The 56,720-nt window shown below is 41.9% G+C and overlaps 4 protein-coding genes across 11 annotated transcripts; 3 read left to right on the forward strand and 1 right to left on the reverse strand.

Annotated features, from left to right (window-relative positions):
• Window positions 1–1,525: 1,525 nt before the first annotated feature.
• On the forward strand, window positions 1,526–4,170 carry pex13 (peroxisomal biogenesis factor 13). 2 transcript variants are annotated; one of them, XR_910082.3, is made up of 5 exons: window positions 1,526–1,696; window positions 2,196–2,920; window positions 3,135–3,257; window positions 3,349–3,830; window positions 3,861–4,170. XR_910082.3 is itself a non-coding variant. In XM_004076932.4 (4 exons), the coding sequence occupies exons 1-4, from the start codon at window positions 1,623–1,625 to the stop codon at window positions 3,693–3,695; spliced, it is 1,269 nt and encodes a 422-aa protein (XP_004076980.1). In that variant the 5' UTR covers window positions 1,526–1,622; the 3' UTR covers window positions 3,696–4,170. The 2 variants fall into 2 exon arrangements, 1 of the variants encoding a protein (XP_004076980.1); XM_004076932.4 differs by having other exon boundaries at window positions 3,349–4,170.
• A 125-nt stretch (window positions 4,171–4,295) lies between these two features.
• kiaa1841 (KIAA1841 ortholog) lies at window positions 4,296–16,986 on the forward strand. Of its 2 annotated transcripts, none has more exons than XM_011484094.3 (21): window positions 4,296–4,885; window positions 5,260–5,411; window positions 5,482–5,650; window positions 7,527–7,620; window positions 7,692–7,930; window positions 8,127–8,185; window positions 8,405–8,565; window positions 10,468–10,554; window positions 10,630–10,740; window positions 10,816–10,939; window positions 11,007–11,159; window positions 11,855–11,997; window positions 12,140–12,236; window positions 12,324–12,356; window positions 12,475–12,574; window positions 14,270–14,355; window positions 14,519–14,547; window positions 14,636–14,709; window positions 14,784–14,872; window positions 15,003–15,085; window positions 15,168–16,986. In XM_011484094.3, exons 2-21 carry the CDS (start codon window positions 5,262–5,264, stop codon window positions 15,202–15,204), a joined length of 2,118 nt encoding a protein of 705 aa, XP_011482396.1. In that variant the 5' UTR covers window positions 4,296–4,885; window positions 5,260–5,261; the 3' UTR covers window positions 15,205–16,986. The 2 variants fall into 2 exon arrangements, with proteins under 2 accessions (XP_011482396.1, XP_011482397.1); XM_011484095.3 differs by having other exon boundaries at window positions 12,143–12,236.
• A 167-nt stretch (window positions 16,987–17,153) lies between these two features.
• LOC101170539 (exportin-1) lies at window positions 17,154–38,659 on the reverse strand. Of its 2 annotated transcripts, none has more exons than XM_004076933.4 (25): window positions 38,311–38,659; window positions 36,030–36,161; window positions 35,781–35,882; window positions 33,628–33,700; window positions 32,191–32,252; window positions 30,403–30,447; window positions 28,269–28,450; window positions 27,208–27,256; window positions 26,978–27,097; window positions 26,758–26,886; window positions 26,528–26,686; window positions 26,172–26,369; window positions 25,660–25,798; window positions 24,392–24,573; window positions 22,933–23,089; window positions 21,947–22,110; window positions 21,720–21,854; window positions 21,453–21,636; window positions 20,726–20,832; window positions 20,443–20,637; window positions 20,187–20,355; window positions 19,613–19,747; window positions 19,350–19,509; window positions 19,177–19,273; window positions 17,154–18,412 (listed from the first exon to the last, which is right to left on the reverse strand). In XM_004076933.4, exons 2-25 carry the CDS (start codon window positions 36,153–36,155, stop codon window positions 18,266–18,268), a joined length of 3,216 nt encoding a protein of 1,071 aa, XP_004076981.1. In that variant the 5' UTR covers window positions 36,156–36,161; window positions 38,311–38,659; the 3' UTR covers window positions 17,154–18,265. The 2 variants fall into 2 exon arrangements, with proteins under 2 accessions (XP_004076981.1, XP_011482395.1); XM_011484093.2 differs by lacking the exon at window positions 38,311–38,659 and adding an exon at window positions 32,742–32,790 and having other exon boundaries at window positions 36,030–36,147.
• A 6,843-nt stretch (window positions 38,660–45,502) lies between these two features.
• On the forward strand, window positions 45,503–53,403 carry pcgf6 (polycomb group ring finger 6). 5 transcript variants are annotated; one of them, XM_023963501.1, is made up of 11 exons: window positions 45,503–45,599; window positions 45,933–46,035; window positions 46,910–47,009; window positions 48,054–48,150; window positions 48,360–48,415; window positions 48,542–48,601; window positions 48,709–48,826; window positions 50,147–50,174; window positions 50,310–50,408; window positions 51,678–51,764; window positions 52,834–53,403. In XM_023963501.1, exons 2-11 carry the CDS (start codon window positions 45,961–45,963, stop codon window positions 52,918–52,920), a joined length of 807 nt encoding a protein of 268 aa, XP_023819269.1. In that variant the 5' UTR covers window positions 45,503–45,599; window positions 45,933–45,960; the 3' UTR covers window positions 52,921–53,403. The 5 variants fall into 5 exon arrangements, with proteins under 5 accessions (XP_023819269.1, XP_023819268.1, XP_023819267.1 ...); XM_023963500.1 differs by having other exon boundaries at window positions 45,544–45,850; XM_023963499.1 differs by having other exon boundaries at window positions 45,544–45,779.
• Window positions 53,404–56,720: the final 3,317 nt, after the last annotated feature.

The raw sequence follows: 56,720 nt of genomic DNA on the forward strand, positions 1-56,720 counted from the left end.
GACATTGTTTCTTCGCTGTTATATGGATAGAAATAGAGCTTCATTCAGCTTTATGTGCACATTTTTTCATGCATATCAGACAAGATAAAACATGTGAGTCTCACATTTGCTGCTGGCCGGTTGCTTCAAGGCTTACTCCTGATGTTTCTTCAGGTTATTGAGTCATGCAGCACAAACGATATTTTTATATATGATGTTTTACAGTCAGGAAGGGACTCTTGGTTTGCTTTGCTACCACTTTTCGATTGAGTGGTAACTCAAGTCCAAAACCAGGTCACAACAGAAAAAAGCTTTTACAAAGCTCTTGCAAAGCATCGCAGGCAATCCCACCAAACCACTTTGTATCAGGTATCTTCAGAACTCTGGCATCTTCTCACCAGATGACACTTAGGATTCCCACCTTAATCTAGCAAACCAAATACCATGATGCCACAGATGACGGAGTCGGCCTCACACGCCCACACTGTGGGGATGACACAGAGCTCGTCTCTGATAGAATGCGAATCGACAGCTCTGCACGCGCTCCCCCACATCTCCTGCCTTCACACTTGACATCACAGAGACTCCCTCTTGAAACCACAGCTCACTTTGCACACACTGAGGCTCTTCAGAGCAGCCTTTTTCACCACTCCCCATCTCAGCTAGGGTTGACTGACGTTGGTTAGTGGGGGGGCAAAGAACTGACATCAGATTTTCACTGTTCGTCCAATGAAATACATGCATGTAATAAAGATCTGGATGCAGTTTTAAGCTTTTGTGATCAATTTAAAGACATTAAACACTTGATATGTAAGCATCCCTTCATGGCAGTTAAAAAAAACATGAACAATATTGAAGTTACTTTTGTGGACTAAACATAAGTTTCATACTGAAACTCCTCTTTCAATTTGTTGTTTTTATTACTAAATAGATCAAATAAATATAATGAACATTTTGAATATTGTTTTAAATATATAAAAATGTATTAAAGTCATTACATCGTTCATAAATTATTTATTAATATACATTATTTTGAGGTTCAAAATTTATGAGAGAAGAGTAATTGATTTTGTCATTACCCATCACTTTTCTGTTGATTCTTTGCGCCCTCTGGTGGACAAAGGTAAAATGAGATTTTCGGTGGATTAAAATGATCAGACAGTACTAATCGAGTTGATTTCATCGATACGCCCATATTTTGAATAATTTAAATAATAAAAAGCAAAAATTGTTTTAAAAAAATCTCTATACAAATTGAATAACATAGTAAGATTCAGAAGTCCCGAAGTGTTTAGACCGGTTTGGATTGATTTGTGGTACGAATATCAACTAGTCTTGCCTGACTTGCTGTTTTCGATTGCTAAAGTGGTACCTTCAATATAAATTGGAAATTCCAAAACGATAAAAGTAAACTACCTAGTAAGCTAGTGTTTCATTTGTTGAAATAACCATTATTGATCAGCCAAAGTAAAACATGTTACATGAAAAGCCACAAAAAAGAGAATAGAAACATACAAAAATATTACAAATCAAATCCCTTAGAATAAAGAAAAAAACAAGGAGTTCAGGAAGGCAACACGGCAAGTCACAGGAGGACATCTGTCATCACAGATATTTTTTAGCTAACCATCACAAACTTCGCGATGGATTCACAGCCCCCACTCAAACCGTGGGAAAGGCGAATTCCTGGGGGTATGAGCGCACCTATAAACTACAGGTAAATGAGATTCAGGAAGTTATTTGTAGGGTTATTAGTTGTTGTTTCGAAGTTTTCCTAGGTAGCCTAATGCTAACGTTGCTAAAGGAGCTACTGCTAAACAATTACAGAACAGAACGAAACACCATATGAAACGCTGGTTAAAGCTATTACTGATTTATAATCAGGATAGTTGTATCTAAGGTACACTAGTTAATTTCAAATATGTTTAAAATTCGTCTAATTGTTTTTAGACTGTGTTTTTAGACTTGTTTTAGTACTTGTTGCTACTAGTTTGCATAGTAGCCAGGCCCCCGTAGTTGCCAGATATTTGTTGCATTGCCTTAATAAACGCAAAAGTTTTGCTATGAATTTTTTGAAAGATATTATCTTTCTGTTTGATTTTTTAATAGTAGCAGTTTTAAATCCATTAAGAACGAAAAAGCAGAAAGTCTTGTTATTTTGCTCAGATTTCTTGGTTGTCCTGCTGGTTTAGCTCCATCACTTTCTTTACACACAGATCGACAGACTTTGGACCAATTGCAGGCTCCTCCATTCCTGCTGGCCCTCCAGTTCTGACCAGAATGGCTCCTCCAGTGCCTGCTCGCCCGCTCCAGCAGTCATACCGCCCATCCTATTCCTCTTTCACCTCCTCTTACAGCCCCTATGGAAGCTCCATCTATGGGGGTTACAGCCCTTACAGCTATGGCGGCGGTTATGGCGGTGGCTTCGGTGGCAGCTATGGTCCGGGAGGGTACAGTCGTTTACCCCACACAGAAGAAATCGCCCCCAGCCGGTTTGTGCAGCAGGCAGAGGAGAGCAGCCGTGGAGCCTTCCAGTCCATTGAAAGCATCGTCCAGGCTTTTGCTTCGGTTAGCATGATGCTGGACGCCACCTTCTCCGCCGTGTACAACAGTTTTCGTGCCGTGCTGGACGTAGCCAATCACCTAACAAGGCTGCGTGCTCACCTCACTAGAGTTTTGTCAGCCTTCGCTCTGGTGCGCACGCTGCGGTATCTCTACCAGCGTTTGCTGCGGCTGCTGGGGAGGAGGTCAGATGTGGAGGACTTGTGGGCTGACAGCACAAGTGATGCTGTGGTGGCGGGTTCCTCCAGGGGATATGAGGCAGGAATGGATGAACAGAGCGTGAAGTCCTGGCCTATTTTCCTCTTTTTTGCTGTGGTTCTGGGTGGACCTTACCTCATCTGGAAGTTGTTGAGCTCCAGCCCCAGCTCTGATGAAAATAGTAAGGCTGGCATTGAATCCTTAATTTTATTGGTTTATTTTTCCGTTTGTTTGAAGAATTTACAACAGAAGATCATAAAAACACCAAACCAATGACCACAGTGTGGAGTTGTCGATTAAAGTATTATTCATTTAATAATACTATTCAATTATCTTGATGTAATCGTGTTTCTTCTACTTGATGTGCTCAATAGAAATGTTGTTGTTTTTTTCAGGTACAAACTGGGCCAGCGGGGAAGACGATCATGTCGTGGCTCGGGCTGAGTATGATTTCTCAGCAGCTTCTGAAGAAGAAATTCCTTTGCGGGCTGGAGACATGCTAAACCTGGCCCCTAAAGGTGAGACCTTCCTCAAATGTGTCGTGATTAATTAAAGTATTCCATAAAACTGCCTTTATTAACAATTGGTATATTTAAATTCTGGTTGCAGAGCAGCAACCGCGGGTGCGAGGCTGGTTGCTGGCCAGTGTGGATGGCCAGACAATTGGACTGGTCCCAGCTAACTATGTGAAAGTCCTTGGCAAGAGGAGAGGCCGCAAGCACGCGGAGATGGAACGGCTCGCTGAGGTCCAGGAGGAGAACCAGCGGGCCTCTCAAACACCAGCAGCTGCGCATGGTTCCACTTCAGATCTCTCCACAGCCTCCATGGCTCCCTCGACAGACCACCTACTAGAATCAGTATACAGAGAAATCCCAGCTGCCTTCGCTCTGGGAACATCCAACTCCAGCATGAGCTCTGACACAGTGTTGAATATCCCTGAAAAGACGGACCTGTGACGACTGTGTGTGCATGTGTTGCATTTACATCGTCTGTCAGTCAGTTCAAGTTTATCATTTCACTAATCAATTCTTCTGTAGGTCTTTGATTTCATTCATCAGCACAGTTTTCCTCTTAAAGTAAAATGGCTCAGAATCGTTTTTGTGTGAGATGATGTGTACTACATCGTCTTTGTGTTCTGTGAAGTCCAATTATGGGATGCATTGATGTATGTTAATGGGAAATGTAAAAGGGTTGTTGATGTCATGATATACATGTGAGGTTTCACCCTCAGGTGAAGCCGGGTGGACATCTGTAGGTTGTTGTTTTTTTTTGGATCAAGTGAAATTTGATTCACTCAGAAATAAGAAAGACTAGCTTTGCACATTTTAAAGTTTGTTAGTCCAATGTAATTTTGTAAATACTTAAAATAATTATTTTGAAAATAAATCTAATGGATTATTTTTTGCAGTATTAATCTGCAACCAAAAAAAAGCACGTCTTATTTTATTATTTGTGTCGAAAAATGTTGCGTGCGTGCGTGTGGAAATGACAGCTCTGTTTGATGTACGACAGAAATTTTGGATTTACGGTTTTCGTTTCCAGGCAACAGGACGCCCTTGGCTGCTGCAGTGCGACATCGGGGGCGACTCCGCAGAAGAAGCGGCCAGCTTTATGTTTCATTTATTTGCATTTATATCTATTCTATTTTTTTAAAACCACAATTTGCTCTTATATCGATATATTTTCCTTTTAAGTGTTTGTTTTTTCGTGTGTCTAAAAACCCCAATACGGCCCGTAAAAGCTGAATATTTATGCCAGCTTTTTTAGACTAATGCTGCATTCGCAGAACATCGGAAATACTACATTTTCAAAAGCCCACTCAAAGCTCAATATGGTCCTATCAATATGAAAATTAAATCCATATCGTATTGTTCTGTTAATACGGGCTTATAGCGCAACATATAATATTTCAGATAAACCATCTTATTTTAACACTTTTTAGGTATGATGACATGAACGCGTCACTATTAGTTGTCGCATCTTTGCTTTGTTGGTATAAAAATTACGAGCTTTCCCTGAAGGCAGCAGATACTGTCCCGTCCGGCAAAGTTAGCTAGCCTTAGCAACCCATGGAATTACAGCGCAGCATCTTTCCCACGCAATGACGCAAAATATTCCCACACTTCCTTGATTCCACGAGACCAGAGTAAGAAATATCCCCGGATAAGTATGCCTTAGTTTAGCTGTTCGAGTGAGTGTTGTGTAGAAACAGTTGATTTGACCCAAATGCATCTCAGGATGATGAGGAGCCGAGGAGGCTGGCCTGTGAACGCATCACCGCCAGTTTTTCCACAGTAAAAATAATTGCGCACCAGATTGAAATAGACCAATACATATATACTTATATTTAGTTATTTAAAAAGAAAATAGGTTTCGAATATAACATGCATCATGACAGTTTTGTTAGACATCTAGTAATCTCAAGAATAGGACAAAATAGTCTGTAAAACTTTTGGATCTGAGGATGTTTTGTTTTCTTGTAGATTAATTCTGCGTTTTCTCTTGTTTTGGGTTCTGTAGAGATGAGGCGGTTCTGTGCGGACAACAATAACTTCCCCAATGACAACAACAACCTGGTGCTGGACATGGTCCTGGGCTCTCTGTGGGATGTGGTCCAGCCCATAAACTGGGACAATGTTGCCAAGCTGGTGCCAGGCTTCACTCCCAAAGAGGTAAGCGGACGTCTCCACCTGCACCCGCTTGTCTGGGTCAGCATCGACCTCATCCTTCATGTGATCCTAGTGTTCCCGTCGCTTTGAGGAGCTGAAGAGCTCGGGGGCGTTTCCACACGTGGACTATCAGTGCAACACCTTAAGTGAAGAAGGCACGCCAGCTCCAGAAGGCACGTCCACGCTGCTGGACACGGAGGCCGTGGTCGAAAAGGAGGGAAGCAGCCAGAGCAAAACACCAGGTCAGTCAGGGAAATCAAATACGGAGTAAGGATTGCACCCTTTGCTGATTCTATAGGTTTTCCCGCTTTCAAAGAAATGAACAGTCTGTCATCCTAAATGCTTGACAGTGAGGACGCTGTTCTTGGGGTCAAAGGCAGCATTGCTCCCCTTCCAAACAGGTTGAGTAGATGCCAAAGAGCTCCATGTCGGTGCCATCTGACCACAGCACTGTCCTCCAATCTGAATCATGAAGGTGCTCCTCAGCAAGCTTCAGGCGGGCCTGCACACGTGTCTCCGTAACCCTTGTGCTATCCTAGGCACTTTAACGTTGGGAGTTGGGTCATCTAGACCCACTAGACAGTGCTCTGAACCTTTTTCTTCAATGATTTGTGATCTTCACTGGTGTCCATGGATTACATGAAATCTTTCCACCTTTATCCACCTTTGTCATGGTAGGGAGAACTCGTCAATGTAAGGGTGGGGTCATCTAAGATGGCACAAGGGTTAAGCATGGGGGCTTTGTCAGCACTGGGATGTGCTAAACCAGTGCGGGGTAAAGTAGCACCAATGGTTCTCTTGGTGACTGTGGTTCCAGCTGCCGTGTTGTTTTAAAACCATTTCTCTTTGTTGTCATGGAAACCCCTCCAGGTCAGACCTTGTTTGGAGCCCCAGACCTGAAGGTGGGGTGATGGTCATGGTCTTGTGTTTTGGCACCAACAGTTTGTGGCCTTCACCCCCGGCTTGTTGCTAATAGTTTTGCAGTCGGTTCTGAAAGTCTTCCCATGTTGGAGAGTTTGGAGTCTGACTGATGGACGGATCCTGTGGACAGGCGTCTTTTCCACAGGTGATCAGTTCACACAGGTGTCTTTAATTTAGTGGCAGGTTAATTAGGAGAGTCTAACTGATCGGTGTGAACCATGACTAAAGCTATTCTCACACCGGGCATGTGACGCACATTCAAGAACGTGCTGAAACGTGGGTTCTGGAACGCGAGTTTGGCCCATGGTGTTAACACTGGACATACAGGGAGGGGCTTTTTGTTCTTCTTCTGTTTACTAGCGCGTGTCCGCCGACTACAGTGGGATGAGGCTTGGCGTGAAATGTCAAAGTGATGCAAATCACCGCAATGATTCATTCATTCAATGAATGAATGAATAAATGAAATTTCTCCTTCACATTCAATTTTGAAACAGTTGGCACTGCAGTGAAAATAAAGGGACACCATCCATCCATCTTTACCAAACCCGAGTCCCGATTGGTCAAAGTTCAACCTGGTTTAACTTGCAATGCACGTTTAATGGCCGCGCGTTTTTGTACGTAGGGCCCAAAGACTTGAGTAGCTAAGAGTGAATCTGATTTTTGACAGCGGAAGCCCGAAGAACGCCGTACACTGACTCGTCACTAAACGTAGTCGCTTGTCGAGGGTGGAGTGAACATAGCTTAACCCTTGTGCTATCTTAGATGACCCCACCTTTCCTTGATGTTCTCCCTACCATGACAAAGGTGGATAAAGGTGGAAAGATTTCATGTAATCCATGGACACCAGTGAAGATCACAAATCATTGAAGAAAAAAGGTTCAGAGCACTGTCTAGTGGGTCTAGATGACCCAACTCCCAATGTTAAAGTGCCTAGGATAGCACAAGGGTTACATGGTTACTTGGGGATCAAATACTTATTCCCTTCCATGAAATGCAAATAAATGTATATAAACTCTGTAAAGTGGATTTCTTGATTTTCTTTCACTCACTGTTCAAATGAACCTAGCAAGAAGACGACAAACTGTCCCTTTCGTTTTAGGCGGGCAACCCGACAAAATCAGCCAGAGATCAAATCCTTACGTCCTCCACTGGATTTGGTCCTTTCGTTTAGACTGTGTGATCCGCTCATGTCTGCAGGCGGGAGGTCGATCCCCTCAGGAAGGGGCGATCCTGTGGAGAAGGAGAAACGAGCCACTGCGGTGGAGGAGGACACGCCCCAAAAGTCTGGAGAGTGAGTTTTCTCCTGGCAGAAAGGAGCGGCGCCTCCGTTAGACGTGAACTCTTCTGAACCCTCCCTTTCAGTCCCAACATGGTGATCCACGTCTGTGACGAGACCAAGAACCTGAAGCAGGACTTCACGTGTCCCAGAGATCTGCTGGTCAAAGAGATGCGTTACTTTGCTGAGTATCTGTCCGTGGACGCGCAGAGGTGGGAGGAAGTGGACATCTCGGTTCACTGCGACGTGCAGATCTTCGACTGGCTCATGAACTACGTGAGGAGGAACTCTGCCGGAGAGGGGAACAGGGACAAGCCTCGGCTGGGTAAATCTCCGGCACAGGTCGTAAACGATCACTCTCGGTAATGCTTGAGGTGCTCATCTTCTCCATCGGTGCTTCCTTGATCTCTTTTTTTTTTTCTTCCCACTGATCGTGGTGTGTGTGTGTCTGTTGCGTTTCGGTGTTGTTGGTGGATTTGTGGGGTTGGCTTGGTTGGTCACGTGGTGTTTGTCGGTTACAGAGCCCAGCAATGTCATCTCAATCCTGATCTCCTCCGAGTTCTTGAAGATGGACACGTTGGTAAGTGATGCGGTGCAGAGTGAGGCTCTCCGTTCAGGTTGTTTTTGAAAAAGTTCTGTTGCACGTTGTCTGTTTTTGACGAACAACCTTTAAAACGAGCTCGTTTGCTGCATGGATGTCCGTGGAAATGTGTTTTCGTAAAATCCTTCTCGCCGCTTTTGCAGCCGCAGCTCAAAGGCTTTGCAAGGTTACGGGTGTCCTTTGGTCCCCCGATTACAGGTGGATGAGTGCATCCAGTACTGCCACAAGCACATGAGCGCCATTGTGGCCACGCCCTGCAACATGAACTGCATCAACAGCAACCTGACCACGCTGATCGCCGAGCTTTTCAACCACAACGAAGCCGACGACATCCGGGACAAAAAGGACAAGTTCAAGAGGTGAGAAGGGCTTCAGGTGGAGTCAGGAAACCTGCACGAAACAAGGAAGAAGCTGGGATTTGTAGCTCACCATCGCCCTCTTTTGTCAGTGTGAGGAATGACACGCTTTTGCAAACACAGGCCGTTATTTAGTCAATGTCCGAATTCCCTTCCTAACTACTTAACAATGATACAGTGCAGGACTATCTAGTGCCCTGGCGTTAAACTAAGCTAACTCGGACACATACTCCCTACTTTTTTTTTTTAACGACAAATATGATGTCACCCATTTGCTGAAGTGAAAATCTAATAAACATGAACATTTTAATACTATTTATGAATCCACTGGGTTCTGAAAATCTTTAAAAAATAAATTTAAAAACAGTTTTTCAAATGAAAAATTGTTCAAACGCAATGCATTGTGGTCTATATGTGCTTTTCTAGTGAGTATTGATGCATACTGGATACCTTTCCAGAAGGAGGAATTTCCAGGACACTAGATTTACACATTTTAGATCCGGAGCACTAAATAGTGAGGAGTGGGGGATTGGGACAGAACCATAGGTTAACAAAAAAAAATCATTAGTGTGTCTCACCAAATCTTAAATGATGTTATCAGCATTTGTGAAGGATGTTGACACATTAACTACTGTTTTCACTTTGTTTTTGATCACTTTTTAATCTCTGTTTATTACTCCTAAACACCAAAACGGACACACTTGCAAGTCTTTTTACATTAACCCTTTGTACTCTGGGGCCGTTTTGAGCATTTTCTCCATTTTACAATTTGCTCTATTATTTTTATCATTGAAACTGTCTTTGTGGCGATTCTTGATGTCAATCATTGTAGTACAAATGTTTTCATTCTATCGCCCAAATAATTCCACCGTGAACCTGAAACTGTCCAAAAAACTCAAACCCAATTGGCAAAGTTTTTACATTTTTTTTTACTGTAAACATCACAAAAAACTGACATAAACTGTTTTTTATTTTTTTAATACTTATAGTAGAGACAAAATAAAAATGTTTAAATCCACAGACAAAGCAAAATGAAGGTAAAAACTGTAAAAATATTAATAAATAAATAAAAAGGTCCACAATTATCTATAATAACTTGTGTTTATGTTTGTTGTCAATCAAGAATTTCAAAGTTTTATACCTTTCACGTTACATTGTAAATGAATACAGTACTAATGTGGGTGTCATTCTTGCATGGTTGTAAACAGATTGGCAACATCCCATGCTGGGGTTAAATGAGGTTAATTGAGGGTTAAATGGCGTTTTATACACACCAATTTGTTGCTAATTCCATTTTTCTTAATGAATTGATAGTTTTTATTCTTGAGTGTCAGCTCTTTTTTTATTTTATTTCATTTTTTGTAGGACAATTTATTGGGCTTGCTGTCAGGACCTTTCAAAATAAAGGCGTAACGTCTTCCAGTGTTTGATGGGCTTTGCTCCAGCGCTTACATTGACAGAATTTTTTCAACAGTTCAGTTTCCCCCCCTCATATCTCAGACTCTTTCGGGTTTTTTATGAGTCAGAAAATGTGACATGGGGTTTAAAAATTAAAAATGTGAACAAGACTTTTTAATAGGAGTTTTTCCTCTCTCTCTTATTTTGACAGATGTTATTGGCGAAAAAACATCTGCTAATGTTTGTTTCCTGCAGCTTCATGTCTTTAACCGTCAGGAGACGTCGCTACCCACCGAGATACAACTCTTACTTCATAAAAAGAAAAGTTTTTATTGGATAACACAACATTTCTGTGATGTCAAAGTTCCTAACTTCTTGTAAAAATGTGACATTTTTTCAATATTTGTGCAAAAAAGAATCAAGGTTTTTTCACTACAATGCAACAAACAATTGACGGGAGGTTTTGTTTTTGCTGAGTCACTTTAGAGTTCTCCTCCACCTCAACAGCAAACTGTTTCAGAAGAAAATCGAGCGTCTCTTTGATCCGAACTGCCGGAGCAGGGATTCTCCGGGAAACGCCTCCTCCCTGTACAGGTCAGGCGTCCTCCTGTTCTTCCGCGCTTGCGGCCACGGCGTTCCTAACGAACCTTCTGGTCGTCAACCACGCAGGTGTGGACAGTGCCTCAAGCTGCTGACCAAAGACACGGAGAGGAGCATTTCCTGTCTTCCAGGAAAAATCAACGTGGATGCTCGAGGAGAAATCGTCTACACACACTCCAGGTATGGGTGTTGGTTGGGACTCGGTGCAGCCGAGGATTCGTCCGTTGACCCGTCCAGAACTGCTGTCCCATGCAGGCAGAAGAGCTGGGATGTCCACGAGTACATCAGGGGTCTCTACGAGGAGCTCAAGTCCTGGGTCTCAGTTTATTGGAGAATCTGGGGAACCATCAACCACCTGACCTGCTCCCGGTGTCAGCAGGTCAGATCCGCCAGCGCCCCCCTCCTGCCCCTTTAAACCTGGTTGTGAGTGCCGCTCTTGTGCGCAGGTGTTTGTGTGTGCAGAGCTGACGTGCTGCAGGTACCACCCTGACAGCGTGCTGTACCCGGGGGCGGGGGCAGACAAAGGCTGGCACGGAGCGGGAGTTTACCCCTGCTGCAGGAAGAGGGTCCTCCGCTTCGACCCAACGGGAACGCCAAAGGTTCAGAAACACACTCTCTCTGATTTCATCTCCCTTTTTAGTCTTTGAAATAAAATAAAAAGTGCTTCTTAAAGTCCGTATTTGTTTATCAGTTCTAAAAATAACTAAATGTGTCTCTTTAGCTTATATTCGCTAATTTAAAAAAATAGCCTCCAGATCCTTTAACCCTTGTGCTATCTTAGATGACCCCACCCTTACATTGAGGTGTTCTCCCTACCATGACAAAGGTGGATAAAGGTGGAAAGACTTCATGTAATCCATGGACACCAGTGAAGATCACAAATCATTGAAGAAAAAAGGTTCAGAGCACTGTCTAGTGGGTCTAGGTGACCCAACTCCCAACGTTAAAGTGCCTAGGATAGCACAAGGGTTACATGGAGCATTTTTGGAAAAACTGGAATCCACGCTCTGGATCATCATGGAGTCAGTCAGAGCTTTCACATGAGCCTCCAGGAGCTGCAGATGCAGCGTCCGTAGAATTGCTACCTGCAGCCTGTCAATCAAAACTCCGCCTGTTCAATGGGAGAGGCTGCAAAAACCTTTGGTGTTGAAAACAAGCCTGAACTACTTCCTGTGATTTTTACTGGAGTCTCTGACATGCTGGTCAGCTCTTTAGCTGTAAACATTTGTCATCACCGCGTGCTACGAGGCGTAAATAAATATTCGCCTGTGTGTGCGTGCGTGCACGTGTGCAGGGCTGTAAGATGCGGGACCACATAGTGAGCGTCCCCAGCGAGGAAGGCTGTGACGAGGCCACGTCAGCGCAGGTCAGAGTCCTCAACGACCTGCTGCTGCACAGAGACGCCGTGTGTTTGTCCAACTCTTCACCTGTGGACAGGTGAGCCTCAGTTCCCGCAGACTTCCTGTCCGTTTCCTGCTCCGCTGCTTTTTCCCTTTGTTTCAAGATAAAGTTGAGATGTTCCAGGACAGCTTTTAGCATTCATGGCGACTCCGGGAAATGACCTGTGTGTCTCTGAAAGCAGCGAGGAGAGCCCGTCCGGACCCGAGAAGGTCCAGGACTGCGACTCTCTGCTGGAGCCGACGCTCCTGGGACCTCTGAAGGGGGGCGGCAGCTCTGTGAGCGTCTCTGATTTTCCCTGTTCAGGCTTTCCTGCACTACTTTTTTTCTAGATTTGAACTCATCCATCTCTCCTCTGTTACCAGTTTTCCTTTCTGAAAAACTGGAGTCTCCAGCTGGTAGGACCTCTCCTGCTTTTTTGAAAATTCTGCCCGTTTTGCCCACAGCTGTTGATGTGCCGAAAAGAGCAGCATGTCTGTTTCTAGTCTAACACCGGGGGGGCCCGTGTCGGTTTAGAAGCAGCAGTCTCTGTTGTCGGAGGATGAGGACTACACCACAGGGTCAGAGGTCACCGAGGACGAGGTCGGGGACGAAGAGGAGCAGTCCAAGAAACAAGGTGGGACCTCAGTTTTTTTAGGGTGGAAGTTTCTTCAAGCTGAGATGCAGAATCAGAAGCTGCAGTCGATTCTTTTATATCATCAATAAAAGATCTAAAAAAAAAAATCACTTATCTGAAGAAATTAAAGGACAGAAGAGAAAAAGAAAGTCTCTGACATCAAAGGGTTAAAAAGTTAATTTTGCTGCCAGACAAAAATAGATCCACGGCTGAGCAACACATTTTTAATCAAAACATCTAGATTTTTCCCCCAAAATGAGTGAAGAAATATTCCGTGGACTTCTGTGTTTCCTCGCCACGTCGCGGTTCACCTTTCACCGTGTCCCAGACGTTTTTACAGAGCACTGCGTTCTGCATCCCTATTGGCTGTAGACCTCATCAGGCGATATTCATGCCGTGTCTCCCGTACCGAAACGCTGTCAGCTTCCCAAACCGATAGGATTCCTCCATCCTGGTCAGATCTTTGTTTTCATTCTGTAATATTGGACTCATTTCTCTATGAAGGTTTGAACTTTGAGTTTAAACAGGAGAGAAATGTTCATGTCTGTCTAAGTAAACGTGTGTAAAGTGTGCAGTGAGGAGTTTTACAGCCTTTAAACATCTGTAAACCCACTTCATGGATTACACCTATTACTGGGAACACGACGTCCAACTAACTACACAAAAAAGAAAAGAAAAATCCCAGTAGCACTCAAACACAGTAGTGGCAGTGTGATGGTGTGGGGCTGCTTTGCTTCTTTATGCTCTGGAAGTTGTGATTTAAAAGATAAAATGATCCAAACATGGCGAGAAGGCTCCACTTTGAACAGGCAGAAAGCTAAATGAACTCAGGTGGTTAACCCTTGTGCTATTTTAGATGACCCCCCCCTTACATTGATGTGTTCTCCCTACCATGACAAAGGTGGATAAAGGTGGAAAGATTTCATGTAATCTATGGACACCAGTGAAGATCACAAATCATTGAAGAAAAAAGGTTCAGAGCACTGTCTAGTGGGTCTAGATGACCCAACTCCCAATGTTAAAGTGCCTAGGATAGCACAAGGGTTAAGTCACCCACTCTGACCGTCCTTTGATGTGCTATCGCGGTGTTCCCAGTGGTCTCATGTTGTTTTCAGGCAAAATCATAAAAAGCTGTAGTTTCCTAGGACACAGTTTCAGGTGTTCATCAGAAATTCCCCTCAGAGTTGTGGGCATTTTTTGTTTTCATTTACTCTTGATTCACAACAATTTGAATCACGAAATAATCAGAAAAGCAATTTTGACCTTCATCTTCAGAAAAATGCCTTTTTTTTAATCAGTGGGTTTTAAATGAGCCAAAGACAGAAAAAAATCTTCTTTTGTTATGTTTTTGGTGCTTTGCTTTTTAATTAAACTAAGAAAGATGTATGTTTGTTTGGTCAATGTAAGTTTTTCCTGCCTTGCTGAAACGTTTCTCGTCAGAAGGTTTCGGTATCTGAGAGAGCTCGGTTCTCTGGCCTGAAAAGAATAAAGGAAACACACGATCGGCCTCAAATGGTTGATTTGCTTTGATCGCTGCAGATCCTAAAGACAGGAAGTCCAAACGCGACACCACTTTCTCTTTTTAGCACACGTCTATTTTTAACACCACAAATTTGTGCTAAAGTGTTGTACAAGAAGTTTCTCTTAGCAGCCTGCAGATGGCGCCTCTGAACCTTTTTTCCTTTTTGTTTCCAGCTGCTAAAAAGGCCAAGAGGGGTCAGCGACCTCTGAAGAAGCAGCTGTCCTCTCCCAACTTCCAGCGCAAAGAGAAACCAGAGAAGGTGAGTTTGGCTGCGACGCACATCAGGGTCAGCAAATTAACCTGAACACTCCTGAAAATATCAAATAATACGCTCCTAAATGTAAAATAAATGAACAACAGTTTCTGTTTGTAAGAAGGTGGTTCTACAGCTGAATATTTGACTGATGTCTGTTTCTCCCCAGTCGCAGGGCAGAGACAGCACGCCTTTCACGTACGTTCAGACCCCGCCCCCTCATTCACGCTCCAACGTTTTCCTCACGAACCGAACCCTTTCTCAGGCTGCCGCCTTCTTGTTGCAGAGTGAGCATCCAGAAGAGCAAGTGGGACGTCTCCCGCTCCCTGCGCTACAACCAGGACGCCCAGAGGGAAGAAGGTGATGCCCAGCTCGGTTGTTCCGCCTCCCGGAAGAGGCCCGGTTTACATCAGCCTCTGCCTTTGTGTTACCAGACCAGCGCCGCATGGTGGAGATCATCAGTCACCTGACCAGGATGAGGTTTGGAGATGAGGAGCAGAGTAAATCCAAGGACACAAAGGAGGTCTGTGGTCCTCACGGAAACAAGACAATGAGTTCAGGCCTGACCTGGATTTTCTTCTCCACAGTTGAGCCGCAGGAGTTGTTTGTGCAGCCGTTGTTGTTCTTGAACGTGTTTTTGTGTTGCTGCGCAGCCTCCAGGGGGAATCTACGCCCGGCTCGAAGCGCAGTTCAAGAACTCGTCCCAAGCCAGGCAGAGCGCTGAGAAGACGCCCAGGTCCTTTCACTGCTGCACTCAAACACACCTGCCCCCTGCAAGTCAGCAGCTCAAGCCCTCTTCTCCCTGTGTGCCTCTGCAGGCCCAAAATGCGCTTCGCTCAAGTCCGGACGACATAAGAAGAACTCCTGATCATCTTCAGTCACCCATTGATGGGTCACCGCCGCCCTCCACAGCCCGGTTCTGTTTGTGCAGCTGCCGCCGGAAACAGCCCCTGCAGTTGTCCGGCGATGGCTTGAACCCGGAGTCCAGGCCGTCAGGCCTCCCCCTCCCCTACGGTCCCACATTCGTCCTCCTTCAGTGTTCTCCTGTAGCTCTGAATTGTGACCGATTAAAAGAGAAATGCAACCCAGCTGCTGCTGCCGGTTCCTCCACTAGATGGCAGACGATAACCTTGAGGGGCGGTCACCGGGTTCTGAACAATCGCCTTTGCTCTAGTTTGAACATGACCCCCCCCAGCACTAATACTTTAACCAGTGGTAGCCAGGACTCAGACTCGGGTTCCAACATCAGGGTTCCTGAGCGGAGCTGGGGGGGTGGAGGGGTGTTACCCAGCTGTTCCCACTTTCTCCTCAACGGCAGATACCAGGAATGACTGGGGCTGGGAAGGGGTCCAGTTACAGTCGGACTCAGAAGGAAGGCCGAACACACCAAACATCCAGTGACTGACAGGGGTGCTGAGTCGCCATGGAAACCCACTCAAATTCATCTACAGGAAGTGCTGAGTCTGAAAATTTTTATCCCAAAACATCCGACTAAATATATAAAATAAGGTTGACGGGCTGGAGCCAGAGTGCCTCCTTCCTCTGCCTGACTTGGGTCGTATCCTTGAATGTGAGAGCGGCGCGTTAGTCGGGATCACTGGCAGGGTCGCGTTTCACGCCACAGAGCCAGGACAGACGTGTGAGCGGAAGTGAGCGGACGCCGTCTCAGGATTATGACGGGGCTTTTCATCCTCGGAAGGTTGCCACTGATTCACAGTTTAATGCAGAGAAAAGCACAGGAGCCAGTGGGATGGGAGCCGGTGGGGCGGAAGCCGATGGGGCGGGAGCCGATGGGGCGGGAGCCGGTGGGGTAGCATCTGCGTGAAGATTTCATGTAATCCATGGACACCAGTGAAGATGACAAATCATTGAAGAAAAAAGGTTCAGAGCACTGTCTAGTGGGTCTAGATGACCCAACTCCCAATGTTAAAGTACCAAGGATAGCACAAGGGTTACACAAACACTGATTTGTCAAACAGACACAAATACGATTCTATTTAGTTATAAATAAAAACTGTTTTCATTTATGAAATTATACTGGAATTATGATGATAAAAATGTGGATTTTCCATCATAAATAGAAAATTATCATTTTGACTCAAAACTACTCAAATAAATCGGCTCCATGCTCTTTCACTTTCTAGGGATTGATTTGGTTTGATCAGACTTTAGTAAGTTGTCCCTTTTGGTTCTTCACACTTTTACTTGAAAGGTGGAACAAACTGCAGTCCTGGGGTCAACACAAATAAAAACAGACATTTCCTGACAAGCACAATCAATGGTTTCAGGGGGCGGAGCTTCCCAGGAAAACAATCATTGACTATCAAAGAACTGGACTGAGTCGATGTGATATCACCTAGAGAAAATGACTTCTGGCTCCACCCACAGGAAGGCAATTCAGTGAACGCTTCCATGTTGGATCCAGACAACGTCAAAAAGCTCCGATTAGTCGGAATCCTTCAGTCATTTCTATGGCAACCACTCACCAATCCAAAACAAGCTTGTTGGAAGGCCACACCCCAAAATCTGTCAGACATTTTGAACATTTAACGTGAGACCCCATACTTTAATTGAGGATTCTGATTGGTCAGTTTATAACTTGAATAATTTGTGCCGATAAAGAGAAAAATATCAAGAGGATTGTTAGTGACTGAGCTGTTTGTTTCTCTATAGAGGTCTATGGGATGTTGGCTTCTTGGAGCCAGCGGCTACTTCCTAGAACACCGGGGGGGAGGAGTCAGTCAGTCCAGTTCTCTTCTACAGTCAATGGTTAAAAGCTGGAAAATGATGGAATCTAAACAAAATCAGGGTTATAAAATTCTCAACTTTAATTAGTTCAAAAAGTTCACAACAAAGTAACACCTTAAAGAGAAATCTGCTGTCAGAAAATGGGTGCTCATTTGGATTTATACATTCTGTCTTAATTCAACTCGTTGGCAACTAATTTGCTCTCTGGACAAAAAAAGAAAACTTCATCTGGACAGAACTTAATACAAATGGAAAAACAAATGCAAAAGTACAAAATTAAATGTAAACCCAGTTTAATCGTTTAAATTTGCTCTAGGACGTAGTGTCTTGAAGCACTACAGCACAGTAAACAATCTAAAGTGAGGAGAATGCCGAAAGCCATCCGAGTTCAACAGGAGCTGTTAAAAAGATGCCGCCAACCCAGAAGCCATAAATACCTGCGTCATGTCTGAAAACATCCCATTAATGAAGGCTCCAAACGGAGCGAGGATCCTCTTAGAGGAAAACGAAACGCTGATGTCGACTAAGCGACAGCACACACACACGCGCGCGCACACCCACAACAAAAAAAAAAGAAAAAAAGAAAAACAGCAGAACACAAAGAAAATGTTCCCGTGGTATTAAAGATGCTATACAACTGGGATGATATGCACGCGTTTGCTTTCCCTTCCTGCAGACGCAGCAGCACCTCGCAGCCTTCATTCATCTTCTGTCAAATTCACATTGTCCCACCTGACCAGGAGGGGGGGCGGGGTCTGAAAAGACGCCACTCTAGAAGCTTCTATGCCATCTTTACACGCGGTCCGTAGAAAACATCTACACTTGAACCAATGAGCGGACAGAGGGGAGCAGGAAACCAAACCGTGGGTCTGAATCTGTAGGTCATCATGCAGATGCGCCATGGAGCAGAGAACGACCAAACATAGATGTGGATTAAACGGGAACACACAAAATCTCCATAGAAAACGGGGGTTATGTAAAAAGGGGCCACAGGGTGACGCGGTACTCATTTACATAGTATTGACAGGGATTTGGTCAACAGACGTCCACCAGGCTGGCGCGCTGGGTGGAGGGCGGGCCGCCTCCCGCCGCACAAGTGCCTCTCTGGGTTCGCCACGGTTTGCGTGTTTGTTAGATACTGTACAGGTGGGGGGGAGAGAGCTGCGGCTCAGTCGCACATCTCCTCCGGCATCTCGTGGGGGTTGAGGATCCCCGGCACCGACATCTGGATCTTGTGTTTCTCCTCCTGGGCCTGCCGCAGCGAGGCTTCCCTCTCCTCCAGGAACAGATCCGAGGTGTCCTCGCCCGCAAACTCCTGCCACACAGAGGAAGAGGGCGCAAGTTGACGGCGTGAATGTGTTAAAGGCCCACTGCCCACCCATGCATCCCATCACCACGTGTTTACAATTTCTCCCGCTAGCTTACAGCCCCCTCATAACCTCAACCCATCATTAGTGGTGCAACGAAAATGGTGAGCGGTGTCAACTAAGACGTCCATGGATCTGTTTGTCTATAAGTGGATGATCAGAATGGAGCGGATGTTTTGCAATTTTTAAAAACACTTAACCCTTGTGCTCTCTTGTGGAGTCCAGATGACCCCACAAGAGAGCACAAGAGTGATTGATGATTTCCTAATCTTTGGCAGTAATTAGACAAATAATGGCTCAAAAATTGGGGGGCAGGTGGTGGGGGCTTTTTGCTATGGGGCAACTGTCCCCCTGTAGCCCCGCTAACCATTGTATTTTCTACTCCATCATCCGAAAAATACTACAAGAACACGTTAAAAACGCGATTTTCATCAGAGTGGGTGTGTAAGTCCAACAAAAGCATCCGGCCACTTTGTAGGACGACCTTTTCCACGTGAGAGTTATTTGTGGCAACAGCAGCTAAGCAGCAAGGCATGCTGGGTCTGATAACCTCTGTGAGAAGAGCCAAAGCTCCCGCTTCCCAAACAACAGAGCTGCAGGTACGCCGAGGCATCCGATCAAAGAAAACAGCCTCCAGACATCCGCTTCTGATCACATCAAAGCTGAGGAGGAAAAGCTGAAGGTCGGCAGACTACAACGACAGGAAGCTCACCTTTATCTGGACCAGGAAGTCCCTCAGGTGCTCCTTGAAGGCAGGAATGTCCTGGTTCAGGCTGAACAGCCCCGTCACAAACACCTTCACCTGAGCACTAACAGACAGGAGCACACAGATCTGTTACAGACCACCACCCTAAGGACAGACGCTCTACGCCGTGTTACACGTACTCCTGCAGGTGGGGGAAGGCAGTCTTCAGCAGGTTGGCTACGTATTCCTGTATGAACACCTGGTTACTGGAGGGGTTGGCGGGGCTCAGCGGGGCTGTGATCTTCCCTTCTTCTACCAGGTTGAACATGTACGCCAGGATGGATGCGTGCATCGTCAGGCCTGCAGATGCAAACGCACACAGACACGCAAAGATGCGGATAAAGAGCTCATTCCACATCTGATCCTCTTCGGAAGATGTTTCCACTTTGGTCTGAAGCCTCACCAGCAGTGTGTGACGTGTCTGTGACCACGGAGAAGATGTGCTGCAGGATGTCGCAGAAATAGGTCTGGTAGAAGCTCTGAGCGGCCGCTTCCTCCTGGGCCACGTTTTGAAGCAATGTGTAGAGAATCTGCAGACCTGGGTGAGCAGAACCACTGAGATGACGATCACCAACAACATGATCCCACACATTTCAGCCACAAGCCCAGGAAACAGTCCTGCTGCTTCCGCAGAGTTACAAGAAGAAAGACAGACGATGTCTTTCTAAACATGTAAACAATGAATTTTAGAGAGATGTGGAAAAATGTTATAGTTTAACCCTTTTTCAGCGAAGCTTAAACACTATTGTCCTTCAACCATAAAAATAAAGTTCTATTATGTGAAAAAAGTCATCAATTTACAAAATAATGTAAATTTATGAGCGAGAAAGTCGTCATTTTATAAGAGTAAAGTCACAATATTAGGACATAAAAGTCATAATTGTACGAAAATGATGTAAATTTGAGAACATTTTCATCATTTTAATGAGGATAAAGTTGCCGTGCATTCTAACTGCTGTGCGTTTCAGCCTCCGTACCTGTGTCGGCCACGTTCCTCATGGTGTGTTTGAAGGCCCAAATAATGGAGTCCAACACCAGCTTAAACTGGGCTGGAGGGATGGCCAGGAAAGCAGCGAAGCAGTGCGAGTTCACGGCTTGGAGCAGGTAGAAGAAGTGAGTCCTGTGCTCCGGAAACTCCTCGAAGTTCTGCTCCAAGAAAGAGAAAAAAGGGCTTCGCTGTCTGCTGGAGTCTCACTTGAACAGAAACATCCACCCGAGGCCCAACAATCTCACCTTGTTGATCATGTTTAGTGTGCATTCAAAGACTGCGTCAAAGATTTGGGGGATTTCGCTGGTGATGTGACCCCCCAGTTTGTTAACGATGGTTGCCATGGTGCTGAGGACCTCTGGCTCCCGGGCTGCAGGGACGTTGCGTTGGTAATCGATGAGGACGGCGTCCAGCAGTGGAGGAACAAAGTTTTCCCCAACCTACAGAAAGAAACGGAAAGACACAAACATGCCGTCAGCAGGAGAATCGAGCTGTGCTCAGACGTTCCACACGCGGTCCGGCTCTCACCATCTGTGGGTCGTTTGATCGGCTGACCCAGCCTGAGATCAGCTTCAGTGTCTCTCGTTTCACCGTTCTCATACTCCGGATCAGCGGCTGTTTGGTCACCATCTCGCCTACAACTCAAAAGAGATTTTAGTTTGAGAAACAGTGCAGGAGCAACAGCTTCAGCTCTGCCTGCTGGAGCTGATCAACAACCTTTTCTCCATCGTTCATTCAGCTCCTTGCTTTATTCCTCCACTTGGCTTTGAATAAAACATTTGGTTTGTAGTTTTGGTCATATTGGTTTAGTTAACCAGTATCTTTTTTAACACATTTTATTTTGAAAGGGACTTCTGTCAAAAGTAAAAAAAGTTAAAATTGTTATACAAGTAAAAATCCAGCTTTAAACTTTAAAAAAATGTTTTAAAGATAGGTGTAATAAATGAATGGATTTATGGTCATAAAAACTCATATAAAGTGTATTTTTTTTAGACAGGAAGTGGAACTTTCTAGCTCTCGTTCTGGTCAGTAAGCAACAAACCCAAACGGCTCCTTTAGTGTTAAAGGTTGTAGACCCCTAATTTATCTGATAGACAAACGTACTCTGATTTAAGAAGAATAATAGTATAAGATATAAAATATAACGGCACAGAAATACCAGTATTTTAAACTAAGCAGAAAAACAGTCCAAACATGTGAAAGGAAACAGTTTGGGAGCTTCAGCATGGGATTCAGACACACTGCCGCCTCTCACCGTTCGTCTGGATGGCAGCAGAGATGTTCTCGCTGAGGCACTTGTAGACGTTCAGCATGTCCAGGTAAATCCGTCCCAGCTGGATGACGAAGGGGTGTCCCACGGCTTTGCAGGCTCTGACGTTGGTCTTCAGGATGCTGCCCAGCTGCTTGACCGTCTCTGGATCCTTCAGGATGTCAACGTTCTGAGCGGGAGAGGCACAGAGGAGGGATGAACGACCGGGCCGCCTCCGTCACCTAAGCCAGCGACCTCAGCGGCGGCTCTGACCTTGGTGGCTTGCTGGATGATGCTGTCCCACACTTGATTGGGCAGCAGCATGTACTTCTCGATCAGGTGCTCCTGAACGGCCTGGTCCGTCTGAGCCCCGATCATGTAGCCCACCGCCTCATAAAACGTGTGAACCTGCGCGCAGAAGGGGGGCAGAGTGGGGCTCCACGTGAGACGGCGTTCCGCTAAGGTGGGAAACACGCCTGCTGTGATGAAGATCTGCTCACCTGCTGAGGCTGCAGGTCACAGATGATGGTGTTGATGTTGTTTAGGATCTCGTCGATGAACGGCATCACCTCTCCCACCTGCACCTGGATGAAATGGCGCCTGCATTTTTGAGCGATCTTGATGAAGGTGTCGCATGCCATGTCCTGAACGCCATCGTGGGTTTCTGCTCAGAAAGCAAGGCTCAGTTTCAGCTTTTTGCACTTTGGGCTGGTGTGTTCAGTTCAAGGTAGGCCTGCACAATATACTGCAAATTTATCGTTATCGCAATATCCAGCTCTGCAATATGCATATCGCAAAAGACGGCGAATATCGCAATAAATCGCAAACCCAAAATGTGTTAAAACAATCTTCTAGCAGCTTGAAGCATTTAACGAATCAAATAAATCCCTTTATGCTTTGACCAATCAGATGGACGCCTTCCCATTGTTGACCAATCAGATGGAGGCCTATTATGTTAACCCTGGTCCTGAAAAGCCTCAACCCTGCCTGTTTTCCAGCTCTCCTTAACCAGCTTGCTGTTGATTGGCTGACTCAAGTGATTTCACATCCTGATTGACTGAACACACCTGATTTTGGTTATCATTATCGAGCAGTTTAGGGAGAATTGGAAAACAGACAGGGTTGATGCTCTTGAGGACCAGGGTTAGCCACCCTGACGTTTGTCCCCCGTGTCGATGAGGGTCATTTGGAGTATAATTTTTAAACTGTTGCAATGAAATGGGAATGATGTTTTTGTTTATTTTTCTATTTGTTTATTTACCGCAAATTTATCGTTATCGCAATATTGATCACTAATATCGCATATCGCAAGTTTTCCTCATATCGTGCAGCCCTAGTTCAAGGACATCTCCCAGGTGGCAGAGATCAAACACAATCACACAGCAGCACCAAGGACGGTTGAAAAGATCTACGACTAGCTCTGTGTTTCCATGTGGAAGCATCACAGTCAAACTCTGGGAGCCTTTGTTCATCTTGAAGCTCTCACCGTGCATGAATTCAAAGAGTTTGTTGACCACCGTCTTGAGGAACTTCCAGTGAGCTCTGAGGAAGCGTGGGTACTGGCCCACGATGTACATGATGTTTGAAGCAATGATGGCTTTGTTGTCTTTTCCTCGCTTCTGCTCGCAAAGACCCAGCAGATCCTGGAAATGAAACCAACAAGATCATCCAGCAGCCGGGACCGCATGGACAAAACCTTTTTTGACGTCTGATCACACTTCAGCACCATAGGCACAAAAAACACAAACAAACAGGCTGTGGTTTACAGTCAAATGAGGGTTTTCCCGCAATTTCTTGAAGCTGTGTTCATTGGGAAATCAACAAACACTGAATAAAGAGTTTTATCCGCTCAAAATGCATTTTCTTCTGTTCAGCCATGTTCCAAAAAAGAGATAAAGTCAATATTGATGAACGCCCAAATACAGGAGATTAGCTCCATGGTTTACATTCTTTTGTAACCGTTTATGCAGTTTGTGTCATTCCAGTGGATTCCAGTGAAGAAAAGCGGCCTTTACAGGAGGGAGAAAAGCGAGGTGAAGTGCCGCTGGCGTAAGGCTGTAAAAAGTAGCTAAAAACTCAGATATTCACCATCTGTTCCCAAAAATTACATTATTATGAACATTTGTGATTTCCGAGTTCACAGATTCCTAATTTTTATAAATATAGTAAAGTGTAGTAAAAATACCCCTCAGACACTGTAATGATTGGTCTACATTACAGAAAGATGTTGGATTTTAAGTGTATAAACTAAAAAGTGGAATCCACTACTGTCACACAGGATTACTGTAATTTCCAGACTATAGAGCGCACCTGATTATAAGCAGCAGCCATTACTTTTTTTTAAAGGATAAACCATTCTGTACATACATTAGCATTACATACATACATTACTAATATTAGGTGAATCTCTTGATGCTAGCATGGTGGAGAAGCCGCACTGGAAGGTGCTTCTGATGTTTTGGGAGCGTTTTTTAAATTTTTTTGGTATTTCAACAAACAATGAAAAGTTAGTTTATAAAACAAATCTGTCAGTTCCGATGAAAGGACAGTGAGTGTTTTCTGGTTGTTCCATTTTTATTTAGGTGCTGTGCCTTTATTTACTATCTCCTTGCCTGCTGGAACTGTAGTCAGTGAAACTTTGAGGAAGGAAAAACTGTGGGAAACATTTTAGGTGATAAATACCATTTGTTTTTGTTTTTTTAATCTTTCTGTTACGTTATGTCTTGTTGATTCTGATCTACTGTTCTAAATAAACAGGTATTCATGACAACATTTCAATGCATATTTTCATTGTTATAGATCCAGGAAAAAGACAGACATGTAGCAACCATTCATCCATATTAAACAAGGAGAATCATGGTTTGATCTGTGAATTAAATCATGATCTCCACTCATGTAATGATCCACAGCCATCTTAGTGCTGTTGCATCACCTGCTTTCCTCACCTTGATGACTGTAACCAGGAACCTCTTCTCATCCTCTTCATGCATGGCTCCACTGATGGACCCGATGGCCCAGCACAGGGTGTTGAGGTTCTTCCAGGACCACTCGGTTCCGTTCACCTGGTTGTGGAGCTTCTCGGTCATAATGCGCTCCGTGTCCGCATAATCCAGGTGAGTCAGATAGACTGCAGAGCAGCAGAACTCGTGTCAGTCCCGATGGCTTTTACATTCCATGAAGTTACAAAAGCAGAAAATACTCAGTATCAGCTGACAGTTCTCATGTTACATAACAATCCTCCCATCTAACATGGTTTAGCTCAACGCTCCAGTTTTCCTCACATCCACCTTGGAGTGAAAACGGCTTTTTCTGTTTCCTCGTTTCTGATCCATCTTACCGGCATCTCTTTAGGCTGTGGAAGCAGAGAATTCCCATGTGGACCCAGCACAGAACTCAAAGCCCAATTCCCCTAAAATATTTAAATAGGACTGTATTTTCCACACTGTAGGGCACACTTAAAGCCTTGATTATTTAGGGAAAAAAAAGGATAAAAAAAGTGTCATATAATCTGGAGCTCCAGGATCAATTCTGGTTGTGCTTCCTGATGTAGAAGTGATTTTGAGATGTCTGTCAACATGTTTGGTTTGGGTGTTATTATGAATATACGATAACGTTGTTAACATGTAGGGCAGTTCTGTTTTTCCGTGTTACTAACCAGGTTGGCAGTTATAGGTATTGTGAATACTCCATCTCTGACTCTTTTGCCTAACTTAATGAACCTTATAGTTTGGTGTGCATCACATGACATAAGTTCAAAAATAGACCATGTATTGACGGTGCATCAGTGCAGAAGATATGGTACTGTGAATCTGGCATACATTTGAAGAGGATGGAGAGTACCCACACAAGTTAGTCAATCTTTCATTTGGAAGACAGAAAAATTTGTGTTTATGACAACGAAACAAAAAGATGAAGTTAAGGAGTCCTGAAAACGAGAGACTAACCTGACTGACTCATTGCTCTGATTGGAACCAACGTTTCTGAACGTACATGAAGTACAACTGTGTTCACAGAAGAACTCCCTGTACTCCTAATCATCAACTCCACCCAGTTCCATTCAGCTGGAACTTGGCGGCGGCGCGTGTAAAGCTGCACTCGCCATTCCTAGAGGGGCTGTGGGGTCCACGGTTAAAAGTCCCCTGCTGTGCTGCAGCTCCACATAAACCATCACACAAACCCTCAGGACTTAGAGACGGTCTTCTGCGTTTCATACCCAGAGTTTCTCTCATGTTCTTGTAAAGGTTGATGGAGTCTGTGTCCTTCATAAATTCTCTGACCACCTCCCCCTGGTCGTTCTCCACCACCAGCACCTCCTCCGGCTTGGCCATCCGACTCACCATCAGCAGACGGACCTGCCGTTGAACACACGAGACATTAAACTCAGAAGAGCTCTGAGCTGATTCTAAGACGCACTTCTCATTTGAAATCCGTCTTTGGTGAACTTATGTCACACAGGGGTTTGTTGCGGTTTATGAATGAGCACAGAGTAGCAGAAAAGCTCCATGTTTGTACCCCGAGATTGATTATTTTTAACAATTGTGCAACTAAAAACCACATCTCTGTCGCTGCAGAAAACTGATTCTTCTGCCAATGAGTTGTGAGAAGTGAAACGGCTCCACGACATGTGCAGTGCCTCTGGAGTCTACAAACTCTTAACACATTATGGATTCATTTAGGATTATATTGCACCAATAAAGCTGATAGGTCTGATAGCGTTGGCAGCACCTTGGAGAGCACTGGCAGATAGAGCTGCCTGCGCGGTGGAACGTCGAAGTGCTGGTTCCCGGACAGCAGAGGAGATGTGGACGTGGAGAACGGACTTTCTCTGTAGAGTTCTGCTGCCAGGTGGTTCCAATACTCCAGACAAATTTTGAAGATCTCGGTCTCCTCCACCTCTGACACGAGGAGCATGTAGTGGAGAGCCTGAGGAAGCAAGAGATGACAGACAGAAATGAGCGCATAGGAACAGCATTTTTCAGTGTTGTACTGCCACGTACATCCGGGCTGCCCCGGTTTCCTGAGCGTCTCCAGTCCCACGTGTTAAATATTAGGTTTCTGCCACTAAAAATATTCTGTCCTACCTCCATGAGTGTCTCTCGGAGGTTCAGCCTCTTCTCGATGAGCTGCCCGTGTTCTTTCAGGAAGGTGCACAGGAACAGGCTGAGGTTCTGGATGAAGTTCTGCTCGTCGTCCTTCCCGTTGGCGTAGGCCAACCGGATGTTGGTGTTCAGGGGCAGCATCTGAACGCAGACGCTTCCAAGTTAGAAGAAAACTCTACACCCGAGCCGGACGCGTCTGTTCTGCTGCTCACCTGCTTGAGCTGACACATGGTGAGGGTGAAGAGCGTGACAAACTGCTCCTCGTACTGGCTGACACTCACACCAGCGATCTCCGTCAGGCACTTCAGCGTCACGTTGCGGAACATGGGAACATTCAGGAACTGAGAAGAGGTCGGGCAGTTTTTCAGCGTCTTTGCACTCACACGGGTTATCCACAACCACGAGCAGCAGCATTAGTGTCTGCATCCACACCTTGTACACCAGTGTGCTGATCAGCTTGGTTTCAAAGATGTACCCCAGCGGAATCCAATTCAGAAAACGCAACAGGGTCTCCAGGGTGGCGTGCACAAGCGGGGCATTCTGGGAATTCTCCTGCAGGTAAACCGCAGACACAAACAGCTGAAGAAAGTGCTAGGATGGTAAATTAAAAACTAAAACACTACAGCACATCACTGCTGCCGATATGATGGCGATTCACGTACCATAACAAACTGGCACAGCTGGAAGATCTGGGAGAATTCGTTGCACATGCTAAAGGACACAATCAGAAACACAGATATCCTGTAATAACTGGTCATGGGAACAAACCCTACAGTTCATGAACATTTATATTACCTGACTTTTTTCACATTGTTACCGTCTCTTTCAGTGGATTAGTGTGTTATAAATACAGATGTCCCTGATTGGAAATTAGGTTCGATTGCATCGTTCCAGACTCGTTCTGAACTTGATGTTGCACTCCGATCAGGGATTGAATATTTATTTACTATTTATTAATGCAGCAGAATAGGGCACTAGTGTGAGCAGGAGGCAGACGAATGCAGCTCAGTGGCGTTAGTGAGATATTCACAGAATCAGAGATCCGGGATAATTAACTCTTAATAAACATTTAAAGTGTCTCTTTTGGCTGGTCTGAACTCAAACAGCAATCTACAAAGGCATTTGAAAAGAAAAAAGATCAGATTTTTGTTTCCTCTCCATACTGCAAATAGAGAAACGGCAGTGAGGCGGCTGCCAAGGGACCGTCTACAAAGTGCCAAAAATCCATAATCTCTCCAAAAAAAAGAAAAAACGAACCGGAAAAAAAATAGAAAAGGTCATGATGATAGGAACTTGTCAAGAAATACTCATCAAATTTGTGCTACAACAACGATTTGGGTAGAAAATTATTTTTAGCCATTTTAATTGGAGCTTTAAAAGGTTCTTCTGAAGATCCTAAAACCACCGTCAACAAAATCTGAAAATGACTAATTATGACCCGTTTGTACTAGTTAATAGTTAACTACTGTTTCTAGTTGCACTATTTTTGCCTGATTCTTCAAGCTACTTCACAGAAATGCTTTGTTTAAGTGTTCAATGAAAAAAAAAGGTTCATAAATAACACATTTTTTAAATGTGTTACAAAAGTACCGGATCTGAACTGAAATTCAAATGACTGAACTCGATTGGGACATCCCTCGTCTCTTGCATAATCTCTTTTTTCCTCAGGAATATTCCACATTAAACCAATACCTAGTTCAGAGTGTTTGTGCGACCTGCTCACCTGTCCTTCAGGTGCTTGGCCTTGACCTGGGTCATCTGGCCACTGGAGAAGTCAAACACTTCCTCGCTGAGCAGCTTCAGGATGACCATGTTGTTCTGACAGAGGCTCTCGCTGGTGCGACTCGCCCCCACGATGTCGCTGATGAACGTGGGCCAGTGCTTGGGCCACTCCTGCTTCAGGATCTGCAGACAGGGGCAGACGGGGTGCTGTGACTGGGATGGAGGGGGTTTGGTACATCTGCTTTACAGACATTTCTACAAACATCTCATAACAGAACAGAGTTTTTTAACCTGCTAAATACACACAAAATGAACACAGCCCAAGTTAACTTAGCTCAGTGTTTTTCAACCTTTTTTGGGCCGTGGCACACTTAAACCTTGAAAAAAATCCAGCGACACACCAGCATCCAAAAAAAAAAGGAGAAACTCATATTCTGTATTGATCTACGGCCCCTCCACAATCTCACATGCATTTTTGAGACAATTGTGGCAGAAAAAGCTGGAAGTTGTCGTTGTTTTTTCTAAAAGATGTAATAAAAGTTAAGTTAGAAGATTTAAAAACTGTTTGAAGTGTGTTCGTTGTTTTTTCAAGACGTTTAACACGAAAACCAATTGTGCGTTGAGACGCTGTCACTGTACCCAACGCATCATGGGAGATGTAGTGTGAAAACGGCCGGAGATCATTTCTCCGAGCTTCAATTGTTTTGTTCACTTGTTCCACGGTCTGACAGCGGATTCTGCGGAAAGCTACACCACTAAAGAGGAGGTTTAGCTGGTATTTTTGTTTAAATTGAGCGACTTTATGAGCTAAATCGGAACAAGGAAGTGAAGACTTTAACCACTTCTGATTGGTCAGACTGATGACGTGATTGAGACTCCAAGAATGATTGGTGGAGACAGTTATAGGGGCGGGACTTTTCCAAAAATGTCTGAAGCTACAGCTAAATCGCGGTTCTGTCATTCTTATCAAAATGTCTTTAATAGAATCAGATAAACACAAAGAAAAAGTATTTTATGCTCTTTCATATTCCTAACTTCTCAGTGTTTTATCAGGGCCTGTTTGGACGAACAAAGAGCTGATTTCATGGAGATGGGAAATGTCTTTAGATCAGTTAATGAGGGCAATTTCCCACGGCACACTTGATCATCTCCCACGGCACACTGGTTGAAAAACACTGACTTAGCTGACAGAAATGTTGGTAATAGAAAGGTCACGTGATGAGTCTTCTTGGTGAAACCATAGGGCTACAGAAAAGGGATCAGTTCTTTAAGTGCTCCTTGCACTGCTGTAGAAACTCTGCAGGCTTTTATTTTGTTTTACAGATCAAAACCATTAATAGAAAATCTACATGCAGAATTTCTGCACAGTCACACAACAACACAAAACCCACCAGCAGCGGCCTTCTAAACACTCACTTCTTTTGCCATTTTTATTGCTGACAAACTTTAATAGAATTATGTGTTTTAAATTAAGTGCCCTTAAAAGGTTGCAAAAAAACTATCATTATTTTTGTCTTGGTGTGTGTCTTTTTTTTAATGTTTTAAACATTTTATGAACAATTTCTATTATTACTAGACTCAGTTTTAAGTCATTTCTACAGAAGACAGGAATGGCCGTCTGCTTATATCATTTTTAGCTTGTTTTGTATAGATAAAAACCTAATAACTGGTTTGACATCAACTGTTTTTCTTGAGATGACAGAACATAATTACAGCTCGCTTTCTCCAGAAAATGGGTAATTAAGTCGTGATATTAGGAAAATGACTTTTGTCATCAAGATACATTTTTTTCTCATTTGGAGATCAGTAGAAAAGCCCGATTTTGTTTGAAATGTGAGCAGAAAGCTCTAACACAACATCATCAATTGCTGAACCTATTGATTCCTTGAGCCGTGCTCTAACTCAGGTGGAAATTGTGTGAGGTTTGTTGGTCAGAAACAACTTTTAAATCATTATTTGAGAAGATGAGCAACATTTAGAAAGCTCCAGATAAAGCCTGCACCGATGTCCCACTCTCATTCAGCTTGTGATGAACAGAAACCCAAACTTTATGGGCAGAGGTTTGAAATCCCAACGACACACGGCACGGTCAGACTGAGGAGGCCTTTTAGAGGAAATTGTGAGGTGAATCTTACCTGAACAAGGATCATATTCAGCTTTCCAATGTACACTTTTTCTTTCTAAAAAGTAAGGAGACAAATACAAAGTCGTCAGATTCAGTTACACTGTAGGATCTGTCATTTCATCATCTCATTAAAGTCGGATGAAGAACACCCACTATAGTAAATGTAATCCCTTTAAGGAATCATTTACCTTGTAATCATATAGATCACTTGTTTGGTATTAAAGATTTTGCCAGGTTGGTCAAACTGAAAAACCACAAACACATGTTTGATTTTGACCACAGATTAATTCTGGAGACGTTTTATTAAGAGTTAAAGGTGGAACTGAGGTGTCAAGTTTTCTAATTTTAGGTGGACTTTGTCCAAATCTGGAAAGGCAAGAAATGCTTCAAATTGTTGCTATATGTTTGTGATTTTACACTAAAACAGATTGGTTTAGAATCAAAATGTATAAACACTTTAGTGAGGATCACCTGAGTCGTTTACAAGAAGTCAAAAGCTTTAGAGCAGTGGTCCCCAACCCGCCATTTTTCGTTTTGTTCGTTCTTTTTGTTCTGTGTATCTTGTTTCTATCAGAGTGGGACTCTGTTGTTTTTGTGGATCTTTGTTTGTCTGATTATTACCTGTGGGTCTTTGTTTGTCTGATTATTTTCAGGTGTGGCTCCCATTGGACCCAAACTGAGGGTCCTTTAAAAGCAGCATTTGGACCTCCAGCCTGTGAGAAGGTTGCTTTGCTGCAACATGTCTCCACTGCAGCTTGGCGCCCTTCTCCACCTGTTTGTTGTGTTGCACTTTGTAGTTTTGTGTTTTTGTGTTGAGGCCCACTCTGTGTAGTTTTGTTTAAGTGAAGCTGTAGGGGTGAACTGCCATTTTCTTGGACATTTGTTTTCTCCTGTTTATGTTAGTCTAGGGAGGTTAGTGTTTTGTCATTGATTTCCCTTTTTCCATTTCCAGGTAAGATTACAGATTTCAGTTGGGGGGTTTGTTTGTTCGTTTGGCCTTGGTTCACCCTGAAGCCTTTTTTGCCTCACCTTTAAGTTGATTATGGTTGTTATTTATTAATTTGTGAATACATTTGGTATTTTTTGTATGGAGACAGTCTTTTGGTGTTTTGGTTATTATTTTAAACTGGCAAAAACTTGACTGTTTATGTTCTGCTCCTCTAGGTCTCCCTAGACACAAGAAGGGGCGTAACTGCACAGACCGGCACCAATCTGTGAGTCCGTTTGTACCGGACCATAATAATGCACAATATTCAGCAACCAGCTGTCTAATGTTACAAGGAGGCTGCTAATAAAGTTATTCAAATGGTAGCTTCACCTTTATTGGTATTCACAAAATACCAGAGAATGTTTCTTTGTCATACCTTAAAAGATGGACGAGGCTGATTTTGTAGTTTCCACTTTGACGGTTATGGGTTAATGGACAATCTGTCACATTTTAATAGTTTCTACACAAAATCTAGTTTACAAAACATGTTTAAAGCAGCTGCAGATATTTTTACAGAGGATGAAGATAAACTTTGTCCTCAAAACATAAACCGAAGGTCTACTTCAGCCCACCTACAGGCCCATTTGTGAAAATATTGTCTGACACTAAAGCAGACCATGGCCTGAAAAAGGTTGGAGTACCAGGGTATTAGAGGAAAGAGCTATTCCAGCGACAAAACAAGTCTGCTCTGCTTTTTACTCTAGTATCCTTTATTTCACTTTTGGAAAAGTGACTTATTTTGTCCCATTTCTTGAATGTTCTACCTGTATTAGGTCCAGTTCAATGAGCGTCATCTCCCGGTTCACTCACCTCTACATTTGATGCATCTGACGAAGTCTTGATAATGAGTCCAACAACATACTTTTTAATACCTAACAAATACATAAAGACATCGGAAAGGGAATGTTAAACGCGCGTCAATCAAGCATCCACAGCAACATATCCTGACATGACCAGCTGCCTGGAGCACTTTATCAGTAACCCTCACACACTCTGCTGGCATTTCATTTGCTAATTCTGCCAATTTGATCCAGAATTTGTTCACACACAAGCGGGTGTGGTCCTCCATTTTTAACACTGTTGCACAACATGTTGGTAAGCATATGGATGTGGACTGCAACTGCCACTGAACTCCTACAGGGCAAAAGAGGTTTTGGGGCGGGTTCAGTGGAAGTTGAAGCCTTTCTTGAAGCTCTCACAGTCAACATATGCAATGTGAGCAGAGCTTCTTAAAACACTGTGTTTTCAGCTCCCTTGCATTTGCTTCTGCACTGCAGCTAAACTGAAAAACTGTGTGCTGGGGTGTAGTGAGAGGAGCCGAAAACGAGGCAATACTCTGACACAAGGGGGAAAAGACATACTTGCCGGTCGCCCTGCTCTGGGTTTGCCACTTGAACAAAATTCAGGCATCTACGGTCAGAAGCAGGTAAGTCTTAGGTCAATGGGAAAAATGAATTTTTAGCAAAATTATAGAAGAATGGAGGGAGGCAGAATCAACCGATTTGACAATGATTATGAATTATTACTGCCCTTCGCTGATACAAGAGAAAAACGGACGGCAATTTTCAGCCATCTGTATTTTGTCACCAACAGAGCTAGAAAACAGTGCAATTGGCAATTAGGCAAGAATTAAAGTCAGCTTACATGTTTGATCAAAATGACTGGATCATTACATGGAAATGTTCCTCTTTAGAAGTGTGAAACGGTGTCAACAAATGAAAAGGCAGAAAATGTGCATCTATTCATAAACATCCAGATTCCGTTTGAAGTTCTAGCTTTTCAAAATAAGACTTTTGTCGGCTTTTTACTGGCAAGCAGTGCAAACTAAGGGACGCATGGGAGGGATTACAGTCTCGTGCTGCCAAAGCGACTATGGCAGCACCATCTAACTTAAAGAAAAGCATTAAGGGTGAGGATTACAGGAGGGTTTAGCATTTTGAAAGTACTCCAAACAAAGCCGAAATCTTTCCGCCGTACGCCTTGAAAGATGCCCCTCACAAAGCTCAGGAAAATCTGGGTGTTTTTGGTCATTTTCTTCCTGAACTAGCTGCTGAAGTGCAATATTGAACCTCTTTGCAGCAATCAGGCCAAGCCAGTCAAGCAGAAAACAAACCAGAAGTCTTAGTGGGGTAATAGTCTTCAACATGGCAACCGCACTTCACATTAAAACAAAAACAAAAAAGAAGGAACACTCAACAGCAAACACCCCCCTCAGCCCCCCACTAGATAAGTACTTTGTACTTTTACCTTCACATTGATTTCGAGGAAGAATCTTCCATCGTGCTTTGATAACCGTTTCCAATATCTGAAGAGCATAGTACTGCAACATACAGGCAGGCGAGAGAGGTTAATTCCTGTTTCTTTGCACGTTTATTTCAAGACATTTACTGCACATCTGAATTGTTTTTTTTTAAGTAAACTTATTCCAGAACACAGCATAAGCCCCATGTTTGTAACCTCACACACAGTCATGAAAATGGGCCAGAACAAAGAACCAGGCTGAGCTCTGGTTGTTCCCAGTGAGGCGGGTGACTTCAGTGATGTTTTTGAATCAAAATAAAGGGAGCAACAAAAACTGAACAAGAAGAATTAGGTTAAAGAACTAAACTAAATGCACCTAGCAGCTTAGTGTTTGGAACCTAGATAACCTTTAGTCCAAATTTTGACTTGAATGTTTAGGGTATTGAATGAATGGAATAAGGGAAGTGCTGGTGTTATTACCAAAACACAAACCTTGTTTACTTGTCTATCCTTTACAGGTTCTTTCGCTTTAAACTGACGCTGACCAAAGCCAACAGCACATCAATGTACAAGGTGTAAAATGTGAATGTCATTCAGAGCCACCGATGACAAACAAGCCAAGGTGGCTCCAGACTTTGGATCCATCTTGTCATTTTCTTTAGGTTGTCATTATGTGTCGAGTGCCCATAAAGGGCCCATGGGAGAAGGATGCAGAGAGCATCAAAACATGGATAAAACACTTTATTTCATTGTCTAAAATACTGAAATATGACAACAACTAGAGTAGACTTCATAGCTTAAACACAGCATCCCCTCACTTTTTAAATCATGTTCATTGATGATGCATCTTATCCAAAGATGAATGATCATTTTTAGTTCTGCTTGGGTTAATTTGGTCTAAATAGCTCAGGAGTAGTTAACTAAGGTTGTATATCTTCCATGTAATGAATGCTCACTTTAGAGTAGACCTAGCAGGAAGTGCCATGTTGGCAGTCATCCATCTGAAGAACATCTTAATGTACCTCCTAAAACTGTTTCTGTTAATCTACACAAACCGGTCTAAAATACTTGTTTTTTTTTTATTAAATAAAAACTGGGAGAAAGATGTAAAAACAGGGAAACAATCTGACTTTTACTATACACTATTGCTTTTTTTTTTTTAAATTGAAGAGAAAGTTTTTGACTGGCTCATTTTTCATTTATTTTGAAAATGTTTCAAGTACATTAATTTTCAGATTAAAGGCATGTGCTACACACCATGCAGAAACACGAAAAGATATTTTCTGTCACCCATCAACTGTGTGACATTTATAGGTATTATGGGAAAGCGGTTTTAAATTGCACAATTGGCCGTTTTTCTGCACAAACTACCATAAGAAGCAAAAACTACTGAATGAGTTTGCATGCCGGTTCTTATTTAGAGCATTTTTGTCTGAACGGTAATTAAAAGGAAAGGAACAATGTCTTCTGACTGTTTCTATGTATCAGATCTTGAAGCATTTTCTGCTTAATGATACAGATGATATGAAAGTTAACCAACAGAATTTATATAACAGAAATTCAAGAAGAAAGGTAAACCTTGTGGAGGTCTACCATCAAACTCCATCTGTGTCCAGAGGCACAAGATGAAGCATCAATTTTCTTCCTATCACAAGTCATAAAAAACCAGTTGTTAAAGTCAAACAGTCAGAACTTTGATTTTTCATTGATACACACATGGATTTAATGGCTAACAAGGACAGCACGAATTTAACTCTCATTAAAAAGTGTTTTTTTTAAATCTAACATGTAAAGAAAGCATTCATCTCAAACAAAATGTACTTTTTGATGCTGATATTGCGGTTAGACTAAGAAATGAGGGAATCCTTGTGCCAGTTGTGATTAAACTTCTTATTTTGTACTTTTTTGCACTAATGTTTGAATTCTTAGTAAAAGTAAATCAAACTGTAACCAGGAAGTTCACGTTTTACCTTATTTGTTATCAACTCATTTGTGTCAACTATTACAAGTAAGAAAAAAAAACACTGGCAGTGCTGTGTTGGTCTGAATAGTTCAGTCGCAGAATGAATAAGACACATACAGATGATGCTGCTGAAAGCAAATGAGTCGACATCGTTGAATCCTAAAATAGGCTATAGATAATACATTTGCTTGCTTACTTTGGTGTTCATGTTCTGAGAGAACTCCAGGATGGTGTCCACTCGTGTCCATGCATCAGGGTGCTCTTTTAAGTGTGTCAGCACCTCTTGCGCCATTCTTTGCTGTAAAAATCAAAGTTATGAAGTCCTGCAGGCTGTGAAAAAGCCTAAAATGTACACATCACACCTCGATAATGTAAAAATAATCCGTGTCACAAGCAGACTGTGGCTATAATCCGACCGTTAACAATACAAAAGAACCCAACATACCTGAGGTCCGACGCCATGATATAGACAGTTCACCACATTGTCCAGTAGGTTGATATCCAATTTCTGGTTGAAGTCCAGCAGCTGCTGTGCTGCATGGTCTGCTAACATTGTCATAACTGCTGGCATAGAGGTCTGTGGCAAGGACATCGAAGGGGGGGGGGGCATGAGTGTTTAGGATAGGTTAAATGGGGATGTCGTGAACTAGCCGTTAAAGACCCACCCTGATTGTCTTTTGATCTATTTTAAAAGTGTTCCCAGTGGTCTTTCAATTACAATTGTGCCACTTTTAGCCAAAATTTAAAAGACAAAACAAAAAACTTATTTTCTAGGACATAGTTTCTACTGGACTGCTGCTGGGGAGTAAGCCCGCCCTCATTTCCCATCACTCATCTGTTTACATGTCTCCAGCTAGCTTACAGCCCCCAACACAACATGAGTAGTGCAACAAAATGGCGATCAATACTGCAGCCGTACAGTTTTGAGTGAGATTCCAGCTCAGACGAGGAAACCAAAGACGTTCATGGATCTATTTGTCTGAAGTGGATGCATCAGAACGGAGCAGGGAGCTTGCGGCTTGGCGTTGTGGTCACATAAACAAGATTTTTCAAATGGCCGTTTTGTTTTTCTTCTGCTCCAGATTCAAAAGGATTTGGTTAAACAAATGCTATTTTAAGCTTAATTTTCTTCATACATGTCCATCATGCGAAAAAGGCCACAAGAAGATGTTAAAAACATCATTTTCATAGGAGTGGGTCTTTAACACACAAACTTACACTTAAACACACCAAATCAAGGTAAAAACAGATCCATCTCTGCCATATGTATGCCAATAAGTGCTTTAGGTATGGTTGTTGAAATAAAATAGTAACATTGTAAAAACTTCAACATAGATAATCAACTCTATTTAGTAGTTTTAAGACTTCTAGCAGCAGCCAACTATATAAAATACAAGGGAAAAAATGTCAAAGAATATAAATAAACCACCAAACAGGTGGGATTATAGACTTAAGGACTGTTGCATAGATGCACATTCAATCCTGAGATCCAGTGTGCCCTTAGCAAAGTAGTACACTTTATGTTAATTCTATTAAGTATAAATATAGCGAGTATACTACTACAGACCATGTAGTGTAGGAAATATATTAACTGAAAACGTCTTAAGAATAAGTAGGAGCATCTTAAGTTTACAAAACATACATAATATATGAAACATAAAGTTCAAGCATATTACCTCTCTTTTAATCTAGTACTACTTTTTGTTAAGGGTGCAGTTATGAGGGCATATTGTTAGGAGAAATAAAAATACACAATAAGCAAAAGAAGGTTAACTTAAAACCATCTGTTTTCTACTCTTCTGTATAAAGTTTTGGGGAACCACGTGCCGGATACACAAACCGACGTCATGTTGTTTACATCCGCAAGTGATGGAATTCACTATCCCAGATACTTCGGGGAAACCCGAATAACGGATGGATTTTTGGGGATGGGGTTGTATAAGCGATGATAGTAGTAACAGAAGGCAGAGCAACGCCGTTGTAAACAGTGTGCCAGTGGCAGCAGCGTGTCTTACACACTCTGCTAAAATTAGCTGGAGAAGTACGCTGCATTTCCAGCTAGTGGATGGCGCGTGCATGATCAAATCACATGTGGTCCTTCACGTTCTCGCTCCAACCACTCCCACCAAGGATGCCAGACGCGGAGGACGTCCATACATTTGCTTTTAGACGGGCAGCTTTTGCCTGCGCAGCCTCTGGAAGTTAATGTGTCACCGAGTGGCTGCAGTCCGCGGCGAGAGGACTTTTCTTTCTGTCTTAATTATTATTATTAGCAGCGTTTTAGACAGTTAGCACGCGCCACCGCGGAGCACCTAGCAACATCAACTGAACATCCGCTCTGATCACGCACTCGAGTGATGCTGCCTTGGTGGGAGAGGCAAGGATTTTAATCAGGTTGCGTTTGGGTACTTATTGATTAACGAATTAGCACGTAACCTTCTCCAATGCACTTACTGAATATTTTTGGTTTACTTTGCAATATCTTAACTGTTGGCTCAGTCATTCATCTTACGGAGGTAAATGCTAGCTAGCGGCGAGCTAGTTATTCCATAGATTTACAATAGCATCATGTATTTTCAAAAAGAAAAAAGGCGCAATGACAGTCTGTGCAGGTTTCGTAGTTCAAAGCCTAAAGCAACAAAAAATTGCATTTGGTTCACTGCAAACACAAAGCCAGAAATAGTTCATACTGCATGGCAGGGTTGTAGTTGACTCCAGTTACCTACCTAATGTCCAAGGCTCTGACTCAAAAGAGTGGCGTTTGCCCCCCAAAAAAGCTACAAGATAGTGGATACTTCAGTACCACTGTTGACAGGGGAACAAAATACCAATATTGTAACGTTGCCTATGATCCAGCTCCAGCAGTGAGGGATGTCTGGCTGGCAAGAATTACTACTGTAGACTAAGCTACTACTACGGCAAACTTTGCATTTTATCACTCCGAAACATTTTAAAGAAACAAATAAAACTTAATTTAGTAATTAATCGTCACTCTAGTGAATTTCCAGTCGGGCGGTGTAGATGTTGTGTGCCTGCGCCTCCTATCCTCTCTCAAGCAACTAACTCACAACCGGTTGAAACCGGTTCAGACTGGGAGATTCCATCTCGGTTTAGTTTTCAGCCGATGGCGCCGCGCAAAGTTTGGACCAAGGATACGCCCACAGCGAGAGCTGATTGGCTGCTATTTTGGCGGAGAGTCGTTACCTCTGCTCTCATTGGATAACGGAGCTGTCAGTCAATTTCAATTCGCCGGAGCGGCCATCCAACTACTCCGCCCGGAGAAAAAAAGAGGGCAGACTCCTATACAGAACGGACTTGTACACGACTCCGCGCGAGAGATTTGGAGTTAAAACATTGAATAGAACTCGAATAATCCTATTACACGTGCAGTTTATTTTTTGTTTTTACACATGCATAAGTTGTACGTAAGGGTGGAAAGCAGGCGCACAGTTGCAAATCTTCCCACTTAGGTCGGCAGCGACAGATCGGTTTCATTTTAGCGTAATATATTCCAAATAAGACACTTGTCACATGCAAGGAGACGGATGGTTTGTATGACATGACGACGTGCAGGGACCATTCATTTGCCTGTAGCTTGTAAGCTGGTAATTTTCCACCAGCCACGAGTGGGAGTGGTTACATGCTCATGAACGCACGGGGTTAGAAATCGACCTGGAGGAAAATGTAGTTTCCTGAGTGGGAAACTGTGCTCAAAATGCCAGATTACAAGTCACGGGGAGCAAACGGGGCCATGTAGGAAAGTAGGGAGCTTTTTTCCCCCCCGGACATTTTAGTGCTTTATAGTGAGAGAACCGCTGTCAACGGAGGATGCAAACATGACAGCAGTTTTTTTTCTCCTCCGCGGTCACGTGGTCCCGCGCGCTACTTGATGGAAAAATACTGGATTTGGTGTGTAGTGGCGATAGTACACAAGCCTGTAAAGTCATTCGGAGAGGGCTTTTGAAAGGCTGTTGTGACGTTTACCCAGCAACACTGGTCCTGGCTCCTTGCATGAATTTATTTCCACCCATTCGCACTAAAATCCCCCTGTTTTTGAGTTTGCAAACACAAACCTACCATGAAAAAATGCTACCAGGAGGCACTTAGAATGACAGATTTATTCAAACTTTTAAGGCGCGTGCAGTTCCTTTTTTATTTTATTTTGATAGATAAAGGAGTAAACTATTCTTGCTTCACCTATCTGTCATGTTCCTGCCCTTGGATTTGTGTCACGCCTGAGACAGGCAGCCTACATGTGAGCTCCTGTTATTATTAACAAGTAAGATTTCAAAGCCTATTATCTATGGGTGCATTCATGAACAGCGCCGGCTTTGCCCTCTGCCTTCCTAGACCGGACCACTTGAAAGGCATCACACATTTCTAGAAAGAAACAGGTCAGTCCACTTTTGAGGAACTGAAGGGACTCGGAGGCAGAGTTGTCTAAAGTCCATTTTGTGCACATGAAGAGATAAAAGCGTGTTCCATAAAGAGACAGCCATGCCTGCTCTGTGGCAGATCTCTGCAGCAACTGTTGTGGTTGATCATTTACATGTGCTGCATGCTTACAGTGGCATCCACTTGTGACTTGTTTTTTGTGACATTGACATTGCAAACAAAGGACGGCAGGCTCATTACTTTTCCTTTTTTATGTGCGGAGGACAAGAAAACACAATGAAACCACTGAGTGCTAACTATGTCCAACTCTCGCATGTGACCTTTCTTGATGCCACACCAGCAGGAAGTGACTTTCTTTGATCTTCAAGTTACTGTATAAAATTCACTTTGTGACAACAGATGCATCAGACACTGGAAGTTTCTTATTTACATTTTGAATGCCTATTGACGGTTAGTCGGGTCCCTTCATTCCTTCACAGACTAATGGGGCTTTTTTTCCTTTCACTGTTGGAATTTATCGTCAAACTTGTGTGAAGTTTGAAAGTAAGCAATCCCAGTCAGGCACAGGCTGGTTAAATCTTGTTCAGTCTGGTTGGACCAGTGTAGACCATTTACATACTGTATATTCTCATTGCACCATAGCAGGGGGCTGACCTCTATGAGGCAATCCACAGAGGGAAAAAAAGACGATTTGCTGCATCGCCTCAGCACTACACGCTGGCTAATGTGCACAAGTAAACTACTTTATCGTTTCCCTTGAATAATTTCACCATCGTGCCAATGTGTCTGCAATCCACATGTTCAGGGTTACAAAAACTAGAAAAACTAACATCTGTTTTTGTTAGTTCACCGGCAAATTGATTAAAAGTTTATTGAAAATAACAGAAAAAGTTTACTTTTTGTTATTGCATGAGGCTGAACACAGCTTGAGTCTGCAGTGCCCCTCTTTACACTGACCCTTCCATTCATAATCATGGAGCGCCCTCTGCTGGACAACTTGTGATACTGCTTTTCTACTTCCTGCGACTGTTACCACAACTTTCCTAATATGATTCATATCTTTTGATTAGTAACTTATTTTCGTGGAAAACTTTTTTTTTAAATGAGTGGAATTTTTTTGTTTGTACAGAAAATAAGAATAACGTTGCCACACTCAATTTAACATTATTTTAAAGACCGTTAGGAAAAGTATTTTTTAAACCCAATAGAGAAAATAAAATTAAGTAAATACACTTAAGTAAGTACAAATATAAATATACAGGGGGAAAAAAACGCTTCCAGAAAGAAATTTATCATAAGATCTTAAAATATATGTGTAGAAGCATCTTATAGTGTTATTCACTACAAACAATAACTTAAGTTTTAACTAAGAATAAAACCAACAACATAAATATGGGTTAAAATGAAATCAACATAACGCAAAACATTAGAGTATTGCTCCAAAAACTAATTTAAAAATGTATCCCAGCACAAATAACTCAAAAAGTTGGTTAGGAAAGAAAAAAGTGTTTTAAGAGTTTATGATTGTGCCATTATAGTAAATAATTTGGTGCTTTAAATAAAAATGTTATTTTATGTTTTATTTTATCTTTGGCCATCAAAGACAAAATGAGCTCAGAGCAGGAAGTGTTTTTTTAAATAAATAAAGTTATATTTGATATGCTCTACCACACAGCAACAACAAAAACACAGACGATAATAATTGTAATATAATTCATTTGACAATGTGATGTATACTTGGGTTTCAGTTAACATGTAATCATATTTATTTTTTTATTTTTCCTGACCTATTGGGAATTAACACACTTACTTGATAATGCAGTTATCAAAGCAGTTAAGTTATTCAAACCCCCTTCTTCTCTTTATCGTTTTCTCCTCAAAACAGTGTTTTAACTTTAAAGTTTACATTTAAATCTCTGTTTCCCGAATCTTATCAGCTTTCATCAAGCCACTGGGATGCAGCATCCCCTTTTTTCTTCTTGCAGACTTGTGAGTTCAACATATGGGCTTTTTCTTAGACGTTGCAGCAGAAGCTGTGACGTTTTCACTAATCCTCAGTATCAGACAGGGGTCTGCAACCTTTAACACTAAAAGAGCCATATGGTCCAGTTTCGTGCTGAGCAAAACAAGCCCAGCGAGAGCCGCCAAGTCCTGCTACTCTGTTTAGAAATATACGCTTTTTTCCTATTTTTATGTTCATTGAGTCATTCATTTATAAAAATGCAGCTTTAAATACTTACAATGATCAAATTACAACAGTGTTATATTTCTATTATATTCCTTTTGACAGCAGCACAGACAGTGTCCTTTCAAAATAAAATACATTCTGTTTTAAATGAGTTCCTCCTGCTGCCCCAGGTTTACTTGTAATTATACTTTAAGAACTGTGTATCTAATAATAAATCAATCTGACAAAAGATCATTTCGCTTTGTTATCTGACATGTGCATTTTGGATTTAAAGATAAAGCTCTCAATGCCTCTTCATTAGTGTAATGTCAGCAGCAGTTTAAAAAAAAAGACAGTTACATTTAACTAATGTGTGATCACCCCAGTTTTAAAGGTTTAAAAAATAATTGACAACACTTAACTGACAAACCTATTATTTGTTCAAATTGTTGGCATTTTTCAAAATAAAAGAGCCACAATGGAGGGATAAAAGAGCCACACGTGGCTCCAGAGCCTCAGGTTGCAGACCCGTAGTGTAGAATGTGCTTTGGCACCAATGCCTGTGACCTCAAATGTAATCCAAAAACACAACAGTCACAAATGACAGCTGGACAGTTCTCTGTATTCAGACAAAATTACGGTAAACAACTATTTCTAAAGAGTTTAATGTTCTGTTAAAGTACTTTTCTCTTCCAAGAGGAACATCTGGTTTATTATCAACTGTCTTTACAATAAGAAAAAAAAGGCTTTTAAAGGAGTGACCGTCTGTAAACAAATGAGATGTGTTTGACGTGAATTTCTTTGTGTGAAAATATGTGCACCAATCATACATGACATTATGACCACATATGGTTAAAATGAATCAAGCTGATAGGTCCTTTATGAATCCTGGGTTTATGAGGGATGTGGCAGATGGCCAAAAAAAAAACAACCAAAAAATGGGTTTTATAAAGATTTTATATATTTAAAATAAGAAAAATGGAAATATTGTAGTCTGATGAAAACAAAGTTATTATAACCCAAACACTGGCTCAGGACATCTGCATCATACATCTGTATTGTACTGACTTGCTGAGGAAAATAGTCAAACTAGCGACGGGTTGATGGAGCCAAATAAATACTGATAAGGTTTTGGTCTGGCCAACATGATATGATCAAATACTTGAGCGTGCGGTGTTCAAATGAGCAGAAAGTTGACTGTGAATCGCCGTTTGGAGCGTTTATTATGGGGTTGCATAGCAGCAGGTCTATCATGGTGTCAATGCTGATCCTTATTTGTTGACAATGGACATGTGAGCATCAGAGTTCAGTACAACAGAGCGCCCTGATCTGCTGAAACAAAATGTCTTTTACAATTTGTGGGATGTGGTGTGTGTACGTCAGACTGACTGGATGACAAAACAGTCCCCCAGTCTCAGGGCGGACACTCTACCACTAGGCCACTAAGCTCCTTGTGCTAAGTAGTTGCGAATAAATGCGGTGACAGCCAGGGTCTTCCAGATTCTAAGATATGAATCATCAGCCAGCATTGTCACATGACTCAACTGCATCCTCGTTTACGTCACCCCAAACAGCAACACACATGACTCGGGACGGAAATGATGTCAATTTAAATGCCACAAAAAGACTGAACTTTTGAGAATGACACGCGTTAGAATGATGTGAAATCGCTTGATGTGAAATCATTACATACCAGAGGTGACTTCTATCAAAATGTGTTTTGAAATGTACCTTCAAAGAAGATTTTTTTTTTATTTATGTACTGTAAATGTATTTTTTTTGGGTCACATCTGTAAATGTTACTCCACAACTTTCACTTTGTTTCTGTACAGTTTTGCACTCAAGGTCACGATTTAAACCACTTAAATCTGAGTGTTTCTAAAGTTCCTTCTTTATTGTTAAATTTACCCATTTATCTTTGGAGCTAAAGTTCTCACAGAACCATTTTTATTGTGCTGATGGGGAGACCAACACAAAGAAACCAGCATCCACCTGTACTGGTTGTACAGGATCTTCCATAAATTTAAATCTTAGCACAACTTCTGCTGACTCACAGATCATGACAATCTCATGGTCTATAGCAGGGGTCTGAAATCTGAGGCTCTGGAGCCACGTGCAGCTCTTTTACCCCTCCATTGTGGTCAATGCTAAAATGCTCCTGTAACAGAAAGATAAACCTTGTACATTTTTTATCTTATAACACTGTTGATTTTACATTAAAGCAATAGGCCTTGTGTTCCCCCCAGAGGAGAAGATACAACACATGTGTTTGTACTTACTTTATATGCTTTTATTGTTGGATCTTGAATCAATGAAGTCATATTTATGTTCAGGTTAACATCAGTAAGTAGGGAAAAGGATGACAGCCCGCCAAAGTAAAATTCTACAACAAAAGAAAATGCCTTTGCTGATTTGGATAGTTTAACATTTTTTATTTTATTTTATTTTGATTTTAAATGGTTTATTTGAAGAAATCACAAAATAATGCACAAAACAATACAATAATAAGCATTCATACATTCATTCAAAGACATATCAAATTAGATAATAAATCAAGGATTGTTTGAACGGGAGTGGAAGGAAGCGAATTTATAAAATCCCAACCCTGTTCTACTGTAACCATTTTATTACATGATTTATCAATATACGGTTCATAACTTTTCATCTGTTTTCACTGCCTTACCAACACAGTTTCAGGTCATTTTTTTATTGAAGGACATGTTTTGCAGATGCAACCTAGAGTGATTTAATATAAAAAGAACTCATGTGTGCCATTGCCAAGAGTGAAAACATTTTTATTATTAGAATAAAATGCTATATTGTCTTCCTATTTCAATGTATTTCTATTTAGTTACATATATTAAGGAGGCTAATATAAATACAAAGGAGTGTAGAATTTTTTCAAAGGGTGAAACAAGATGAGAAACAGGCCGGTGATCCGGTACCCACACCGGAATGGCCCTTTCAGTGTTGAAGGTTGCAGACCCCTGGTCCAGAAACTCACATGCAACTTGTACGTCACTTTACGTCACCTTCAAAATAAATGTATGAAAATAACAGAAAATGATCATGGGCAATTTTGAAGTTCAAGTATTATTTAAGACTTATGATTGTAAAACTTTTAAAATAAATTGAAAACCTAATGTAACGTTTTATTCCTTACAGCACTCTAGTCTAAATTTTTGACTTAAAAGCTTTGGAATGCGTCACAAGGTAATCCATGGTTACAACTGACTTTAAATCGTTGACGCTAACCGTTCATTTTAATGGATATGTTTTGATACACTTCATGAAAATATGGAATTGGTGAAACGAGGAAAGAAATACGAATCACAATGTAATATCTAAGGTCAATTGTCTGCCAACGTCACATTTATTCTGAAAAGTACAAACCGGAAATCGGCTTTTTTTACGCACGCGAAACTACGCGCGAGCTAGATAAAGTTACAGGAGGTATATCACCAAATGATTTTAAACAGAAACTTTTAAAGCGTTTTTTGTAATGTATTGTCAAAAGATTTAAGGTGAAAAGAATTGAAGAGAAGGACGGTTCGACTTAACAGACTCAAGAGGAGAAGCGGGAGTCGAAACGAGCTGTTTTTCTCTACTCGTTAAGCCTTAACGAGGCTAACGGTTAGCTGACCTGACCCGCATTGCTAAATGACTGAACGTTTTTTAAGGGAAAACTCTTGAAAAAATCACAAGTATAATTTATCTTAAAGTTGGGGTAATTTTTCCCCCTTATTATTATTATTATTTGTATATTTTTATTTCCCCCTTCTTTAGTTTAACTAGTTGCAGGAGTCAGGTGGGAATGTTTGGTCCAGCTGGTCGTTGGAATAATAATGAAGGGTCCACAAATGTATCTGAGAGCGACTCAGAAGACGAGGTACGTTACCTTCACGCGCCTGTTTCCTCTAGCTATTGTCATTTACTGTGTGCCAGAGCTCATGCGTGATCATCATGGACGAGTAGAGTCAAAGGGGTTTTCAAAATACTACTCAAGTAGAATTATAAAGTATGCATACTTACTTACACTCACGTAAAAGTGCCAATGTTGATGAAAAAAATCAGCTTGAACTTTTAAAATCTTAAAACTTACTAAATCAGAGAAATAGTTCAAATTCTTCTGTTTTCACATATTAAAATAAATACTAATAACCCCTTGTTACAAACAGCAAGGCTGTCACTGATTTCTAGAATTCAGTAGTAAGATAACAGTTTTTTAAAAATGTTTTTGCCATTGTTGTCCAATAGGTGAAATTTATTGAAGATTTAAGAACTTGAGGTCTCTTCTATTTCCCAGTAACAAGTCATTTTTGTCTTAAATGTTTTTTTTTCCAGCTTTATTGAACATAGCGTTAACATACAAAAGCTAACATCAAGGAATCAGACCGATCATCAGCAGTAATAATCAATGCCATCATTCCAAACGTATTAAATCACCTCAAGTACTAATCGTATCAGAAATATATCAAAAATAGATCTTGCTGATAAGAAAATAAAGTATTTCAAAATATACAAAAGAGAATGACTGGTCTAATATTGTATTTATTGATTCAGTAATGATTTTGCACGTCCACAATAATGACTAAAAATATAACTGTTCTTATCTAATATTAATTTATTAACTGCTAAAAACCAGGGCAATAATCTGGCTGATGTAGTTGTAGTACATACAAAAGTAATTGTACTAAGTACTGTCGGTAAGTGTTTGTAACTTAGTTTTGAGTCGTCAGTTTTCTGTCCTCTTGTTTCAACAGACTAAGCTCCCCCTCAATCAGTTCTATCCGTACATCCGTTGTGGCCTCTGCTGTGGATTCCTCATCGATGCCACCACCATCACAGAGTGCCTGCACACATGTGAGTGCTTCAGGAGTTGATGTCTGCACCTGACGTCTGCAACGTTTAACAGTAAAAGAGCCATTTGGGTCTCCTTTTCCTCACTAATCAAAAATTAGTAGGAGCCACAACGTCTTATTTTACCCTTTAGAAACATTTGATACTGCTTTGGATTCATTACATTGTTATTTTTATAATACATAGGAATTATATTTCCTTTTTTTTTTGGCATCAAGAAATTACAGAAATATAAAGAGAAACTTGCGTTTTTTCCCCCCGAAATGTGAAATTGTTTTTTACTTTGGACAAAAGCTCATGTGACTTCGTTTCAAAATAAATGACTTCCTGTGCCAAACAGGATCATCTCAATGCAGCTAATGGTACTCCTACAAAAGGTTTTAAATAATGCAGGACAACAATGGCATTTACTTTGGTGAGCTGTCCTCCATTCTTTCCTACTTAACTACTCCTGTTAACCTGAACACAAACTTTAATTCATTGGTTTATTATCCAGTAGTAAGGTATGTAAAGAATATACAAATATGTTGTAGCAACTCCCCTCTGAACAGCTGCTACCCATTGTTGTGTAGCAAGGTAATATGTGCTTTAAACTCATAAAGTAGACTGATCAATCACAAAAGATCAGACTTTTGATTAAAGGTTTGCTTAGTACATGAAATCTGCATTCTGGAGGAAGCGTGGAGCGAACAAGGCCTCTTATGTCGGCAGGGATGTAAAAACTATTATATAATTCATCGAACTTCTTGGTGCACCTTAGCAATGAAACTACAAACGTAAGTACTCTAAATTAAATCAATGCTATATTATTTTCTTCAGCCAGAGAGCCACTATGGAGGGGTAAAAGAGCCACTTTTAGTCTTTGGTTGCAGACTTGGGTTCTAAATGTAAAAGTCACAATAAAATGAAAAGCCTGAGGCTTGACCTTCATGATCCAAGTCTGCCCATCTGTAAGACACGGTGATTGAAGCTGGTTTTTCCCCCCTTAAATTAAGAGTAAAATAAAGGTTGAAACCCTTCTGTCTTTCTTTGTTTCGTCTTTTCTAGTTTGCAAAAGTTGCATCGTGAGGCATTTCTTCCACAGCAACCGGTGCCCCACGTGCACCATTGTGGTCCATCAGACACAGCCTCTGTACAATATCAGGTGGGTTCTTCTAGTCTCATCCTAGAAAAAAATGCTTTTATTTCCAAGATGATCGCTCTTAACCGGGTTTCACGAGATGGAAAGCGTTCTCATATTTTATAAATGTTTTGAAATCCAGATGATTATATTTCCCTGTAAGGAAGTGACGTGCATAAACTCTCACTCGCACCTCTTTTACACCTTCATGTTGTTGTTCTGCTCATTTCCAGACCTGACAGGCAGCTGCAGGATATTGTTTACAAAATGGTTCCCTTCCTGGAAGGACGTGAGTGCAGACGTGCAGCAAGTTCTTCTTTAAATTTCATCAGGGGCCCGACATGGACGGGGTTAACGCTGGGCATTCTGTTTACTGTGCTATGTTTTTAATGTGTCATTTGTTTAAAATCAACAGTTGAAAGACAACAAATATGCAGTTTCTACAAGGAAAGAGGTCTTCCTGTACCAAAACCAGGTAATGATGCTCTATGCTGATGATGCACCCTGTTGTCAGTATATAGATGTAGAACCCATCGTTAGATTTAAAAGAGCTGATGTCCTCATGACCTCCTGTCTTTTCAGTGGTCCTCTCCCCTCAGGGTCCCGGTGTGGTGAAGAGACAGAAAAGGGACAGCTTTCCTCTGTCCGTGTTCACCATCCCCCCTGAGCTGGATGTGTCGCTTCTGCTGGAGTTTGTCGGGTAGAAACTTCAAGTCCATAAAATAGGCTGGCAATTCAAAATACTGACTCTCTTTAAGATTTTCAGCCATTTAAACCTCTTAATGGCTGCTATTGTATTTTATTTGTATCCACATTATTTATATCTTCTTTACCGGCTGCATTTTTTAAAGTCTAATATAGATATAATTTAAGATGGGTTTTTTTTCTAACAGATATAATTTCTGCAATTTTTCATTTAATGTTGTAACTTTTGGCCTAATTCTGGTCATAATTCTAACGTGCTGAACATGTTATTTATTGGTGCCGTTGAGCTGCGTTGTTCTTTAGGCGTAACAAGTCCGTTTAACGCATTCAAGAGAAACATAAGCAGGTTTTGTAAATATGCTTGATTCATTTGAACTTCAATTTCTATCATAATTTGTGGTCACTGAAACAGTTCTTCAACCAGTGAGACTGAGAGAGAAATACCTGGTTAACTGCAGGTGAAGTTTTCCAGATTCCTTGTATTTCTTCAATATAATAAAGAGTAAATGAAATATGTGTACAAACAAAGATGTAAACCAGAGTTTAGTTTCCTAAAGTTCAGCCCACTGTTGTTTTTCCACATCCAAATAATCCAAAGGGAACATTGTTGGAACATTCTAGCACACGGTATGGTCACATGACTTAGTTAAATTTAAAGTGTTTCCACACATTGTGCTGGAATGATGGACTGATCCAGATGGTATTTTCCAATATCAATATAAATTTTTTAATTTTATTTTGAAATTATTTTTTAAAAATTATACAGTTCGATACAAGGGAGCCGGTTTAGCTCGTGCTGGTTTGCGGCGCCTTCCGTCCGTGAAACCAGGATTCGACTCCAGGCTGCTCCCTGTTCCCTTCTCTGCCTCCGTGCCGGTTCCAAGCCCGGTTTGAGAAGGTTGCGTCAGGAAGGGCATCCGGCGTAAAACATTGCCAAGTTTACCATGCAACTTGTTCGCTGTGGCGACCCCTGATGGGAGAAGCCGAAAGAGGAAGGATACAGTTCGATTCAAGTAACAGTTAACATCAGACAGATCAATCTGAGTTGATTGTAGGAATAGAAATTAGGTCAATTTCCTGTGACGCCCCTAACATTTGAACTGAAAAACATTCAAAGTTGTAAATCTTCAGAAATGCTGGTGATCTGGAAAATATTGTGAGGAATTAACATCATGAACAATGAGTGCAAAAAACCCATTAGTGATAGAACATAAGACACGAGGAGTGTCTGTTACACTGAAAGAGATGATGATACTTCACACAAGGAGCCCCAGCAAAGACTGTTTGAAACATTTGTCTTTTGTATGTTTTTCAGAGCAGAAGAGGGAATCTGTGATTTTAAGGTATTCAATGGTTTACAGCTTCTTTGTTATAAATAAGAACATCTTTATTCATTATTTGCATGTGGAGATTGTGTGTTAGCTTTATTAGTTTTATTTTCTGTTGCTGAATAAGCTTTCAAACGCCGTTTTTATTAGCCGCTAGAGAGGAGGTATGTGCGCGTGTCGGGGGAGGCCACTGTCCGTCACGTGGAGCTGTTTATCAGGAAGAAGATGGAACTGACTTCAACCTGCCAGGTGAGTCTGGAGCAAACACAATCATTCCAAAATGTGGCCAAACTTAAAGCACATCAGCTTCAATGACTGCAACCTTATGTGCAGGTCGTTGAGAGGTCATGTTTGTGTGTCTCTAAGATATCAAAGCAAATTTGAACAGACCAAAACCTTCCTGTTTGCATGGTAAAGGTGAAGGACAGTTTGTGTCTGTGAGCTTGCGCTTCCTAAGATCAGTTTCAAGGACTATCATGAGCTTAGAGTTGGAGTACGTACAGGGAAGAAGGCGTTTGTCCGTCACTAATGTGGAGAATAGAACAGTCCCTCTCAGATCATCTTTTCATGTTTTAAAAGCGTCCCCAGTGGTGGTTAATGCTGGTCTTTGTAAAAAAAAAAAAACTTGAAACAACTGGGATATAGTTCCTGCAGAGCGGCAGAAGTTCATAGAAATTCACCTCTTAATTCTGGGCTGGACCGTGGGGGGGAGCAACCCCACCCCCACTTCCCATCTGCTTACAGCCCCTCACTCCCCCAACTTAACATTACCAGTGTAACAAAAACGGCGAGCGAGTTCCGAGCTTTCCAGCCGTACAGTTTTAAACCAGATTCCAGCTCAGGCGTACCTGGATCTATTTGTCTGCAAGTGGATGATCAGAATGGAGCAGAGGAGCTTGTGCCCCCCCCCCCCCCCCCCCCCCCCCCCGCATATTTCCTACGTCACAAATGTGATCTTTTATCAAACTGAATTTTTTTTCGTCTGCTCCCGATTCGCAATTTGAATAAAGAAGAAGCTCAGAAATGCAATTTTAACCTTAATTTTCTTTATATATGTCCTCCATAAAAACACAGCTTTCATCAGTGGGATTTTAGGCTTCATTAACTTTGGCAGAAGATCATCCAATGTCTTTTTAGGAGAGATTATAGTGTTAAAAAAACTTTAACATGACAGCAAAACTTTTTACCTTCTGCGTCTGAAAAGCAGCATTTGAGGGTTTAGAGCAGAAACATGCGACAGAGCAAGAAGAGTGCAGGTGGAGGCAGTGGAGTCTTTAGTGGATTAGCAGCTTACCCTGATTTCCTGGCCTCAAATGTTTGCACGGCTGTTGCCGGTCTGGGCAAAGCTGGACGCCACTTCCTGCTCAGCGATGCTCCTCCTGTGTTTTTCATTTTTCCTTTGAAATGCATTTGATGTCAGAGGAACTTTCTAGGTTGCCTTTCAATTACAGAAAGACAGAATGAACTGATTGATTACAGGAATCTAAATGAAAACTGTAAATGTTCGTGTGTCTGCAGGTGGATATGGTTTGTGGGGATCACCTTCTGGATCATTACCAGTCATTGAAAGACGTGCAAAAGTCTGTTGGCAAAGAGGCTCTACAGGTACCACAGTCCAGACAAACCAGCGCACATGTTTAGCTCGGCCCTCCCCAAGTCTTGCGGATCGTGATCGGTCTGTGGAATAGTTGCCACGGGGCTGCTGAGGAAAAAAAACTCGGCCATTGGTTTTTGTCCTGTTTTATTTCCAATCTGATTCTGAAGTTAGTTTTATTTTGGAAAACTACTGGATTCTCTTCACCACATCCAACTGATTTGTGAAGCATGTCAAGGCCCTCGGTCCCACGTTGAAAATCCATTTGCTACTTTCTTAACCGACCACTAGACCCCTAAAGTTAACAAAGAACAAACATATTTGGAAAGTTTGTTTATACAGAAAAGAATCGATGAGGCAACAGAAGAGCCTTTGACTTCAAAATAAAAGTCTGCTGCATTTAACAGAAAAATCAAAAGTCTTTCCTCCAAATATGGATTTACTACAACAGACCATAATAATAATAATGGATATTATTCAGCATCCGGCTGTCTAATGTTATGAGGATGTTGCTAATAAAATGCTCAAATGGTGGATTCCCATTTATGATTCTTTTTGGAAAATACCAGTTCTAGTGACCGTTTTTGTCTGAGTGCGTTTATTTGTCGCACCTTTAAAGTCGGATGTGGTTGAAGTTGGCGTCTGATTTAAAAAAAATAAAATAAATCTAGCTTCCACTTTGACAGTTATGGGTCCATTTAAATAGTTCTTACACGAAAGCTAGAGAACAAATAAAGTTTAAAGCAGCTGCAGAGTTTTTAACAGAGGACCAGGATCAACTTTACCCTGAAAAGTTCAGAGAAACTGGAAGCTAAAAGCAAACTTTCAGCCTTGTACAAGCTGCTCTGTGAACATATGGTGTGACATTAAACCGGTCTGCAGCTTTAGCTTTAGCTTTCTTCATGAACACTTTTAACTATTCTATTCGTGTTGATTGTCTCTGCTGCAGGACGGGCTGCTGGTTCTACACTTTGGTTTGGTCTTGCCTTCCCAGTCCTGAACACAAAGTGGCCTTCTTTTTGTTTTTTTGTTGATCTTCTCAACATTTTGAAGAAAGACGGCTTGTTTTTGCACCAACAGATCAATGCCTTAATACTCCTGCAGGACTTATGGATGAAGCTCCACAGCTTTTCAGAATCTGCTGACGAGAACATCTGTCACAAATGAGCTGTTGGGATTCCTGAAAAACGGTCTGACATGAACCAAAAAAAAACCTCAACTCATCCATTCAGGAGTTGAACGCTAGGAACATGTTTACTGAAGTAAGGACCACACCAACAGGAACATGTGAATGAAAGGCTCAGTTTGTTAGAAGCTAGTGCTGCTGTAGCTGAAACTAGATTTAACTTCAGTTTCTTTCAATATCTGTTCAACATTCACCTGGATCTCTTTTCTTCAAGGAGTACATGTGATTCCAAGTAAGAAAAATTGCAAATACCAAAGACGTTTGTAAACCTCAAAGCTGGATGTGTCCACAGTAGTGAATGAATGGGACCTGAAGGTTTGAACAGTGGTCAAGTTTGTCCTTTGGATGAAAATGCATTTTCTTTTTAATGGAAATGCTATTTTCTGGAAGTTTTCCTGCAAAAAACTTTTGTATTTTATTAACTTCAAAAAATAAATAAAACAACCAGAAATGTTTGCATGTTATTGTGTCTTCTGTGAGTTCAAGAGTCAAGGCTGATACACGAGTATGGAGCTCTTCATTTTTTCTTGATGATCTTTTTAGAAACAGAAAAAAGTTGCACTGATGGGTAACCAAAACTACAGGACCAGATTGTTTTTAACTGACAAATCTTTAGTGTTTTACATATTTAGATGGTTCAACTTTGAAATGTCCTTCAGGAAAAAGAACTTGTAGGTCCAGAAAAAAAACTATTCTGTTAGAACCTTTTTGTCTCTGAGAAGAACGACTGATTACATTGACTCTTTGATTTCTGTCAAATCGCGTGTTGGTGGAGAATTTGATCACTCAGGATCTAGTTTTAGGACTGCCGCTTCATGCAGGCCTGTTTAACATGAAAAACTGAAGAGATTTCTGGTGGAAAAAAGCAGAAATAATGAACTTCCTTTGTCTGGTGTCTCATTTACTCTCATTATTCCTCAGCTGTAAGTGAAAGATGTGATTGAAAAACAGCTACTTCAATAATTTATCGTTTTTCCTGCAACTACCATTTAGATAATAGAAGAGATTCTTAACCGCAGTCGGTTGAGAAAAGAAGTGGTACATTTTTAAAACCTAACCCACTCGGATCATCTTTTGATCCAAATTAAACGGTGTTTAATTATGATAAAACTGCTTGTGAGCGGCAGGAGTTCATTAGAAATTCACCTCTGAGTTTGGGGCAGGTCTGTTGGCAAGAGTAAACCCGCCCCCCTTCCCCTCCCTCTCCCCATTGCGGAATGGAGCAGGGAGCTTGGGTCCACACGTTTTTGGTAAAAGAACGACAGTTGGCAGTTTTTGATGTGGGCGGTGGACCAGGGCGGCACTTCACAGGGGGTGGCATTTTCCATGCCCGTTGCATTACACACAATGTGCTACTAAATTCAAAGAGGCAATTTTGAGCTCTTATTTTGACATGCCTGCAGCTGCCGACACTTCACACTCTCATTTTGACACATCAGACTCTTAACAATGTCTTCATCCTATTCCCTCTTCACACTTATAGTGCAAAAAAAATAATGAAATAAAAGATGAAATAACTCAGAGTGAAACAACGTAAAACAGTACAGGAAAAGGAATTAGGCAAAAGAAACACCCGTTCTCAACCCAATTTCGACAAAAGCAGGCAATGGGGATTATTTCCCACAATTCCCTGCTCCGACACAGATAATATGAGGGCTACGAAAACAAATCAATCATGCCAGAGAAAGGGGAAACCTTTGGTTCGCTCTGAGATTCCTCAGTCGGAATACAATCCATCCTTGGGTTTCGGAACAACTGGACCAAAAGAATTTATGTCTTCAACACTTATCAGCGTACAGTCATGCTAAAGGATGACATTTGTCGGGATTCCCAAAGGTCAATGTATTCATGTGGGATGGGATTCGCCTCTAACATTAATCACGGGACCGGGACGGAATCCGATTCTTACTGGAGTGGGATAAAACCAGTGAATCCGCCCGCGCGGCACATGAACCGAGTACGATCAAGAGAGCGCCAGGTTCAAAAAGAAACTACAACAACATAAAAATATCAAGTAAAGTTAAGAACCATTTCACTATTATTGATAATACAAAGGAAGACTGTTGAGTCTGCAGGAAAACAATTCCATGTAGAACAGGCTCCAAAGCCAACCTGTGCAGGTACCTGAAGACTGAGAGAACCTTCCTAAAAACTGTATTTGCCCACCTTTATTGTGCATAAGCCTTTTTTTCCTGGTTTTGCACATTTTAATTTGTATTTTGTATTGTCGTTGCAGTGTTTTGTCTTGTTTCGCTTAAGATTTGTGTAAAAGGAAAAAAAAATGTATAAAAGCTGATTTGTAAAAAGCTGGTTTTGTTTTTATCCTTTTTTCTGCACATTTTATTGTGGAAGGAATAAATAAAAATTAATAAAACAACCTAAAGAGCCGCTTGGGAGCCAAACAAGCCGGTTCTATTTAGTCAGTCATTCCAATCGAGCCGGATCTCTAAGAAGAGCCAGAATTCCCATCACTACAACCAATGATGATGGTGACAAAAAAACTAAAGGCAGAACCATTTAGTAGTTTTCTGATAATATGCATATAATCAGTGTTCCTAGTCACGGTTTGTCACTTAAATCTAAACTGCAGCAATCATAAATCGATGGCAGCGATGGAGAGAATTACAACCCTCGGCGAGTTTGATGACAGAAATGAATGACATCCAGCGAAGAGTCAGGATGCAAGACTCTCCTGTTAAGTTCAGAGAGCTGGTAGGGAAGTCAGATGGAATAAGAAAAAATGTATGGCAATTAATGGTGATGCAACGTCATGTGGAGCTTGCAATTAGAAATTACATTGTCATTTGCCTTATAAAACCCCAAAACGTTACAATAAAATTACATTTAATGTTTTACATGAGGGAGCAGCACAGGAGCGGGATCGTTTTGAACCCGAGTGGAACGGGAGTTGGAGTCAGATTACCAGGAGTGGGATGGGACAAGAATATGTTTTAAACTTTGGTCTGGGAGTGGGATGGGACAGGATTACTCTCTGTGGGAGTGAAAATCCTCTCCCGTGTCATCCTCTACTTCATACCTACATCTCCTCATCTCTGCACTTTCTAGCATCCTCTAAGTTAAAGCATAAATGGCACGTTGCCTTGCCAGTAACCGCCTTGCAGCATTTCTCTGCCGTACCAAAGTAACGTTCAAAACTGGTAATCGAAATGTAAAGTTTTAATAAGTTAACTGTCCCGACAAGACTTGTAAAGCACAGTACGTCTGTCTTTCTCTATTTTGGCCTGCCCTCCTAGTTACTTTGTCAAGTGGTTTTGTTCACAAGCTTTGGTCCGTAACAGAATGGTCCGTTTGAATACAGACCAATCGCAAGGTTCGGGATTGGATCCAGAACAAAGGATTTGTCCAGTCGGAATACACCCCCAGACGCTCTTGTCCAGCAGAAGATCAGAACATGAGCCTTAAGTTTATTTTAATTATAAATCACTCTGACAGTAGATTAAATATGTCATACCATCATTTAACTCTATTATCTGACATGTTAAAAATCTAAATACAAAACGTAGTGATAGTCAAAGAGCCACAATAGAGGAATGAAGGAGCCACATGTGGCTCTGGGGCCTCAGGTTGCAGACCCCTGCCTTAAAGTGTTCTGTACTTTTGACTTTCAGAGTTCCTAAAAACAGTTGTTAGGGGTCACTGGAGTTGGATTGTTTTACAGATATGGCAACACAGATTTCCCAGTCAATACCCTGCGACAGACTGGCGACCTGTCCAGGTTGTCCCCTGCCTTCGCCCAAAAGTGGCCGGGATAGGCTCCGGC

This window comes from Oryzias latipes, chromosome 15, assembly GCF_002234675.1.
Source record: "Oryzias latipes chromosome 15, ASM223467v1".
In the NCBI taxonomy this organism is placed as follows: Eukaryota; Metazoa; Chordata; class Actinopteri; order Beloniformes; family Adrianichthyidae; genus Oryzias; species Oryzias latipes.

What these genes read in the sequence shown, in the direction of transcription:
- pex13 (XM_004076932.4), top strand. Translation starts at nt 1,623, where the DNA reads ATGGATTCACAGCCCCCACTCAAACCGTGGGAAAGGCGAATTCCTGGG. An exon ending in AGCGCACCTATAAACTACAG is followed by an intron (nt 1,697 to 2,195) that starts GTAAATGAGATT and finishes CTTTACACACAG; the next exon opens with ATCGACAGACTTTGGACCAA. An exon ending in GCTAAACCTGGCCCCTAAAG is followed by an intron (nt 3,258 to 3,348) that starts GTGAGACCTTCC and finishes TTCTGGTTGCAG; the next exon opens with AGCAGCAACCGCGGGTGCGA.
- kiaa1841 (XM_011484094.3), top strand. Translation starts at nt 5,262, where the DNA reads ATGAGGCGGTTCTGTGCGGACAACAATAACTTCCCCAATGACAACAAC. An exon ending in ATCGTCTACACACACTCCAG is followed by an intron (nt 10,741 to 10,815) that starts GTATGGGTGTTG and finishes TGTCCCATGCAG; the next exon opens with GCAGAAGAGCTGGGATGTCC. An exon ending in GCAAAGAGAAACCAGAGAAG is followed by an intron (nt 14,356 to 14,518) that starts GTGAGTTTGGCT and finishes GTTTCTCCCCAG; the next exon opens with TCGCAGGGCAGAGACAGCAC.
- LOC101170539 (XM_004076933.4), bottom strand. Translation starts at nt 36,155, where the DNA reads ATGCCAGCAGTTATGACAATGTTAGCAGACCATGCAGCACAGCAGCTG. An exon ending in CAGATGCATCAAATGTAGAG is followed by an intron (nt 30,448 to 32,190) that starts GTGAGTGAACCG and finishes CTTACTTTTTAG; the next exon opens with AAAGAAAAAGTGTACATTGG. An exon ending in AGACACGTCACACACTGCTG is followed by an intron (nt 19,510 to 19,612) that starts GTGAGGCTTCAG and finishes TTGCATCTGCAG; the next exon opens with GCCTGACGATGCACGCATCC.
- pcgf6 (XM_023963501.1), top strand. Translation starts at nt 45,961, where the DNA reads ATGTTTGGTCCAGCTGGTCGTTGGAATAATAATGAAGGGTCCACAAAT. An exon ending in CAGCCTCTGTACAATATCAG is followed by an intron (nt 48,151 to 48,359) that starts GTGGGTTCTTCT and finishes GCTCATTTCCAG; the next exon opens with ACCTGACAGGCAGCTGCAGG. An exon ending in CTTCTGCTGGAGTTTGTCGG is followed by an intron (nt 48,827 to 50,146) that starts GTAGAAACTTCA and finishes TATGTTTTTCAG; the next exon opens with AGCAGAAGAGGGAATCTGTG.